We start from the raw sequence: 72,089 nt of genomic DNA, 5'->3' as shown, positions 1-72,089 counted from the left end.
AGAATCTTCATGGTTATCACCACCTCTTCGCACAAAAAGAGGGAAATATTTCCAAAGATAATTACCACATTAACTATTATTTTTTTCGTGCACAATACACAATCTTTTCCTAAAGAACAATCATTGCAACTACCTATCTTTTAAAGGAAACTAGCATATTAGCTATGATCTTTGTGCATGTACATCCATATCCTTTTTCTAAACAAATCTAACACCATAGTTATTATTCTTCTACATATGAATAAATATTATTTCTCAAGAAATTTAACACGATAGCCATTACTACTTTGTATACCAACACATAATCTTTTCAAGAAAACTAGCATGAGTTCTTATCCTTGTATGCACAATATTCATACGCAACTTTTAGGAAAACAAACTTGGTTCTTACCACTTCATGCACAAAATTCATATGAAAGCTTTCAAGAAATAACCTTGACTCTTATTATTTCATGTACAAGAATTTATATGTAATCTTTCAAAAAATCTTACACCGTAGCTATTTCCTTTTGTGCATGCAAACGCATATTTCTTTTTCAAGAAAGTCGTTGACAATTAACTATTCTTTTTGTGCATGAAAATACATATTTCATTTTTTAAGAGATCTATCATAATAACCATTTATTTTGTGCATAAAGACACATACTCAAGAAAATTTGGGAAAATAGCTAGTATCTATGTGCATATAAGCACATATTCTTTCCTCAAGAAAAACGTCAAAATAGATTTTATTTTTATTCATATAATTAAGTAGTATTCTTCAATATTCTAATGTATAGAAGCCATGTGAATATTAACAAGTGCTACATAGTAGCTAGTACTTGTCGCTTAGTTTAAATATAGCTAATTGGAGTATGAATAACTGACAAGGTGTGAGATGATCAATTAAAGCCTTCATAAAAAAAAAGAAATGAAAGTGAAAATGTTGCTTTTGGTGAGTGCCCTACCTCATTGGTTGTAATGAAGCTTTATAAATTTATTTCTTTGGCAGTGTTTGGTTCATATTAATATGGAGAAACTTAGTTGCAACTCAATGAAATTTCAATTCCAAAAAACTTGTTTTGCACAACCAATTATCTCTTACAAAGTTCATGGGAATTGAACATAATTGATATAGAGTTGAATGCAATTGTGTTTGTGGTAGTGAAGGCATGGGAATATGAAACAAAACTTTTATTGTTATCACTCAAATGACATCTCTTTCTTTTGTAGAGAAAAATTGAGTTGAGATGATCTATAATTTATGATTTAGTATTAAATTAATTTTTAAATTAAATTGTAAAGACATGTTAATTAATATTTATGAATAATTTGTAATAACAATTGTTTTACTATTAATTTAACAACTAAATTATAACTAGCATAGTTATATAAATTAAATCACTAGTAATTATAGATGGATATCAAAACACTTAGTTTCTAATCAAAATACTTAGTTCCTAAAACATTTCGTATCGTGAAAAAAAATCATTTAAAAAAATTAAATATTAAAATAAATAAAATATATCATTAGCCATTTTCAATTTTTTCTAAATATTATACATTTGTCTATGATTTGTGATTTAGTACTAAATTGATTGAATTTGACAATCACTTTGAATAAAACCAGCAATAAAGTTGCAGTAAATTAAACCACTTTAACAAAATTCACATATTAACTTTTTTCATGGTAACTGAGACCAATCTTCTGTGTTTGATTCGAGGAAATAAAATAAAACACCTTTAACAAACCAGATGAAACATATGAGAAATTAAGACTAGCCTCCCAATAAATGTGGAGCAATCTCCAACGGCTTGAAACAAAGTATGGAACTTCAAAGTGGGATCCTCATAATATCCCAACTGGAGTTTCAAATCCTTTGACTTGCGATAATAATAGACATTAATCAAATACACAAAAAAAGAATTCAAAAACAAAAATAAAAAATAAAAAAACTTCTTGAATTCAAAAAATTAATTTCTTGAATTTTTTATATACTTGTAGGCAGAAATTATAAAAACTATGCTTAAATAAAACAAATTCAACAAAGTTAGGGAAAAAATGCTCACAATATCCTAAAAATCACTAACTATACATCAATAGAACTTAATAAAATTATGAAAGAAATGCTCACAAGATTCTAAAAACTAATAACTAATTATCATAATAGTTATTAATTGTAAAGGTTATGTGTAAACAAGAAAACAAATTACAATTAATGTAATTGGAATTGAAAATAGAGAAGAAAAAAAATAGAAAAAGACAAAAAATATATATATATAAGTCAAATTAAAAAGTAATAAAACTAAAAAAAAAATATTGGGGTAATATTTTTTTACTATGGTTTCCTCTTTAAAATTTGTCATCTTAAACAAAACCATAGAAAAATGGAAAAAAAAAACATAAGTCAAATTAAAAAGTAATAAAACTAAAAAAAATGAAAAAGTTTTTTAATTTTTTTTTTTCTCTCTAAAATTTGTTATCTTAAATTGAAAATATGGAGAAAAAACTACAATTGTTGAAAATGGAAATAGAAAAAAATTAATTAATTAAATAAATAAATAAAAATAAAAATAAATTAAATAGAAAGGAAATAAAACTAAAAACAAAATATTAGTAATTAATAGAAATAGAAGTTACCAAACAACCCATAATAAGACCTCAACCAATCACCTTACAAATAAATAAATTTAAATAATAATAAAAAGTAACAAAAAAAAATTCTGAATGTTAAACTATGGACACTAGTACAAAATGAGTAATTAGTTACTAAAAAAACAACTAAAATTTGCATATAAATGACCATTTTTCAGTCGGTGACCAATAGTAGCTAATTTACAGTATCTTATAACGCAGCCAACTTTTAGTCATTTTTAGCTTAGTCATTAATTGGTTTCCTCAATTTTACCATCTAGTAGTATATTTCGTCATAAATTTTGTCATTAATTTTTCATTGGTTTAGTCATTAATTGTCGCAATTAATGACCAAATATACAACAAAATATATTACTATATGAATCCTCGAGAAAACCAATTAATGGCCAAAAAAATATGACCAAAATGTTGGTCGTGTTATAAGATACTGTAAATTAGCTACTAATAGTCATATATATGCAAATTTTAGTCATCATTTGAAACCAATTAATGACCAAAGAAATATAACTAAATTTTAGTCGAGTTATAAGATATTGTAAATTAGCTGCTAACAGTCGTATATATGCAATATTGAGTCATCATTTTTAAAAAAAAAATATCATTTGCGATAGTCATTTATCTTTTTTTGGTATTTTCATATTCATTATATAAATGACTAATTTAGTAGTTTCTATTTATTTCATTTGATTTCATTCATAATCATTACAAATGACTAATTTAGTCATATATTCATTTTATTCGTGTTCATCATTAATTAATATAAACTACTAATTTAGTAGTTTTACATTGATTTTGTGTTCACTATTAATCTACATAAATTAATTAGTATGATTTTGCAACTAAATTTTTAAAAAAATGCCATACAATGTGCATGTTTATCTAATATGATAACGCAAAGTTACATATGTTAATTACAAGACGAAATAATATCAAGTGAAAATAAAAATAATTTCAACCATATAAATTTTATTATATAAAATATCAAGTATTACAATACGAGTTTCTAACTTAATATCGATTGGACTACACTTTACACATGAAATATTGTTTCGTCATTTCAAAACATTATCATTGTGTTTCCAAAGCATTGCAAGTGAATTCACCAACTCTTAAGGCTTGAGCATCAGTCTCTATAAGTGTGTCTTATGTAAGATATTGGCTCTAAGGGTATCACTAGAAAAATTCTCTTCTCTCTCTCATTTTGCATTTATTGCTCCAGTGTTATTGTTCTCCTCTTTCTTCAATTGCTGCTTCTTACCATCAATATTGAGTTCCTCTCCTGAAAATGAAAGAAAATACAATGCAAAGTATAAGAAATGAAAGATGATGAATACTTGAATATAAAATAAAGTAGACTATAAAAGATTTATATGACATATACCTCAACATTCGATAGTGGCCACTATGCAGCTAGATGACTTATATAAACAAAAAAAATAAAATGTCACCATAAAAAATAACACCTTAGAAACTTAGTATTCAAGCTTCAACAAAGCCTTAGGCACAATCATACTAACTAAGTTACATGTTAAAAATATCAGGCAATAAATAACTTTTGAAAACAAATGGAAAAAAAAAAGATCAATGTAAAATATATCCTTATTGTTTGTTCTAAAAGAGTCATGTTCCTTAAATATGGATATTTTTTTTCCCACAGTAAAAGTTCTTCGCTATTATGACCTATATTTTTAGGATCATGAGATTGGTCCAACATCATATTGGATTATGGAGACAAAATGATTCAACTTTCCAAGATGAGTACCTTACTTGGTTGAATGAAGGTGTTAACTGTGAGTAGTGTCAAAACCTTAGGTAAGAAGAACACTAAGGCCTAAGAAAATGTATCACCACTTGTCCACTGAAAGAAAAAATTTCAATCCCACAATGGCCTCTGGGAGTACATTTCGTTGGATGGATATCACACTCTAAGAGATGATTTTCTAATACAATGAGAAGTGTACATATATTGTCACAATGCCCTTCACAGTCAGACCTTGGAGTTGTGTCCTATAATATTAATCATATTATCCTATTTAATTATAAATTATGACTATGAGATAATTATTATTTTGAATAATTAGTCTTAAATTGCGTTTTTAGTATTTCTGTATACATGAAAATATTCGGAAAAAAGGTATTTTTTTGTGACTAGTTAATTTTGTGTGAATCTACATACACAAGAAATTATGGTACCTCGGTGTTTCTCTAGCAGTTATCCACTCATTATACCAATTGATTCCATGTCCTCTATTGTTTTTGGTGAATTTCTCTTTGATGATGTCAAATGCCAATGCAATGGACATTTATCCTCAATGTTTTTCTAAGCCAAAGGGAAGCTCCACAAGTAACAACCAAAAAGTAGCCTCAAATATATTATTGGGGGCCAAAATGCAGTAATTATATGACAAGCCAAGAAACACTGCATGTTAATAATATTCCCTTTAATATTGATTAATAATTTCTTTGCATGATCATGTAATACTAAAGTGTCAAGTAGGGACATTTAAAATTAGTCATCCATCAATATCACCTTTGAGAGTGCTTAGTAGTTAATACTTCCTATTACACACACAGTAGATCACCAACTTCAAGGATAACAATATAAACACAACAAAAATGAAATTAAAAGAAATGCTAGGAAGTCAAATGCGACTAATCTTGAGTCAAGAAAATACCAAGCCCTTCACATTAGCAAGGCATTCTTAGGCACTAAAACAGAAAATCCTTCCATTGCATCATTTTCACCTTTTCTTTAATTTCTTTAATTGAGAACATAACTTTCAGAAGAAAAAAAATCATTGAAAAATGTCTCAAAATCCTAACAAATACTTGAGTGATTGTCGTATCAATTAAACAGAAAGGCAATCGTTCAATATGATTTTAACTTGCGGAATATATTGAATAATATGAAGCTTTCTCATCCCTTTCTCCTAATCAAATTGTAATCTGTGGGTTCCAATCAAGTAATCAATTTCCCTCCAAGATAGTTAAGAGATCACTTTGGAGAAGGACTTCTAGAAGAATTGGGATAGTAGAAATGGAATTAACTAGGAGGAAAATGAAGCACTTTAGTGGGTGCTCCAAAATATTTGAACGCAACTGAAAATGATTTTATACTCCCTCCACACATTTTAAAACAGAAACCATTCAATTGCATCTCATTTATTTTCCACCTTTCTGTAATATGTAATTCTTTGAGCAAGAATAGAGAATTCATAAATATTGTCATGAAAGAGGACTCTTCATAATCCTAATAAGTTGGGCTCTAACAAATAAACAATTTCATGTAGTGAATAAATATTACATGGTAGATTTCAGTGATTAAAATGACAACTTTATTCTTAATCTCATTACAACAAAAATAAATTCAACCCTAACTAGTTGGGATCTAACAAATCAAGAATTTCATGTAGTAAAGTAAACTTACGTGGTAGATCACAATTATTTGCAATGGAAACTTTATTCTTGATCTTATTACAACATAGATAAATTCAAGAGTACATACATATTTCCTTATCTGAGACAAACTTTGAACACATTCTGAGATTTCATAGAAATATAATGATATGATTTACCTGTAGGACATGAGAAAGCTATCTACATCTAGCACTCGTCATTGGACAATAGTGTTATTGAGACACCATCTCATGGAATTAGAATCATGTAGATAGATAGTGTTATAGAGATACCTTGCAACACCTATTCAACACTACCTTCAAGCTTCAAATTCATCAATTGATTTACTTTAGTAGCAAATTCTAGTGGGATTTCATTAAATACAACCCGACAAAAGCCATTTATGATAGTTGTCGTTGCCTTCCCTGGATCTAGCCCCCTCTGGAATTAGAAAACTGATATTCCCCAATTTTTGAGCTACTTGCTTCATGTTCAACATGGGTTATTGGGTTCTTCACATGGAAAAGGTTGCAAATATTAGATGTATAATGGAAACAAGCATGGAATTCAAGGTTGCTCCTAAAGTCTCTTGGGTGAATTATAAAACACCATCTACTTAAAACATGATATATGGTAGTAACAAAAACCTACCCAAGATCCAACTTAAGAATTCAAAATTTTGTAAATAGGAGATGTCTTAAACAATATCAACTCCTCAATTACATAATCACACTAAAATAGACAAATCTTTAAAATGTTGAAAAGTGTGAAAAAAAATGGAGTTGGAATATTATAGTTATGTTAGAGTAGATATAGCTATGTAAAATGTAACTCCTATCTAAAACACATAAATGTAACTTCTCCTCCCCCTGCTGTTTCGATGGTCCATCTAGCTGTCAAGGAATAATATCATATTTGAAGAAGGGAATGTAAACGGGCCTGTTATGACTGCTAAAATCATTACAGCCTATCACGAATTACCTGATAGCATTCCATCAGCACCGCGTAGACCTTCAGCCCCTGCTCTGATTGATAAAACCACTCCCTGGGCGTTTTTTGATGGAGCGGCGCAAGAGCATGGATGTGGAGGTGGCTTTACCTTGCATCTAAATGAACATCACAATTTCAGTGTTAAGTTGGGACTTGGAGGAGGCACTAATAATTTTGTTGAACTCATCACTCTCCGCCATCTATTGCACTTCTCATTGGGACATGAATGCATCAACCTACAGATATTTGGTGATTCAAAAATTATAATAAACTAGTTCAACAATGTCACAGTCTGCCATGCACATTCTCTTAGACATATATTGGATGAAGTGATATTGTTTAAATCACAATTTAACAGTATCTCATGTCATCACATTTACAGGGAATATAACCAATGCACTGATCGGCTTTCCAAGGCGGCCACGTTACTACCCAGAGGCCAGTGGTTGATTCAAGAACAGAATGGAGCTGAGCAGTACCAGTATTATCACCGGTCGTACATAGATCAGGCATATCATAGGGCAGACAGGCCCTAGTTTATAAAATTTTGTTATTATACGTATGAACACACAGTTTTATATGACAGCTACATTGTATATATCATTGCATGATATCCACAGACTTTTTATGCACTCGCCTGCGTGGCGAATTACATTGTAATTATTTCATTACTAGTATTTATCAGATTTCTACCCTGCGTGGTATGAGACCAACAATCAGCACTTTTTGAGTCATAGTGCAAATCAAAGATGTAAGTATTTCCCAGACATGGCTAAAAGCCAAACTGCATATGTTGCTCAGCATCTACTATATGTAATTTTTCTAATATAAATGAAAGATTACGATTTTTCCTGGTGGAAAAAAATGAAATGTAACTTCTATATAAAAAAAAATGGAGTTGAAATATTATAGTTATGTCAGGGTAGATATAGCTACGTGAAATGTAATTTCTATATAACATTCTAAATATCCCTTTTTAGTCATTTAAGATACTAACATTTTTTTTATCTTCGGTTAATAACTTAATACACCACCAAAAATAGTATTAAATTGGTCCTTCACCAACCAAGGGGAAATTTTAAACCAGTGTGAAAATGCTTACTCATTCCCCTGCCATATTTCTGATATTTTATTTGTGTGTGGATTTAAGCTAGTGTAATGTAACTTCTACATATTTGACAATTTAAATGTAAAAAATTACCGAGATTGAAGTTATACAATTAACATATGCACAATAAAATACAATATGCATGAGTTATAAGTAATATGACGTTTACATGTTATATCAAGACAAACTTTTTCTCATCTCATTAACTCTTATCTTGTAGTTGGTGATGGATATAGCCTTTAAAATTATGAGCCACCATTGTCATATCTTATATTTAAAGATGGATATAGCATTTAAAAGAATCAACCTTGTTTGTTATTTTATGTACGGTCAATTTAAATGGAATTTCTCATAATTTTATTCAATGTTATCTTGTACAACTGGAAATAAAATGATGTGGGGGTGGTGTTTCTAGTGATTTTCAAACTTATTTTAATTACCTAAATTTAACCTATTTAAAATAAATAGGGGCGGTGTTTCTAGTGATTTTCAAACTTGTTTTAATTACCTAAATTTAGCCTATTTAAAGTAAATAGTTGCACTAACCATCTTATCTTCAAGTCAGTAACTGGTGTTTCTAGTGATTTTCAAACTTGTTTTAATTACCTAAATTTAGCCTATTTAAAGTAAATAGTTGCACTGACCATCTTATCTTCAAGTCAGTAACTTTGCTTGAGGGCATCTTCATGACATCCACCATCTTTGAAAATTATGAAATATTAGTAGTATCTTGCACTAAATAGACAATGTTGGCATAGAATCTTTTATTGTGTTTTTTACTCCGTGTCACAAATTTATTGATATTTTATGATTCTTGGTTTCGATTTCCATGTTAAGGCTAGATTCATCATGCCTGCTAGGATTTTTAGTTGTGCACACATCATATTGTTCACTTCTAATTGTATCAAAAATAGAGAGTATGCACAATGACATGTAGTGACATGTGGGTGTCTATTTTACTCAATGATATGCTTGATTTTTTAACCCATTCCAATCCTACCACAATGAAATTAAGAGAGACAAGGACACAAGAAGGACTATCAATAAATGAAATTAGAGACTTTAGAATGCAACTCAAATTGTACCTGAATGTAACGATAAGTATTTGTAGTTGCTTGGTCACCGATGAGCATTGAATCACACTGTGAAAAATTCCTTGCATTATGAGAATTTGGTTTCACCTATACTAATCCTCTATAGTAGTTCCTTGACTTGCCTATAGATATAATTTTAGAAACAATCCTACTCCTACAATTCTTCCCTATATGGATCATCTTTCCCCCCCCCCCCCCCCTATTGATAGTTATTTTTCAAGGCAATAAAATAGAACTCTCCAATTACATCATCGCCTTTAAAATAATTCTTGAGTATTTCCAGGTGATTGTCAAACCAATCTCTACTCAGGTCCACGAAATCCTTGATTTTTCTCCATCGCACAAACCTCTTTTCGTAATAAAATTATAAATCCCACGTTTGCATTCCTCGTCCCCGACATACCAATTCTTTACAGTGGAATACTTTATTGTTGCTCCCTCGGTGAAATAGAGATCCACTACTGTGGCATGGAGATGATTTGTTTCATAAAATGGTGCAGTGCATCCTTCAATATATGTCACAGAATACCTCTCAACTCACAGAAATCCTCTCATCTACATCAATAAGAGTCCTATCAAACTGCTTAGTCTCCATCTCATTCATCCTGAAATAAGTGGATATTTCCATGGGTGACAAAGTGTTCTTGGGGATTTAATAGAAGGAGCTATCACTATAAAAAAAATACATTGCAGCATAATAGTTATTAGCAGGAGGAACAACCCTACCAAGCTACTTCCTAACTAGATCAAGATACTCCTGAATTACCTCTTATAATGAACAAAAGATAACCTAAACTACCTATAGAGTATTCATATGCATGGTAGTAATGAAAACACTCTCAAAAACAACATATACAACAAAGTTGGTCAATCTCTTCTTCTAGTCAAGGGCATACTCAGCTTTTGAAAAGTATCAAGCAGGTCAAGGTCCACCTCATCCAAGCTCCTCTTCTTCTTCTACTCTCTCTGTTTAGGTTCAGAATAATAGAAAAGGTCTTGGAAATTGATGGGTGGGTAAAAGTTATCAGACCATTTGGGTTCTTCCATTTTTAATCATTGTCTGTAAGAATTGAGTCTAAATTTCAAAAGCCATTCAGGTTCCTTCTTTTTAGCTGAAATTAACCTAAGCTTTGGAGAGTTGTAAGGTTTAATGGATCTAAGTATATTCTACTTAAAATATAGTAACATGGTTTAAAACTATAGGCATTGAGATCAGAATCTAAGGATGAAACAGAAAAGATTTTATGTTCATGATTACAAGAAATTTTAATTTCATGTAACAAAGTTTGAGGAAGGTATAGTATTTGCATCCTACCAGAAAATTTTCTTGCATCACTCGAGCCCTTTGAATTTGGGCATGGTAGATTCCATTACACAAACAATCAACCACTAAAAAAAAGGTGAAAAGAAAAAAAAAGTGGCAAGAAAAAATAAAATTTCACACATTCTGACCCTAGAAAAGTTAGGGAGGAGCGAAATGATATGTACAATAAGGACATGAAAAATGCTTACTTGTCTGTTGTCTTTTGATGAATTTTTGGCCACAATCAAGATCTGCATTATCATAATCATTAAACCCTTTGTACAATAAGGACATGCAAAATGCTTACTTGTGCATTGCCTTTTGATGATGATCTGTACAATAAGGACATGAAAAATGCTTACTTGTCCATTGTCTTTTGATGAATTGTTGGCCACAATCAAGATTTGCATTATCATAATCATTAAACCCTTTGTACAATAAGGACATGCAAAATGCTTACTTGTGCATTGCCTTTTGATGAATTGTTGATCCGGATTTAAACATGAACACAATAAAGTACAGAAATAACCATAAATATAGAGATGCAGCAGAAATAATATTTCATTCCATTAATATCAAATACTGAAATATACTTACAAACAAAAATGGAAATAAACTAGCTAGGGCGATGGTAGCTTATCTCTGAGAAGAGATGTGGCGGCTACATGCCTCTGAACTGTGTTACGATGAGGCTCGAAGGCCTATTTATTGTTGAGAAACAATGGAAAACCCTAAACATCCAAAAACCTAACCCTAGGAGATGAAGCACCAAACTATGGGCCCTGTTTGGGTAAATTGGTATATCAACTTCCCGAGGTTGTAACTTTGGCATACGATCTTCGTTTGACGCACACAATACCTCGTTAGAAATATCTATCCAAGGACTACAGCTTTTGAATGAGAAACATCAGTCCATGGACCCATGTTTCTCCCAATTTTCCCAAAAAAAACGTCGTTTAGGGCCTCAAAACAGCTCTGGAAGTTTAGGACCCAAAAAACTACTAAAAATAGTAAATTGTGTTACAATTAAGGAAACTGAAAGAGACAATTGTGGGGGTCCAAGTGGGATAGGTGGGTGGCCACCAACATCCACCTGGATCATTCCTCCCCCTTAGGAAGCAATGGTCCCCATTGCGTTGAGTTCCTCCATGAGATGAGGAAACTTCTGCTGAACTTAGTCCCTAGTGAGTTGTTCTGCAACCTCTGATGTGTCCAATAATGGTGGGAAGCATGGTTGAGGGTGGTCCACATTGAACACTCAGTGCAAGCAAAGGAATGGGGGAATGTTGTGCTCCAAAGCATTGTTTCCCATAGCCTTGGTAATGGTGTAAGGACCATATCGAAGTGGTCTGAGCTTCTGATGGGCTCTTGTAAGGCGTTCTTTCTGCAAATGCAACTAGACTTTGTCGCCCACTTGAAACTTGTGTGGTACCTAATGCTGATTGTGTCACTGTTTGTACTTGGCATTTTCCATAATGGAGTGGCGATAGATCGACCCGTTGGGTAGAGGTGCTCTGGAAGTCAGATCAGACAAATGCTTGACCTGACAGTGCAACGGTACCCCTGTGGGTGAGGAGAAGATGTCCATGTCTTCACCTGCTCCTGCTGCATGGAGGAATCCTTCCTGGGGGCCATGGATGTGGCTACGATCTTCCCCTTACTTTGAGAGCGAACCAGACAGAAAATAAATTTCCTAGTCTGGGAGATGATCTTACTGCCTTTCTTAGCAGAGATCAAAGAAGTGGTGGTAGGTGGGGCTACCTCCGGTATCCTGTATAATGTATTACACAAAGAAATAATAACAGCGCGAGGCCTTGACTCATACACAGCATGTCACTTCCACAAGTATGGTTGGCCTAATAATACATCACAAACATCAAGCGGTGCAACATCACACAATACCTCATCTGTGAAGGGCTTGATGCTATAGGGAAGGCGACACTGCTGGCGGACTCGGAGATCTCGTCCTTGGTGAAGCCACCTGATGTTGTATGGTTGCGGGTGTGGTATGGTTGGTAGTCCCAGCCGCTTCACGACCTCTACTGAAATGAGGTTCTTTTGGCTCCCACTGTCAACAATGAATTGCAGCAGTGAACCCTTCACCCACATCTGTGAGTGGAAAAGACGCTCCCCCTCCTCTAGATCTTCGAGCTCATTCTTCTGGACCTTGGCAGTGGCAACAATGGCACTAGGCTCCACATCAATGATTTTCTTCCCTTTTTCATTCCCCTTGTCAGGTTCTGACTTAGGGTTGCAACATGCATTTGATTTTGATGCCTTCAACTCGACCACCAGTGACTACTTGGTCTGACACTCACTTGTGTTATGAGTGGGGCTTTTATGGAACTCACACCACTTTCCTATGTCCTTCTTTGACTTTGTGGTGTTGTTCTTTTCTTGAGGCTTCGACGGGTTGTCTTGGGTCACCCTACCTTGGCTTTGTCCTTTTTTCTTCGAATTCGCAGATCTAAAGTCTCGCTTCTTTTGTTTAAACTTCTACTCGATATTGACGGTGTATCGGTATGTCGTGTCGAGCGAGGAGATGTACAGGAACTCCATATCGTCCTAGATGTACCTGTGTAGGCAGCCGCGGTATTTGAGTACCAAATGTAGCTCAGAATCCTGTACGAAGGGTATGAAAAATACTTGTGAACTGGCATGTCTTGGCCCCTTCCCTGCCGCAGTGTGGTCCACTTTATGTATTTGTCCTCATAACTTCTAACGGGGTAGTACTGCTCCTTAATGGCATCTTGGAATGAGTTCCAAGTGGGTGCGGCTAAAAAAAGTGAGTTTGTACTTTCATCCTTCTTCTCATAGTAGGTTTCCCACCAATCTCTGACATGAGGGGCTGCTTTGAGAAGTGAAAAAGTGATATTTTCCCAGCTGGAAAAATCATGAATAGAAAAATACCCTTCTAGCATATTTAACCATTTATCTATGACATCTGCATCTATCTGACCCTCAAATATGGGGATTTCAAAGTTAACTTGTACCTTAAAGGGTGTGGCATTTCCAGAGTAGCTGTTGGAAGTAGATGCGTCGCCCCTGGGTAGCCGCTGAAGGATCTGGGCAAAGTTTTCCATCATCGTGTTCCTTTGTCGCTCGAGGGCTTCTTCGAGCAATATTTTGATAGGATCTCCTACCCCCTCATCTTTCTTTTCATCCGCCATGGGAGGCTGTCAGGATTTGCAAGGCTGATCTTGCAAAGGTTAAACTAGATCGAGCCCTAGTTCCTTATATCCCGACCTCGTTGGGGACATGCAAAGAAAAACATAGAAAGAGTAGACCCCTCTGATACCACTGATCCAGATTTAAACAGGAACGCAATAAAGTACAGAAATAACCATAAATACAGAGATGCAGTAGAAATAATATTGCATTCCATTAATATCAAATACTGAAATATGCTTACAAACAGAAATGGAAATAAACTAGCTAGGGCGATGGTAGCTTATCTCTAAGAAGGGATGTGGCGGCTACATGCCTCTTAACTGTGTTACAATGAGGCTCAAAGGCCTATTTATTGTTGAGAAACTATCATACCAGGAGGTAACTACTCAAATGTAATCGTATTATTCATTCAGGTTGTTCATTATTATATACAAGAGGGAGTGACTGTTCAGTTCATCTCCCGATGACTCTCCATTTTCTCTATTATTTATTTACACTAATTACAGTTGTTCACCCAATCCCTATGATTAGGTGTCAACATTCCCCCCCTTAATTTGAAGGGATGTTGGTGAGTCCAAGCATCGTTCTAAATCTTTCAATTTTTTCTCTTCCAAGCGCTTTGGTGAAGATGTCTGCAATCTTCTCATTAGTGGAACAATGGCGAAGATGGATTGTTTTGGCCTCAACATGATGTCGAATCAGATGATATTTTGTATTGATGTGCTTCATTCGATCATGGAACTTTGGGTTCTTGGCCAACTTTATTGCCAAGGTATTGTCAATCATGAGTGGAGTCGATTGTACTTGTTTTACCTGCAAATCTTCCAGAATTTTCCTGAGCCACACAATTTCTTTTGTTGCCTCAGTTGCTGCCACATATTCTGCCTCTGTTGTGGAATCTGCTGGAACTGATTGTTTGCATGATCTCCAAGATACAGCTCCTAATCCAAGACTCATAGCATAACTCAAAGTAGATACCCCAGTTTCTTTGTCTCCATCAAAGTCTGAATCAGAGTATCCAATCAAGCTGAAGTTTCCCACCTGTGTATACTTGATTCCAAAGTCTTGAGTTCCCTTCAAGTATTTTAGAACTCTTTTTTCAGTAGACCAATGTCCCTCACAAGGCTTTTGCATAAACCTGGAGAGGATTCCAACATCAAACAAAATGTTTGGTGTAGTAGTAGTTAGGTAGTTGAGACTTCCTACAAGCTGTCTATACTTTGTTGCATCCTCAAATTCTTTTCCTTCAATAGATGTGAGCTTTAAGTTTTGTTCCATTGGAGTAGTGAGAGGATTGCATTCAGTCATGCAAAACCTATTCAACAGATCTCCAATGTACTTCTTTTGAGAAAGGAATATGGACTTCGGATGTTGAGTTACTTCAATACCAAGATAGTAATGAACATAGCCCAAATCAGTCATTCAAAACCTTTCCTCAATTCCTTCTTTATGGATGCAATGTAGCTCTCATTGTTCCCTGTCATCAAAAGATCATCTACATATACCACAAGATATACAACTTTTTTTTCAACCTTCTTGACAAACAAAGTTGCATCATCAAGATCATAATGTTTGAAATTGAGTTTTAGAAGATGCTCAGTTAGTTTTTCATACTAGGCTCACGGTGCTTGTTTGAGGCCATACAAGGATTTCACAAGTTTGCATAATTTATGTTCATGTCCTTTCACAGCAAATCCTTCAGGCTGGGACATAAAAACATTCTCTTTTAGATCTCCATTCAAGAAAGCAATTTTTACATCCATATGATGGACTTTCCAACCGTTCTGGGTTGCTAGGGCAAAGAGGTCTGGATGGTAGCCCATTTTGTTGTGGGGGAAAAAGTCTCCTCATAATCGACCCCTTCCTTCTATGCAAAACCTTTTGTCACAAGCCTAGCTTTGTGCTTCTCAAGTGAGCCATCAACTTTATACTTGTTCTTGTAGAACCATTTGCAGCCAATTGGTTTAGTTCCCAATGGAGGATCAACCAGCTTCCAAGTGCCATTCTTTATCAAGGCATCATAGTCCTTTTGCATTGCTTCTTTCCATTCATCATGAGAAGCAGCTTCTTTGAAGGAAGTTGGTTCAAAATCTGTAGACAAATTCAATTCACAATCATAAGAAACATCCATATCAATAGGTGAATCAGAGTCATCTACATCACCTCCATTTTTCCGGGTTGAATTTATAGTTCGTGTCTTTCCAACCTCATCAGGATTAACACTTTCAAGTGTCTTTTTCAGCCACTTTGGGGGACCTTTCTGAGATGGTCCAAGCTGCTCCATTGATTGAGTTGGGACTGAATCAAGATTGAGTCTCCCAATTCTGTCAATCACATCACTCAAAGTATCATCCGTTGTTGGAGTTTCATGCGGGGGAGAGAGTGCTTCAGAAGAATATTCCACAGGTTGATCTAGTATAGGAATCCCTTCTTCAAGATGTGGAATCTGATTATCAAATTTTTCAAATGATTTTGCATTTGTGAATCTATCCAAGCAATCAAGTTGTCGCTCAACAACATTGTTAGTTTTGGATGATTCAAGAAAGATTACATCTCTAGATACAACAAACTTTTTATTGACTTCATCATAGAGATGGTATGCTTTGGAGGTGTTTAAATACCCCAAGAAGATACACTTACGACTTCTTGCACCAATTTTGTTTCTATGTACCTTTGGTATCAAGGCATAACATGTGGAACCAAAGACCTTGAGATGCTTTACCGAAGGAATGTGCCCATACCACATTTCATAAGGAGTCTTGTTTCTAATAGAATTAGATGGATATCTATTATTTATATATACATCACATAGAACTGCATCAGCCCAAAACATCATTTTTACATTTTTGAAAAACATCATGGAGCGCACCATATTTAAGATTGTCCTATTCATTCTTTCATCTACTCCATTCTGTTGGGGATTATAAGGCACAGTTGTTTGATGTCTGATCCCATGTTGGCGAAGATAGTTTTCAAATTCACTTGAAGTGTATTCTTTTCCATTATCAGTGCGAATAGAGCCAATATGAGATTGTGCATCATTTTCAATCCATGTATGAAAGTTCTTGAATGTTTGAAAAGCATTAGATTTGTTCTTCAATAAATAAACCCAACACATTCTGGTGTAGTCATCAATAAATGTCATCATATATTTATTTCCATTTGCAGAAGAAACAGGCATTGGACCACATAAATCTAAATGAATGAGTTCAAGTTTTCTATGTGCTCTGGAATGTGAATCATGAAAAGACTGTTTGCTATGCTTTCCTAGAATGCAAGCATCACATTGCTTAAGTTTCCTAGGAATTGTAGGCAAACTAGTAACACCATTTTTCTTCAACAAGCGGAGGTTGTCATAGTTCAAGTGTCAAAATCTAACATGCCATAATAAACTTGATGGAAATGTACCTTCTTCATAATGAGAATTGTATGAGAAATTTTGTGCACGAGCAGAGGTACCCTGTAGCTTGAGAAACCTTTCTTCTTCTATCCCTGTCATGACAAGTGAGTGATCTGATGCTTTTCTCACCTCAAGCTTTCCATCAAACATATGAATGGAGTGTCCTCGCTAGCAGATGTGGACCAAAGATAGTAAGTTTCTCCTCAGTTGTGGGAGATATAAAACATGATGCAGAAGAAAGTCTGGATGACCGGGCAATTTAAGCCTAATTGTACCAAGCCCTAATGGCTTGAGTTTTGATTTGTCTGCAAAGTATACTGCTCCATCAACATTGTTAGAAAATTCTTCAAAAAAATCTCTTCTAAAAGTCATGTGGCAAGTTACTCCCGAATCAAGCAACCAATCATTTTTCCGAGAAGCAAGTGAAGCATTAAATAAGTCTTCATTTACTCCAATATTATAGTGTGCCACAACATAGTGAGCAGATTTAGGTGCTTTATCTTTCTCTTTGTCATTAATTTTACCTTTGGGTTAGTTTCTTTCATGCTCAATTATGTCCCAAGGCAACTTGCATGTGGATGCATCATGTGATCCTTCTCTTTTGCAGCGTATGCAGTGAAAATTTGACTTTTCTCTTTGAGAGTGTCTGCCCCCCCTGCCTCTGAAATTTCTTCCTCTTCCTCTTCCTCTTCAACCACCTCTTCCTCTCGAAGAATCTTAAGCAAGATTCTTTTCTCTATGTGCAAGGCACACAGCCTCTTAAGAAGACTGAGGAGTTGTCTTCTTCCCAAAATCTTTCTCTCTTTCAGCAATTTTTTCATAAGGGATTCAAAGGTAATATCTTTGAGGTTTCCATTTGCTTGCAATGGCTCAAGATAATTTGAGTAAGTGGGATAAAGTGCCTTGAGAAAAGATATCAAAGGAATGTCCACTTCAACATTAGTGACTTTGATATCATGCATAATAGATTTTACTTCTGATGCAAGAGCAAGAGGATCATCATTTTGTAATTCAAGGGTGAACAATTTAATCATGAGTTTAACAACTTCAAGTGCAGAGTGTGAGTCATATAGTTCCTTCAGTTTTTGTAAGGCTTTGAAAGCATTTGAAAATGGAAAAATATGGTGACTCAACTCTTCATTTACTGATGCTGCAATCAATGCATAAGCCTTGTTGTTCTTATTTTCCCAAATGGCGAATTCCTTGTCTGAGGTAGGTTGTTCTAGCTCTTTGTCTCCATCTCCAACACACACTCCTTTCCACATCTCATTATAAATGAGAGTGTGTTTAATTTTCCACGACCATTCTGGATAGTTCTCCTTCCCGGTGAGAACCACTCCCACAATAGATATCAATGAGTGCATTTTAAAAATGTACTGTGTAAAAAAAATCGCTTTTCTGCTGGTAAAAAATGACACACGAGGTTGACAAAAATGAGGTGGTAGTTTGTAATTCGACTACTGGTTAACTTTGTAACCAATCAGCTGTGCTTAAATCCGATTTTGTAGGTGGATTTTCCCCCTGAGGGTCCCCCTTATCTGACCAACCACTGTCGGTCCCTCATTGACTTCTCCTTTTATCAACCACTTCAATCCACGTCGTTGATATCACTTCTCCAGATCCAACGGATATCGCATCGTCCGCTGACCAACTAGCCCGAACGATCTCCACCGTCGATGTGACTCGTGCAATCGAACGACTGTCGAACAATCTCATAATGGAACTAAAAGGAATTAAAACCCCAGTTCATAACCTTATCGCGTCCATTTGTAACATTAACCTGCACGCACTTTCGGAAGCGATATGCGCCTGATCACCCATTAAACTGACGGCCTGATCACTCTAAACCTTAAACTCCTCTTAATAACCACATCGCATCCAAAATTTAAATTAACTCACATGCATCTTTTGATGCAATCACTATCAGATCTGGCCCATCTAATTGAATGGTTATTGCGTCACCTAGCCAACTAGCTTGGCCGATCTCCACCGTCGATCAATCCCGCTTGATCCAACGGCTATCACGTAATCTCGTGTGAAATCTTGCACGATGCATAACAAATCGAGAGCGTGCAAGAAAAGTGGTTTTCTCGTGCTACGTGTCGCCCGCTAAGGTTAATCGCATGAAATTTAGGAATACCATTTCTAGCCTTTAGGGTGCACGAGATATCGCTTACCACTTGTCAAATACTACTTATTATCACCCCAAGAAACTCTCTTAAGTTGTATATCAGAGATGCTCGGGAACATTACAAACTCAACAAAAATGTTGGAAAATGGTGGATGAATAAAATAAATGCTGCATATTCAAGCCAGATAACCACTTCTACTATGCTTAACCCCAGACATGGGTGAACACCCCCAGACTACAAGGCTTTAGACCACCAATTACTCACAGTTTAAGGAAATTGTGAAGATGGAGAATACTGATCACACCAGCAGATGCACAGGACCCTGTGATGGCCAGTTGCTACCAGTTAAAAGGTATGTAAATCTATTTCCTAATGCACAGACAGGATGATAGCTCTCTGGCATTAAAACAACAGAAACCTACATACATATTCCATAATACTAACTAGATTATAACACAGAGGTGGGATGACAGCCCCTCTAATGCTAAACATCCACAACACATGAATAAATGCATAATAGGCACAGCCTGGAACAAAGAAGAAGAAGTGGAAAGTGAACAATTGACAGCAAAAGAAGTTTGCATTAGCCGAAAATGAAGACCAGAAGCTGCAGGTATCACAATAGTTACAGTCTCCAGAAGTTGAACCTTACATCAAGATAACATTCATCAACCCTCATTACATCTTGTTTGTGGGTATATATGGAGGTTGATCACAAAAAATCTCTGCTAACCTATGCGTGGAGGGGTCATAACTGACCACCAACCGCATTTACAATCAGATGTGGTCTTTTATACAATTTGATTGTTTTAATGGACAAAATGACCTTTCTGGTGCTCTGCTGTACTTCACAAACAGGTGAAATGTCGTGTTTACCTGCTCAAAGTTGTCCTTCTCGTCCTTGGCCATGCTGTTCTTTGAATGTGGTAGCTGAGGATTCATTGCACAGAGTACCGGATCATGGTTCCCTTTCTTCTTTGTGTGCACCGGACAAGCTTAAAACACGAAAAATGCATTGAAAACGAATGAGGAGCTAAGAACGAATACTAGCCGTCGAATGGGACTGGCGAATGGCTACGATCTCATGGTAGGAGGCATATAAAACACCGGGACAACATCAGCCGTTAGATCGTGTAAATGAACAGGGGAGATTAGATTACGGAGGCCATCGGGAGGGAACGCGAATGGAGGATCGTGGGCCGTCGGATCGCGAGATGGACGTTTGGACAGCTATTGGGAGCGGGAGTTGCACGAGTGTTAACGAGCGGGAGGAGGGTACGGCGGTGGTAAGTGGTTTTATCGTGCCGCTTTATAGGAATGGGCAATAATCGTACTATGGGGCGCGATGCAATTAGATTGTAACACGTGGCTAGAGGGCCCGGCGGGAAACCGCTTTCCCCGCTAACTAACATGTGTGCAAGTTCGTGGGGCAGGAGCAGCGCATGTCGTCGGATCATGAGGTGGAGGATCGGATGGCCCAGGTTTAATGCACACATTTGTTGAATGATGTGACAGGTGAGGGCCCGACGAGTTATAATTTTTATATGCACGTAGTTATGAGGAAATGGTCATATGGCCATTTCAACTTTGCGCTCGGGCTAAGCACAAAAACCCTTATATGTGATTTTAAACAAAGGACCCCGGGAAAAAGGAGGATTGAGGATGAACGAGGCAGAGGGTGGCTTAAACAGGGTTTTTTTGGAAAAAACAGAGATAAAAGGGTTTAAAGGAGAATGAAGGGGAAGATGAAATCCACTGCTGCGAACCTCTTGAAAGCATAATCAGCACTGCGAAACATGTTTTTACCCATCAAAAGCTTAGACTTATAGCAGAGCTAACACTGGCTCCTTTTGGGGATGAGATCCTCCCTGTGAGGTCTCAAGAACCTGCAGACCAATGCCTTTCCAGTTGAAAACAAATTCGCCAAAATTCCTAGTGTTCCATTGGGCATGGAGTCTATTGAACTTATACTAAAACTGATAAAAACACAATATTTACAACTTTTAAGGCCATAGACCTTAAACAACATAATTCTTCAGAAAACGCCCATTAACTAGGCCATCAAAAACTGTCTCTCATCCCATACTTTTCAATATGAAGGTGTTGTTCCCTTGAATCTATGAAATGATGAAAGGTCCTGTCCAGAAAGCATCAAATTTCCCATGATTGCCTTTCTTTTCCTTTAGTGCATCCCATTTCAAAACCAAGTCTCCAACCTAAAAATCATCTATTTTTTCCTTCTTATCAAAGGCTTCCTTGATCTTTTCCTGATGTGCTGCAGCCTTTTCAACCAGTTGTTCTCTGATCTGATGTACCTCTGCTAAATCAGTAATCCTCTCTGCCATTTCTTCTTCCTGATTCTGTTCTGTTTGAAGGAACTTTGCCACAGGGAGAGTTAATTGAATTGGGAATACAACATCAGTGCCATATACCAGCTTGAAAGGAGAATTCCCTGTGGATTTCTTAATGGTCACTCTGTCAGCCCACAGTGCATACTTGAGCTTTGAATCCCAATTCTTTTTATTATCCTCTAACAGCTTATTAATTATCCTTATCATGGTTTTATTAGAGGATTCTGCTAGACCATTACCTTGAGGATAGTATGAGGTGGAATGAACTAGTTTAATACCCATTGAATCACACATTTCCACCAATTCTTTTGCCCTGGAGGCAGCTGCATTATCTATAATTAATTTATGTGGACAACCAAATCTGTTGAATATATTTTCTGTCAAAAACTTCATGACCACATTATGATCAGCCTTCCTTGTAGGGATTGCTTCAATCCACTTAGTGAAATAATTAGTGGCTACTAATATCCATCTGTGCTGGCCACTGGAATGTGGATTGATTTCTCCAATGAAATCCAAGCCCCACTGCTGAAAAGGTCCTTTTGCATGAATCGGTTTTAAGGGCAGGGACTTCAACTGTTGTTTTCCTTCAAATCTTTGGCATCTGTCACAAGATTTAACAAAAGAAAACACATCAAAAAATAAAGTGGGCCAATAGTACCCAACTCTGATAATTTTATGGGCCATAGTCTTCCAATAATGATGCCATCCACACATGCTGGAATGAAATTGTTGCATGACTTCTATTGACTGTTCTTTGTCCAGACACCTTAGAAGCACTCTAGATGGATCCCTCCAGTAGAGCTGATTTTGATTAATGCAATATTTTGCTGCCCTAAGCTTTGTAGTCCTTGCTTGACTTTGAGTAAGTTCTGAAGGGATTTCTAGCTTCAGCAAGAAATTAATTATTGCAAAATACCAATTACAAGAAGCTAGATTCTCGGCCACTGACTGCTCTCTGTCTGGTTCAGCTGCTTCCTTTTCTTTATCTGTCTGACCATTTTCTGCAATTGGGCACAGGAAATCAATATCTAAAGATCTGCAATTTTCTTCAGCTAACAATCTGGCAAGACCCTGACCTCTGACCAGTTTAGTGGGCTTCAGCTCTATGTTAAATTCTATCATCTTTGCAATCCATTTTGCCCTTCTTCCATTAGCATCAGGTTGTGTTAAGATATCCTTTATTGCAGCAGAGGGTACATATGCAATTATCTTTGAATGCAAGATATAAACTCTGAAAGCCTTCAAGGATTTGATAAGAGCATATGCTTGGTTTTCAATAATATCATACCTCAGTTCAGAATCCCTCAAGTTCTTGTTGAAAAATGCCACCGAATGCTCTGAACCTTCTTCATCTTCTTGCAATAAAACTGCTGCAATGGTATCTTCAAAGGCAAATGAAAATATATGAAACTCCCTGCTGTAATCTGGACTTATTAATGTGGGAGCCTCCATAATAGCTTTTTTAATAGACTCAAATGATTTCCTTGTTGCACCAGTCCACCTGACCTCTGCTCCTTTCTTCAACATGGAGGTAATATGCTCCACCAATTCTGCAAAGTTTGGGATAAACCTCCTTACAAAATTAATTTTTCCCAAAAAGGACTGAATATCCTTTTTTGATCTTGGGACAAACAAAGTCTATATTATTTTTACTCTTTCTAGGTCAATTCGAACACCTGCAGCAGAGACAACATGTCCTAACAGCTTGCCTTCTTCTAAAGCAAATTGTGACTTTCTAGGATTGACTGAAATCCCAAACCTTCTGCACTTCAAGAACACTTTTTTCAAATACTGCAAATAATTTTGATGGCTGCTAGAGTATATTGTTATATCATCAAGGTAGATGAGGACAAATTTATCCTTCTCCCCTACAAATGCTATATCCATAGCTCTCTGAAAGGTGGCTCCAGCATTCATCAGTCCAAAAGGCATCTTAGCATACATAAAAGTGCCCCAAGGAGTGGTAGATGCAGTCTTCTCTTGGTCATCTGGGTGCACAGCAATTTGATTAAAGCCTGAAAATCCATCCAAGAAAGACATTACTTTAGCTCCTGAGACTTTTTGCAGCAAATGCCCCATCTTTGGTAAGGGATAATTATCTTTCTTCGAGCATTTGTTTAGATTTCTGAAATCAACACACAGTCTGATTTCTCCACTCTTCTTCCTCACCAACACTAGATTGGCCACCCATTTTGAATATCTGAGAGGGACTATAATCTTGGCAACCAGCAATTTTTTAATTTCTTTTTCAATCAGTGGAAGAAGCATGGGATTTATTGGTCTCAGCTTCTGTTTGAAAGGAATGGTGTCTTTCTCCAGAGGGATTTTATGCTGAATTATGTTCTTATCGTACGTTTTCAGATCACTATACTCCCAAGCAAACACATTAGCAAATTGCTTCATTAAATTGCAGTATTCAGCACTTTGATCAACTGACAAATGAATTGACAAATTTACATATCGAGGCTGACCTGGACTTCCTATATCATGCTTACAGACTGCAGATTGGTCTTCTTTTTGGGCAGCTTTGTAAGGCACATCATTCTGGTCAAACAATCTTTCTAGAGGAATTAGACCCTTAGGAATATGGTTGCTGGGAAGCTAGACAATGCTATTTTTGCCAATTTTATTTCTAAGCTGGGATTGGGGGTTTTCTAACAAGGCTTCATTTTCTTGGTCAATTTGCATTTCGGAAAACTCATCAATGACTTGAAGGAACCTATTTATCTCATCATCATCATTAAAAACTTTCCAATGCTGGACATTGTCAGGCAAGGATGGTCTGTACTGCATCTGGACTTCATAAATTAGTTTGGGAGGCATAGGAGGAATAAATAGACTAGCAGACACAGCAAGGGAATCAACAAGCTGATTTTGGGCTCTAGGAATATATGAAATATAGAAATAATCAAAAGAATCTCTAATTCTCCATACCTCATCTCTGTATGCTTTCAGCCTTGGGTGCTTTGCTTGAAATTTTTTATTTACTTGCTGAATGATCGGATCAGCATCTCCAAACACCTTTATGTTCCTGATTCCTCTATCTTTTGTTGCATTAAGGCCCAATAGCAGAGCCTCATATTCTACTATATTGTTTGTGACTTGAAAAGCCAGCTTAAAAGACAGCTAAATGCTTTCTTTCTTTGGAGATACTAGCACCACCCCTGCTCCTACAGTCTCCCTGGAACATGCTCCATCAAAGAACATCTCCCAAACCTGACCTTATTGCTCTTCTTCAGCCTAAACTGTTGGTTTTCTTATCTGCATTGAGGCCTCTTGAGATTCTTCTATTTGGAGAATACATGCTCCAAAATTAGTGTCCACTGCATATATGGGATGATTTGTAGGATTCTTCTCATCACTGATGATATATGCCAGCTGTGCTTCTCTATACAATCTCCTGCTTTCCCCTCCAAACACTGGGACAGTGGCATAGGATAGATCATTCTGTAATGTCCCACCTAGTCTCTTAATCTACCCTCTGGACAGCAGCATGCCAAACTTGGGAGGCACATCTGCCACCACAATATCCATCATTATACTCTTCATGGGCAGCTGAGTTAGGGAAATGGCCAGGTCTTTGATTAATCCTAGGCATTTCACTTTCCTTGAATCAAAAGAGAATAAATCATGATAAGGTCTGGTGATGTCAAGGCCTAACTCTTCCATGATAGCTTTAGGCATCAAATTGTGGCTGGCCCCTGTGTCTAGCAGGAAATTGTGGAGGATTTTATCATGAATGGTCAATGAAACATAAAAATATGGAGAATTATTATCAGCAGGTTCAATCATGGGACTAAGCACAATGGCAGGCTTGTCATCTTGCAAATTGATAGAGTCAGTGGAGGTTTGTGTGGTTTCTAGCTCAAGGGCTTCAAGGATAGGCTTTCTAAATACTTCACTCTTCACCAACTCTACCAGAGGCACAGATATTTTCAATTTCTGAACTTCTGACTCTAAGCTGAAAGAAGATGATAACTTATCAGAACCTTTTACCTCTTGAACTGGAGCTTTGAGGATGACTGGATCAGCTGCTGGTCTTCTCTATCTAATATTCTGTGACTCTGTTTGGACAGCAGCTCTTTGGGCAGGATTCTCCTTGACATTTTTTGCATTTGATCTCAGGTTGTATCTCTGCTGTTGTTCAGCTTGTAGGACAGCTTCTCTATCCCATTCTTGACTGTCTTGTTCTTGCAGCAATGATTCTTCATAAGCAGCCAATGTCAAAAATGCAGCGCTGCCTTTATCCTCCATACAGTGAATTTCATCCTCATCTTCTTCAAAATGTTCCTCCTCCATGACTACATTTTGGAAAGGAGCTTTAACTTTCTAATCTTCCTTTGATTATTCACCCCTTTGAATAATTTGTAACTGTTCATTTACTCTTCTGAATGGATTTGAATTTCTTAGAGAAAATGTGTTTTGCTGCCTTGTTTTCCCTGAATTCTGCTCAACCTTCAGCTTAGAAATTTCAGCAGCCAATGACTCAATCATCTTAGTCATTTTATCTAATTTAGGCTCTAAAGATGAAGCAGAAGAAGTAGAAGCCTAACCTCTCTGCCTCCTTCTGTCAGCTTGACTTTTAAGCTTTTATGCAGCCATGATATTAGATTCTACTTCTAGGGCTGTATCTTGCATGTCTGTCAGCGTAGCACATCTCCTTTCTCTCAATAACAAGCAGAAATCAGAGTCAAAAGCATTGGCATAAGTGAGTTTGGCAGAGGTGGGAGTAGGTTTCACCTCAGCTGGTATCTTACTATACATCGTTGAATCTTTTATTAAAATCAGGCAATGATTCCCCATTTTCCCTCTTCAGGTTACCAAAATCAGTGTGGTAATACAGCAGGTCCTTTTTATCTCCCCAGTGCTTCAAAAATGCATCATCTAAGGCTTCAATATCTGTTATAGATCTCTGGGGTAATTCTCTGAACCACTTCCTGGCCTCTCCATCAAGGCTCTGGACAAAAACTCTCATCCACACATCATTTTCACTTATATCTAAGTTATCAGCATAACTGTAAAAAGCTTCTAGGTGTTCTTCTGCTATCACTCCCTCTATGCCAGTGAACTTAGGCATATATTTCTGATATTCACCCACAAGCATAGGATTTAAAGGAACAAGCAAGACCAATGGTCCATATCTAGCAGCAACAATTCTTTCTATTTTCGTGGCTGCTTGCTATCCTGCCATAATTGGGATATGTGGAAGGACACTGGCAGATTGAGCAGTATGAAACAATGAAATGGATGACAGAGACAAAGGGATGTTTTGGACTGAATGGGAAGCTTTATTTGGACTGAGATTCAAAGGGGAACTAACTGCACAAGGGGCTGAATTAATCTCTGAAGGAATTTCCTTATTAACAGTGCTGGGCTCTAAATATTCATACTGTATATCTTCAGCTACAACTTTATCTTTCAGAGATGAATGAGATTTCTTAGGCTTACCTGATCCTGATGCCCCTTTCTGTGATGCTTTCTTCGATTTGACAGTCCTCTCAGGGTCAGGCACTGGTTCAGCTGGTGATTTCTGAGGATTTCTTCGAGTATGTCTCACAAACTGAGCCAGAACTTCGATGTGGAGCCACCAGATAGATGATTACAACCAAATTATGTGCCCAGACCTTGTCTATCATCAAAATCTGGAACTGTGTCATTCTCCCAAGGAAGCTGAGCTTCAATTCTCCTTTCCTCGACAACGGCGCCAATTAATGTTATCACCCCAAGAAACTCTCCTAGTTTGTATATCAGAGATGCTCGAGAACATTACAAACTCAAAAAAAATGTTGGAAAATGGTGGATGAATGAAAGAAATGTTGCATATTCAAACCAGATAACCACTTCTACTATGCTTAACTCGAGACATGGGTGAACATCCCCAGACTACAAGGCTTTAGACCACCAATTACTCACAGTTTAAGGAAATTGTGAAGATGGACAATACTTATCACACCAGCAGATGCACAAGACCCTGTGATGGCAAGCTGCTACCAGTTAAAAGGTCTGTAAATCTATTTCCTAATGCACAGACAGGATGACAGCTCTCTGGCATTAAAACAACAGAATCCTACATACATATTCCATAATACTAACTAGATTATAACACAGAGGTGGGATGACAGCCCCTCTAATGCTAAACATCCACAACACATGAATAAATGCATAACAGGCACAGCCTGGAACAAAGAAGAAGAAGTGGAAAGTGAGCAATTGACAGCAAAAGAAGCTTGCATTAGCTGAAAATGAAGACCAAAAGCTGCAGGTAGCACAGTAGTTACAGTCTCCAGAAGTTGAACCTTACATCAAGATAACATTCATCAACCCTCATTACATCTTGTTTGTGGTATATATGGAGGTTGATCACAAAAAATCTCTGCTAACTTATGCGTGGAGGGGTCATAACTAACCACCAACCGCATTTACAATCAGATATGGTCTTTTATACAATTTGATTGTTTTAATGGACAAAATGACCTTTCTACTGCTCTGCTATACTTCACAAACAGGTGAAATGCCGTGTTTATCTACTCAAAGCTGTCCTTCTCATCCTTGGCCGTGCTGTTCTTTGAATGTGGTAGCTGAGGATTCATTGCACAGAGTATCGGATCATGGTTCCTTTTCTTCTTTGCATGCACCGGACAGGCTCAAAACACGGAAAATGCGTTGAAAATGAACGAGGATCTAAGAACAAATACTAGCCATTGGATGGGACTGGCAAACGGCTGCGATCTCATGGCGGGAGGCATAGACAACATCGGGACAACATCAGCTGTCAGATCGTGTAAATGAAAGGTGGATATTGGATTATGAAGGCCATTGGGAGGGAACGCGAATGGAGGATCGTGGGCCGTCAGATCGCGGGATGGACGATTGGACAGCTATCGGGAGTGGGAGCTGCATGAGCGTTAACAAGTGGGAGGAGGGTACGGAGGCGGTAAGCGGTTTTATCGCACCGCTTTACGGGAATGGGCGGTAATCGTACTATGGGGCGCGATGCAATTAGATTATGACACGTGGCTAGAGGGTCCGTCGGGAAACCACTTTCCCCGCTAACTAACATGCGTGCAGGTTCGCGGGGCGGGAGCAGCGTATGTCGTCGGATCATGAGGTGGAGGATCGGACGGCCCAGGTTTAACGCACACATTTGTTGAATGATGTGACAGGTGAGGGCCCGGCGGGTTATAATTTTTATATGCACGCGGTTATGAGGAAATGGTCATATGGCCATTTCAACTTTGCGCTCGGGCTAAGCACAAAAACGCTTATATGTGATTTTAAACAAAGGACCCTGGGAAAAAAAAAGGAGGATTGAGGATGAACGAGGTAGAGGGTGGCTTAAACAAGGTTTTTTGGGAAAAAATAGAGATAAAAGGGTTTAAAGGAGAATAAGGAGAATGAAGGGGAAGATGAAATCCACTGCTGCGAACCTCTTGAAAGCACAACCAGCACTGCCAAACCTGTTTTTACCCATCAAAAGCTTAGACTTATAGCAGAGCTAACACTACCCACATGCTTAATTCAAAACACGCTTAAGAAAAGGTTTAGCGCTTAACACCAATTGGCTGTGATTTATAAATAAAATGTATGAACATAGAAAAATACCCGATTAGGGTCTAGAATGCCAATACATAGTCATAAGAGAATTTCATTCATCGCACCCGTGTTTAACATTATGAAACCAAGAGAGTGATACCTCAACTGTGTTTGTGGAGCAGTTGCCTCACATAACCAGTCGAACATCTGCAGCAATTTCCAGAGAGGGGCAACAGTTGCCAAAGAGGGGCAGCAGTTGCCAGAGAAGAGTTACAAAGCACAGAGGGAAACCAAAAATGGCACTGGCTCTAATACCATGTCAGACCAGGAGGTAACTCCTCAAATGTAATCGTATTATTCATTCAAGTTGTTCATTATTATATACAAGAGGGAGTGACTGTTCAGTTCATCTCCCGATGACTCTCCATTTTCTCTATTATTTATTTACACTAATTACAGTTGTTCACCCAATCCCTATGATTAGGTGTCAACAGAAACAATGGAAAACCCTAAACATCCAAAAACCTAACCCTAGGAGATGAAGCGTCAAACTATGGGCCCCGTTTGGGTAAATTGGTACATCAACTTCCCGGGGTCATAACTTTGGCATACGATCTTTGTTTGATGCGCACAATACCTCGTTAGAAAGATCTATCTAAGGACTACAACTTTTGAGTGAGCACCATCAGTCCATGGACCCATGTTGCTCCCAATTTTCCCAAAAAAAATGTTATTTAGGGCCTCAAAACGGCTCTAGAAGTTCAGGACCTGAAAAACTACTAAAAATAGTAAATTGTGTTACAATTAAGAACACTGAAAAACTGAAAGAGATAGTTGTGGGGGTCCAAGTGGGATAGGCAGGTGGCCACCAACATCCACTTGGATCAATTGTTGGCCGCAATCAAGATATGCATTATCATAATCATTAAACCCTCAACTCTAGATGAAATTTATGCTTTGATCATATAAACCCTCGAAATTATTTACCCATAAGAACAAAAAGCATCTTTAGTAAAAAGGAAGAACTCTCCAGATTCCAAATTCATACCCATGTACAAATGGCCAAAATCTCCATGCCTAATGAGTTTTCCCTTCCTCCATCTAATAGTTGATGTTATCCTAAGGTGTTTCCCATGCAAACTCCATTTATCCTAAGGTGTTTCCCATGCAAACTCCATCTGGGGTTGAATCCCATGAAATTCATAGATCACGTTGATGGTCTTTCTTCTTCTGGAATTTCCATGTAGATATCAACAAGGCAGAGAAAAATGCAGTGCTACAATGTGATGTTGTAATCTGTGAATATTTTATTTGAACCCAGCTTAAACTGGAAATGAAAAAGATAATAAATATTTATAATGGAAAAAATAAAATAAATATTTATAATATAAAATAAAATATATAAATTGCAATTGGATTAAATGATTTATTTTTAATAATAATTTGCTATTTTTGCAAAAGGCGCTAAATTAAAAATTAGAAGAAGTTAAAAAGAGGAAGTTAAAAATGATATTGGGATGAGTGTAAACATTTAAATATGGCCTCAATTAATAATAAAAATTTAAATTAATAAAAATAATAAAATTCAATTTGTTATATTTTGATTTTGTTATTAACTTGCGAATAGGCTTTGTTACGATACCATGGACCAATATCATGGCTTATCAATACTACGAGTCCAAAAACCATAACTTATTTCACAACCAAAATATTTTATAACAATATGGCAAGATTCTTAACCATGGATATTCACCCCCCACATTACGGTAGATATTATTAACTTGTAAAAAATAGCCTTTGCTACAATACCATGGATTATGAATACCACATGCCCAAAAAAGATAAATTATTTCACAATCAAAATATTTTATAACAATATGGTAGATATTATTAACTTGTAAAAAATAGCCTTTGTTACAATACCATGGGTCAATACCATGGATTATGAATACCACATGCCCAAAAAACATAAATTATTTCACAATCAAAATATTTTATAACAATATGACAAGATTGTTAACCATGAATATTCACCCTCACTTTCCCATGGATATTAATTTGTAAATCAGCGTTGTTACAATACCATGGGGGAATACCATGGCTTATCAATACCACATGCCAAAAAACCATAACTTATTTCATAGTAAAAATATTTTATTTTAATTTTATTTTACAACATTTTTTTAATTGAATCTAAAAGGGAAAATGTTACAATTTGAGATATATCTAAACCCTTTATCCTCACGACTACTAAAAATATTCCCATAGAAATTAAATTAAGGTTTTAATAAAATTAAGCTAAGATGGATCTATGCCAGTTCTTTATATATATATATAAAGAACCGGCATAGATCCATCTTAGCTAAGGATCCAAGGGATGAGAGCAAACAAATTGACTAATTGTAATAATTGCAATAGATTAAATATAGTGCATGATTTTTTAAAGTTTTTCATTATTTTATTTTCTTTGACATGCCAAAAAACCATAACTTATTTCATAGTAAAAATATTTTATTTTAATTTTATTTTACAACATTTTTTTAATTGAATCTAAAAGGGAAAATGTTACAATTTGAGATATATCTAAATCCTCTATCCTAGGACTACTAAAAATATTCCCATAGAAATTAAATTAAGGTTTTAATAGAATTAAGCTAAGATGGATCTATGCCAGTTCTTTATATCTATCTATATATATATATATATATATATATATATATATATATATATATATATATATATATATAAAGAACTAGAATAGATCCATCTTAGCTAAGGATCAAAGGGATGAGAGCAAACAAATTTACTAATTATAATAGATTAAATATAGTGCATGATTTTTTAAAGTTTTTCATTATTTTATTTTCTTTGACATGATTGATCCAAAATATAGGTTTAATATTTTACAACCAATTAAGTTTTTTTAATTTAGATAATTTCTTAAACACAATACAATGTGATCAAATTTAAGAGAGAGTTGGGGAGGGGGCAGAGAGAGGGAAGGAGATAGTGAAAAAGTTGGAGGGCGGAGAGAGAGAAAGAGAGAGTGATGGGGCAGAGAGAGAGTGAGGTGGGAGAGAGGGAGCGAGAGGAAGGAAGAGAGAGAGAGAGAGAGTTGAGGTGGGAGAGAGAGGGAGGAAAGAACAAAGACATAGAGAGATAGAGGTGGAGAGAGAGAGGAGTGAGAAGGGAGAGATGGAGAGAGAGTGAGGGAGAGAGGAGAGTGGGGAAGAGAAATATGAGGAGAGGATAGAGATTGGGAGAGAAGGGGAAGGGATAGAGATGGATACATAGAGATGGAGAAGGATAGAGAGGGGGGGAGATAGTGATAGAGTTGGACGAAAGAAAGAGAGAGAGAGAGAGGGAGAGTGATTTGGGGGGGAGAGATAGAGGGAGGTGGGAGATAAGGGATAGAGAGGAAGGAAGATAGAGATGAGGAGAGAGAGATGGAATTGGAGGGGGCAGGAGAGGGAGGGAACAAGAAAAACATAGAGGAAGAAAGGTAGAGAGAGAGAGGGGGTGACAAGGGATTCATGGAGAGAGAGTGAGGGAGTGAGGAGAGCGGGAGGTAAAAGAGAGAAGGATATAGATAGAGAGGGAGAGAAGGGGAAGAGAGAAATAGACAGAGAAGGGGAAGAGAGGGAGAGAGTGTGTGTGTATGTTTGGGGGGTGAGATAGAGAGAGGGAATAACAAAGAGACACAAATATAAATATAGATATTATATAATATTATATAACCACATCCATATTAACCCTATACTTATCAAGTGCCGAGAGGGATCCAATCTCTCGAGGTGCAAACATTTCCTCAAGTTTTTCACTAGAAAAAAAAATTTGCACCTTGAGAGATTGGATCCCTCTCGGCGCTTGATATATCCGGGGTTAAGATGGATCTAGGTCGGTTAATATGAAATTAAAGTAGTTTTTATTTGATATTATAGTCTTAAAAAATAAAATTTCTCTTCAACTTAATTTAAAATCAGAACTAGATCCAATTAGATTCAATGAATAGGTTTTTAAAAAATAAATAAAATATATTTTTTTATTAAAAAATATATTTTTAAAATTACAAATTATTAGAGATAAATAATTTAAAGTTGGCTCACCTATACACCATGTGAGGATGAATAAGTGTTTAAGGAAGGATAACCTTTCAAATAATCTTTAACAACCTTTCAATCCCGTATCACTTGTAAATTTAGATTGCTTGACACAATTAAGATGACTAACATAAAATACTAATTCATATTATTATAGTACTTGTTAGGTAGTTGTATTTTTGTTCTCAGAATAAATTAGTCATTCATGTTGGTCATTTTTAGTTGTATTGCTTATTAGCTAGTCACATATTTTAACCTAGGACTAAATTAGTGATTTATGTTAGTCATTTTTAGTTCGGTCACTTAAGATTGCTCATTTTTTGTAGTATTTCACTTGGAAAAGTTGTGGTGACTAACGTTTTTAGTCACCTAGTCACTAATTTCTCATTTTCTACTAGTGGGTAAGTGACATAAAGTTTTGGTCAAAGACAAACTAATATGTAGTCAAAGGCAAAATTGAATGCGTAATACCATACCTATGGCAGTATAATAAGATAATATAGATTTCCACACATAATTCCCCACAATATTTTTCAATAAAATAACATGGTTTATTTATCCTTTTATGTGAAAAGTTCACATGCATCCTTTTTTTCAAAAAAATATCCATTCTTTATCTTTTTATATGTAGGATTCACATGTATTCTTTTTCAAGAAAATTAGTAGAATAATTATGTATTCTTATCCAAAAGAAACTAACCCAACAACTATTATAATGATCCATGAGAACATTACTTATTCTTTTCAAAGTAAGTCCTATAATTTATTTTATCTCTGCGCATGAGATCTACTATTTTTTTCAAAAGAAAAATCCATAAATTATTATCATTACACATAACCACATATTCCTTTTCAAAAAGAAATCAGCATGGTAAACCTAATTTACCTATGTCGTTGTACATATAAACTTTTCAATCTTTTCAATGAAATGAAAAGTTAACTTAACTTATCTTTTCCATTGTATGGATGGAATTTATTGATAGTGTTAATTAAATACACCTTATTCCTTTAGTGCAGCCTTCATCACAATAACCCACTATCATTGGCGTAGTTAATGCTTTGACAACTTCCACAATTTACCGCTAGTTATAGCTTACAGGTATCTTCCTCTTTCACATTCAAAATATGGATTGTGAATGCGAAATATGAAAATCCTCCATAACAACTTCCAAAGAAGTTCACTAAATTACAAAACCCTAGATCCGCTTTACAAAAGGTTTATGCGGCACTACTATAGCTAACAATGGCCAGATAAGAGACGAAGCAATTCCTATGTTGAGATCCTCACCTAAGATAATGATTTCAGTGAATGGTAAATGATGGGAGACAATCAGATGGATTCTGAAGTAGATATTCCATCTTTTCAAAGTTGGAACATGTGATGGGAGCCTTGAATTTCTCCCTCCTGCACGCACCACACATGAATCCTTTTCTTTTTTTAATTTAGATTTGTTACAAACTAATTCCTAACAGTTCTTGATATCAATTGTTTGCGGGCATGTTAACCATGGTAAATAAATAATAATATTTCCATCATAAATGCCAACATGTGTGGGGTTTATAAGGATATTACGTACTCCTTCCCTTAAAGATAACACCGTCCTCAGTGTTCATCTCGTCCTTATTATATTTTCGTAGATATTCTTTCAATTATGTCATCTATGTTAGAATAACCAAAAGGGTATGATTCCCCTTCAAGACGAAGGATCTTACTTGCAGGGAATATCAATAGGTAAAACAATAGTGTTTTATTAATAATCATAAACATTTACAGCTATAAAAATATTCAATTTTTACTTTCAAAAATATATTTATTGTTTAATTTCATAAAAACAAAGACAAAGTCTCTATACCAACTTATTGTTACTTTCCAATACTCACAGAAATCATGGTCACTCCACGCAATAATTTTAACTACAGGTGGTTTATTAGTTGTGTCAAGCACTCTAAGAGTGGTTTATCAACCCAACAGTAAACACCTTGGGTGGTTTAACAACTTCCATGGTAAGCACCTCGAAGCGTATGACCAACAAACCTAATTAGTACCTTAATTCAATTATAATCACATTATTTTTAATCACAAAATTTTCAATCAAATGATATTCACAATATCATAGTACCTCTGCAAATACTCAAAAAACACCTAGCTCTCTAATCATCAAAATGACAATCAAGAAACCATATTTACACAACATAATAGACTTAACTGATTAGATTTGATATGTAGTGTCACCAAAATATTCGCATGTACTAAGTGAATTTATAAAGGATGAAATTAACATATTTATTAAATGTAAGATGCATACCAGCTAACATCATCATTGAATCATCAACTTGTAGAGTTGTGAAGTTTGAGAAAACAATGTAATCAACAACATCTCATTACTACTAGTTCTATCATTAAGTTGGTAGAACATACATAATCTATTTCATCTCATGCATTTCAATACACTATAATACTATTAAATAATATTGGTTACCCGCATCCTGCCAATTATCATTTATGTATGTTCATATGAAAAGCCATAACCCTTTTCCTATTTCTATTTTTATTATTGACATAACAATGCATTTCTATTGAATCAGTCACTTTGAAGACACAATTTTTATCATGATCTAATTTCTTTGTAACACTCAAGAAATCACAATCATGCAATATTAATTCATGAAAGGTAGTGAAATATGCTAAATAATCAATGCTACTAACCATCACAAACTCAATTAGAATCCACGACAAGACTCAATCGACAATTATCCATTACAATCAAGACCTAGCACTTGACTCATTGTTTATCTTCAACATTCAAAGGGGTTCTTTCAATGTCTTTTAAAACATTCCATTGTCCTTTTCAAGGAAAACCTCCACCTTTCTACATTCCTTTGCTATCACACAGAACAATACATGCATTTCTTCTTTTCTGATAAACACTGCATTGTAATTCTAATCATTTTCCTTTAAATGTACCATTAAGCATTATTGCTAGAGTATGCATGCAAAGATTGGTATTTAATCCACACTGTCACTAATTACAATATGAGTATTCAAAATTGTTCATGATTTATCTACAAACAATGCAACATAATTTCTTATTATATTTTATCTGGATAAAGACTCAAATACCATGAAAACAGTTTTAAAGCAGAGATTAACACTTACTATTCTTCAATGTGGTTATTAATACCATCATGCATTTCATATCAAATGCAATCTATTGTATAAATTTCCATGGAAAAAAAATTTTGTGTCATACCTCTACTTCACATTCTTACAGAACCCAAAAAGGCACCAGTTTTGGAACCTTTTTCTCTGATACCACTTGTAACATCCTCGGTAAAAATCATGTAAAAATACATAGGATTAGAAATATTTTATAGAATTTACTAGCATGTAATATTCCCAATAACTTATTCCATATTCTTTAAGTGGCCATTAGATAAAATCATCGTCATTACATAGAGTAACTTTAGAAATGGAATAGCAAGTCACATAACGTAACAACTATTGTTGTATCATATTAACATAAAGCTTCCTGTTGTAACCTTACATCATAATCCATTGTTTATTAATTGGGTTTTTTAACCACATATTTGATAATGTAAGTTTCAATATCATGCCAAGGAAAAATATCATTAGAATGACATAATAGGAAAACACATCAATGGACACTGATATAACCTGGAAACCATGAAGGAAAAAACAAGAAAACATTTATTTTATTAAACGTTTCGTGAGGGTGTTCACCCCTCACTCAATGGCTATAAGAGAGTCCATCCCTTGACCATTGTTAAAAATATTACAAAAAAATATCATCTTAAATTAAGCATAAATAGCTAGAAGCTATTACATTAATCATAATATCATTTACCCCACAATTCCTTAAACATTGTCTTTGTGGCCTTGTGGTTCCCTACAATGGATTATCCTGCATTTGGCAATCCTTCAATTGGCACGGACCATTATTTCGTTGTCTGCCATAATGTTAAATAAAATCCATCTTTCGGATAAGTCACAATCCTTTCCTGCAATTACTACTATTAGCAAACTCTTACATCATAATTATATAAAATATTTATCAAACCTAAATAATAAATCTTTAGTAGTTATGCTTCAAACATCTTTTCATGTGCATAAGTAAAATGCATACAAGTGTATTGAGAATGCACACACATTAATTAAAAAAACATAACTACCAAAAATATGTTTATTTATCTTTACATGTGTATGGTTATAACAAATCTCTGTCCATCCAAATCTCACATGCATAAGGTAAAATACATAACAATTACCAAGGCATGCTCATTTATCCCTACTTCACATGTATCATGAGAAAGGGAAATAGTTACATTCTACTTCTACCCACAAGAACATGGTAATATTTAAAAGAATCTCCATGGTTATCACCATCTCTTCGTACAAGAAGAGGGAAATATTTCCAAAGATAAACACCACACTAATTATTATTTTCTTTGCACAAGACACATTTTTTCTAAAAGAACAACCACTGCAACTACCTGTCTTTTAAAAGAAACTAGCACATTAGCTATGATATTTTTGCATATAAATTCATATCCTTTTTCCAAAGGAAGCTAACACCATAACTATTATTCTTCTACATATGAACACATATTCTTTCTCAAGAAATCTAACACAATAACTATTACTTATGTGTATACCAACACATAATCTTTTCAAGAAAACTAGCATGAGTTCTTATCCTTGTATGCACAAGATTCATATGCAACTTTTAAGAAAACAACCTTGATTCTTACCACTTCATGCACAAAATTCATATGCAAGCTTTCAAGAAATAACTTTGACTCTTATCATTTCATGCACAAGAATTCATATGTAATCTTTCAAGAAATCTAACACCATAGCTATTTCCTTTTGTGCATGCAAATGCATATTTCTTTTTCAAGAAATTCTATCACAATTAGCTATTTTTTTTGTGAATACAAATACATACTTCCTTTTTTAAGAGATCTATCATAATAGCCATTTCTTCCGTGCATAAAGACATATACTCCTTCTCAAGAAAATTTGGGAAAATAGATAATATTTATGCGCATATAAGCACATATTCTTTCAACAAAAAAATTATCATAATAGCTTTTATTTCTATGCATATAATCACATATTTCTTTTTAAGAATATAATGTATAGAAGCCAAGGGAATATTAATAAAATAATTTAGCTTTCCACGCATAATTCCTTAGCAATGTTTTTAATAAAATAACATGTCTTGTTTATCTTTTCACATGCATTATTTTTTCCAAAACAAAATCATAACTTCTTTAACTTTTTATGTGCAAGGTTCACATGAATTTTTTTTCTAGAAAATTAATAGAATAATTGCATATTCTTATTCAAAAGAAACTAGTCCAACAACTAACTATTATCCTGATGCACAAGAACATTACAGCATGAAATCTACTATTTTTTTTCATAAGTAAAACACATAAATTATTATCTTTACGCATGACCACATATTCCTTTTAAAAAATAAATCAACAAGGTAAACCTAATTTACCTATATCCATGCTCATCTAAACTTTTCAATATTTTCAATGAAATGAAAAGTTAACTTAACTTATATTTTTCCATTTGATTGCTGGAATATGTAAACTATGCTAATTAAAAACACCTTATTCTTTTAGTGCATCCTTCATCACAACAACTCATTATAATTGACGTAGTTAATTCTTTGACAGCCTCCATAATTCACTGCTAATTGTAGTTTACATGTATCTTCCTCTTTCATGTTCAAAAGATGGGTTGTGGATGCAAAATATGAAAATCCTCCATAAGTTCCATGGAAAATTTTAGGGGCTAATGTTCACCCAATGGACTAATTTTCCATGATTTTTCCATAAAAAAGATTCACCAATTTCCAATTTTATAAAAGACTATTCGCCCAAATTTTAAAATATAAAATTATTTTACCTTTAAAATCGCCAACATTATATAGAGACTATATATACAATCATTATAAATTTGAATAATTTTACAAATATATCAATAAAGATTTATAGTTTCCATATTAGGGATTAGTGAGATTTTCAAATGTTTTTAAACTTAAAGAAAAAATTTCGTCCTTAAAATTTTCCTTGTGAATCATAACACACTACCAAAAAAATTCATCAAATTACAAAACCCTTGTGCTGCACAAAAAGGTTTCAACCACACTGCTATAGCTAACAATGGCTAAGTAGGAGACAAAGCAAGTCCTGCGCTGAGCTCCTCACCTAAGATAATGATTTACAAAACCCTTGTGCTGCACAAAAAGGTTTCAACCACACTGCTATAGCTAACAATGGCTAAGTAGGAGACAAAGCAAGTCCTGCGCTGAGCTCCTCACCTAAGATAATGATTTTACTATCCCTAAGATAATGATTTTAGTGAATAGTAAACGATGAGAGACAACAGGTCATATTCTTAAGTAAATATTCTATCTTTTCAAAGTTGGAACTTGTGATGAGAGCCTTGCCTTTCTCCCTCCTACACGCACTACACATGAATCCTTTCTTTTTGTTTGATTCACATTAGTTGCAAACTAATTCCCAGCGGTTCTTGACATCAACCATTTGCAGGCATGGTAACCATGGTAAACAAATAATAATCTTTCCATTGTAAATGCCAACGTGTATGGGTTTATAGAGAGATTACAAAAAATACAACTCATCATTCGAACAATTTGTTATACACTAAATTCCAACTAATACTGGATTATTTGAGTATTCCTGCACCCTTGCTACGTGGATTTGAGTATGTCTACTCCCACTATGATTTGGTGTTCATGTCAAATCCTTCATTTTATTTTTCAAGAAAACTAAGGGCCTTTCTTATTTTATTGATATGAGTGGACATAAATTGACTAAGAAAATGTATATAGTGAGAATATTTGGACAAAGGTGTTTTTCATGTGAAAAATAAAGTTTGATTAAATTTGACTAAGAAATTTATATAGTGAAAATATCTAGACAAATGTTGTTCTCATGTGAAAAAGTAAAGTTTTATAAATTATGTTGTTGGATTAATGTAATTTTTAACGTGGATATTGAGTATAGGCATGCCTCTTTTATTATCCAAATTTAATTTGTGTTATATTCATGAATATAATATTAGTGATTATACACTAATTAATCACACGTGGTCGTTGTCCCGAGTGGTTAGGGATGGCCGTTCATAGCCTCCCCACCCGGATTTGACTCATGGTGTATGTAACGCTGCTTTGTAGTCTGTATATCTGCTCGCTTCGACGATATGTGTTGTATCTGCTCGCTTCGGCGAATATGTGTAAAAATAATGCTTCTTCAGCGAGGATTATAGAAGATTATACACTAATTAATGTGCAAGCTTCTAGAGCTAGAGATCACCAGATCAGCCCAACACGTGGTCTTCTAGTGTTCCGACGTGTTGTCTTCTAGACTCAAATTACAATAGGGGAGATGGACACCTCTAACATTGAATAACTATTTAATATGATTAATTAATCTTCAATTTAGTTCACGTAGCTTAGGCGAGAGACGATGGTTCTCAGCCATGGCTGAAGCTTAAAGATTCATATTATGATCATATGATATTTTATTTTTTCTGAATCCTATTTATTGGTACGTCCTTACTAGGGCACGAGCGTTTTCAAAAGCCATAACATAAAAATATTTCAGTAAAAGAGAGAATAGATATGTTTTATGGTGAAGGAGCTAAGTCTGAAATTATGTATCTGATTTTTTCTTTCTTTTAAACTCACTTCACTGAAAAAAGAAAATGAAAACCTATAAAGTACGTCATTTTTATGTTATTATTATTATTATTATAAAGTCCGTCATTTTTATGTTATTATTATTATTATTATTCAAAGTAGATTTTAGCAATAGATTTGTAGTTTAAGATTCAATTTATATAGTTTCATACATAAATTAATTAAACGCTTTTGTAACTACTTAGTTTAAGCTAATAATTAAGAAATACTTTTCGCAAATTTATGTAGCAAAGAATACACAACACTTGTTAATTAAGGATATATATCCAAATTTAATGATTCAATTAGTCCTTGTAACAAAAGTTTACGTGTGCAAATTAGTGGAGACAATAGTTTTGGTCAAATTATGATTAGAGTATAATATGGAAGATTCATAACTTTACAAGAATAATGGCTCAATGATTTTTTATACCTTATTGTTAAATATTGATGAGAAAACATTAAAAAAACTTATTTTATCATAGACTCTCACATGTATTTGAGTGTGCATTTTTTTTAATGTAAATTATTTCTCCATATGGTTTTTGTTCTAATGGGAAAAATCATTTTTAAATGGTAAGAGGTACTTTTAACTCACTTTAAACGGTAAGAGGTAACGGTAAGAGGTGTTGTAAATCATTCGGTTAGATGTGAATATTTTGAATAAAGGAATAAGGATTTATGGTTGTTATTAACTACATTTTATTCTATAGAATTATATTTTCAGTTATTTGTGTATTTTTTTTCATGTAAGTAATTTTCATAGCATAATTTTCAAGTGATTGGGATACTATGAAATGTAATGTTATTCGTTCTATCTTAGATTTTTTAAATTTTCGTGATAATTATGGTTATTGTTTTTCAACTTTTGTATATTATTTTGAAGTGATCATTGAGATAATGATTTGGGAAAGAGGATATAGAATCCTACAATGGAAACCATAATGAGTATTGAGCATGATCACTTTCCTTCAATATGCATAATTTTTCTTTCATATTTTTTTTTTTTTTATAGTTAGTGTAAATATGCATAAATCTTCTTTCATATTAATTTTTTAAAATTAGTGTAAAAGTGGAGAATAGGGAAGTAGAAATTTTTGCAAACCTAGTGTAAGGGTGCATAGGTTTAGCATTATGTAATTATGTCTAATTTTTTTAAATTAGGTTTATTTGATTTGGTCTTAGAGTTCATTTTTAACTAACTAACAAAATTGGTAAATGGTTGAAGAATCACGCTAGAATAATAACAAAGAAAAACATTCAACAAAAATGGCACTAAGCTCTCTACGAATTTCATTATCAAAATCATATATTTATACATGTGAGGAGGCCTCGAGATTCTTCCATCTCCACAAATCTCTCAACCAATAACTCCACATATCTCTCATTAATCAATCCATAAATCACTCCATATTTTTCTCACTGAAAATAACAACCTACAATAAAACTAACAATTTACAAATGAATCATTATTCCATCATTTATCCCCCATAATGATCATTTGGAAATAATCCAAGATCATATTTGAATTTGCAAAACATTTCCTTAGATAGTGCTTTGGTGAATATATTAGATACCTATTCATCTGTTCTATTACACTCAATCTTGATCACTCCTTGTTGAACCAAATCTCGAACAAAATGATATTGAATATCAATATTGTTAGTCTTCTTATGAAAAATTGGATTCTTGGTCATTTGAATAGCACTTTGATCATCACATGTCACATGAGTGAGTGTCTCTTGTTGCTAATGTAGATCCTCTAGAATTCTTCTCAACTAAAGTTCTTCGCATGTTGTTGCCGTTGTTTTTTTATACTCTTCTTCTACTCTGGAGAGAGAAATTATGGTTGCTTGTTAGTATTCCAAGCAATTGTTGTTGAACCCATGCTAAATAAATACCCTGAAGTTTATTTCATGTCATCCATGCATCCATCCCAATTTGAATATGTATAACCAATCAACTTGAAATATTCTATAGGTTTGTATACCAAACCATAACAAACTATTCCTTGCAAATATCTTAAAATCCTCTCAGATGATTTCCAATGCAATTCCTTGGGTTCTTCCATAAATCTTGATACCATACTGCCTACAAAGGAAATATATGGTTGTTTTTTAGTTAAGTAGATCAAAATTCTAGCCAATTGACGATACATAGTAACATCAATTGAATTTGAGTCATCATGCTTGTATAACTTCAACCCAAATTCTAGAGGATTTGTCATTGGATTTCAACTCAACATTTTCAAATTCTTCAAAATGTCCCAGGTATACTTGGCTTGTGACATGAAAATACTGCCAAAATACTCAAGTAATAATGTAACTCACCAATATCTGTCATCTCAAACTTAGCAATCATATGTGACTTAAATCTTTGAAATAGTTCATCATTGTTCCCTATGTACATCAAATCATCAACATATAATACAACTATCATAATTTCCATTGCTAACTAAAAGATATAGAGATTGGGTTAAGATAACTTTTAACTAAGCCATGATCATGAAAATACTTATCGATTCTTGAATAGCAAGCCTTTGGAGCTTGCTTAAGACCATATAAGGTCTTCTTCAACTTATAAACACAATCTTATTTTCTTGGCACTTCAAAACACTCGGGCTGCTCCACATAAATTTCTTCATCCACATAGCCATTAAAAAAAGTTGATTTAACATCCATTTAAAAAATTGATCGTTTATGTTGAGCAGCTAATGCAAAAAACCACCGTGATTGTATCCAACTTTACCATTAGGGAAAATGTATCAATAAAAAATTATTTATGTATATATCCCTTTGCAATTAAAAGAGCCTTGTACTTATCAATTGTTCCATTTGAGTTATACTTAGTTTTATAAACCTACTTAGTGCTAATTACACATTTTCCTTTCAGTAATTTTACCAATCCCATGTATCATTTTTTACCAAGGCATTCAATTCTGCTTCCATAGATTCAATACATTCTTTCTTTATTGATGCTTCTACATAATCCCATGGTTTATCCATTTTCATTACATATCCCATAAGTGCATAATTTACTAGAGAAATTTGAGATCTAGTAACCCTTCTTTCAAAATTTCTATCCAACACATTGTTTTCTGAATGACCCCTTTCAAGCAACTTAGGCTTCTTCTTAACTTTGTCTATATAAAATGACTTGGAACTTGATTCATGACAAATATTCACTGGATCTTTCCTTAATTCAAATTGTACTTGTTTTGGCTAATAGATTCCCTCCTCATCTAACACAACATCTCTACTTATTATCACCTTCTTTTCTTGAGGATCAAACAACTTGTAACTTCTTGTTTCAATATCGTATCCAATAAAGATACACTTCACACTCTTATCATCCAATTTCCTCATGTTTTCCTTAAGAACATGTGCATATGTTGTACAACCAAAAAATTTCATATGTGCAACACTTGGTTTGTATCCTAACCATGCTTATTCTAGAGTCAAATTCAACACTTCCTTGTAGGACATCTATTAAGAGTGTGTAATGTTGTGTGTATTGTTACATCCCAAAAAATCATTTCCAGGAGTCTTAGTTTTTAACATGCTCCTAGCCATTTCAACTATGGTCCTATTTTTCCTTTTTTTGACTTCATTATGTTGAGGGTAGTATGAATTAGTAAACTCTCGCTTTATTCCATTCTTCCCGAAATAATTCAAAAACTCATTAACTTGTATTATCCCTCATTATATATTCTTAGGATGAGAATTTACAAACCACTTTGATTTTCAACTAAACCCTTAAACTCAAGAAAATGAGAAAACACTTCAAACTTATCTTACAAATACTATACCCAATTCTTCCTAGAATAATCATCAATGAAAGTGAGAAAATAACATGCCTTTCCAAAATACACAATCTCCATTGGACGACACAAATCTAATGGCACCAACACTAGACATTCTCTAGCCTTACACATTCTATTTGAGAAACTTTCCCTGTGTTGTTTCTAAAAAATACACCCTTCACATACTTTATCATCCAACTTAATATAAGGAAGGCCATTCACCATGTTATGCTTTCTCAGTAACACCAAACTTTGAAAATCCAGATGTCCCATCCTTAAGTGCCAAATCTTACTATTTTCTTCTTATGTTTTTTTCAAACTCTATGAATTACTTGAATCAAATAAAAGATTGAAATTTTTTTTCTTCAATCATTTAGCCTCTGATACAAATGCATTTTGATTCTACTTATCCATGATTAAACACTCTTTATTATCAAACACTAACTGGTAATTTTGCTCCATCATCTCTCCTATAGAAAGTAGGTTTTTTCTTTAATGTTGGTGTCAACAAAATGTCCTCAAATAACTTCTTCTTTCCATGCAATGTTGGTATTGCAAAAGTGTCTTTCCTTAACAATTTTAAAACACTATCATCACCAAATATGACTTTACCTGAATAATTGTCATTAATTTTGGTAAAAAACTCCTCTGACCTGTCATATGAGTTCAACATCCTGATTCAATATGCCATGTTTCACTTTCTTCTCTATTTGTCATCAAACTTGAGATGGATAACTTATCATTCCTAGTTTCTTTAAAAATTGTATTGGCACCCTTATGCTCCATATCTCTTATTTTTTCATCACAATATCTTTCAAGATGGTCAAATTTTTGGCAATAATAACACTGTGGTCCTCCATTTCTGCCTTCATCTATTCCTTGTCCTCTTCCATCGTATCCATTTCTTCCTCTTCCTATGAACTGATTGAGATTCCTTCCTCTTCCTATCAAATATGCATTTCCTTGTGAACTCTGTTGATTTCTATTTTGATTTTGATTCAAATATTGACCCCTTCTCCTTCCTTTTCCTCTATGCATTGCAAAAAAGCATGTTCCACTTGCTCATATGGTTGATTTTCTTCAATAGTTAACAAGAATCCACTTAATTCATCAATTATCATTAGATTTAAGGCTTTGGAAGCCATAATACTGGTGGTGACCATGTGAAAATTGGGAAGAAAACTTATTAAAATATTCTCTATCAACCTTCTTTTTGGAACATATTCACGTGATGACCTCATTTGATTAACAAGATCTTGCATTTTTTTTATGTAATCATGAATGGATTCATTACTATGCATATGGGATATTTTCAAAATTTCTCCTTAATGTTTGTGGTTTAGATACAACCACACCTTAATATGTTTTCTTTAAGATATCCCATGCTTCCTTGGATGATAATACACCATTTATTCTTGGAAATATAAATTCTTCAACAAAGCTCCCTATAAGTGAGAGTGTTTCATTATCTTTCTTAATAAGTTCCTTAAGATATTTATCATCATTATCACTCAATGCTTTGAATTCGTTAGGAGAAGGAATAGTATATCTATCAGTTACAAGTTTCCATAAATATTTAGTGAAGAATATATTTTGCATGTGTTTGCTCCAATAAAAATAGTTTGTGCCAACAAGTTTAGGAAACACAATAGTGCTTGTTTCTATGAGGAGAGTAAGAGAGACACAAAGAGATAAAATGCACAAAAGAACACAATGAGTCCCACTTTGACCTGGGACAAGAACCAATGTCCAGAAAATTGGGACTCAACCACCACCAAAATGATAATTGGAAGAGTACAAAGATAGCTAAAAAGCTTAATTGGAAGATTACAAAGAGAGTTAAAAATCTTAATTATTTCACAAATTACATCTTATATCTCCCTTCATTATTTCAAATCTTCTTATATCTCCCTTCATTGAAAAAAAATGTTAATCCCCATTTTACAAATTTATAAAGCACCTTTTACAAATAGAGGAGTGTGTCATGCACACTTTAACACATTACTTATTACGAATGTATAATTCTCTAATGAATAAAAGGTAAGAAATTTCCTTAAAAACTTGAAAGCTACCAAAAGGGAGATGATATCCACGGTTGCTTGATAGATTTCATGAACAAACAACGAATTTCCTCCCAAATCGATATGCGGCTCAACCTCTAAATTGAAATAATGATCCAAATGGAAAATCGCATCTACCCATGGTATTCATCCACCCATGGAATTTACCCATGGTATTGTAAGTGGCATCCACCCATGGTATTCATTCACCCATGGTATTTGCCCACGGTATTGTATGTGACATCAACCCATGGTATTCATTCATCCATGGTATTTACCCACTCATGGAATTTACCTGTGATGTTGTAACCAAAAAAGGCTATAAGTAACAAGTCGCATTTTGTAAAATGACAAATTGTCTACCACAATGTAGCATTTACAATTATTATCCATTTTAATAAAAAAAGTTTCTTTATGGTTTTTTATTGTGTTTTCTCCTATTTTCTTCTGGAATTTCATTTTTTCAAATCTTGGGGGTCTCCTCCCCCAAGATCCATTTCAACTTTTTAGATCTTGGGGACCTCCCCCCAAGATTCAGATCAATGGTATCAGATTCAGGTTATGAATCCATGGGAATGAGGGTTTGACACATATTTCAGTTTCAAAGTTTTGTAGAAATATTCAACAAACTTCATACATGTTCTATGACCTCCAGATAGCACTTTCTTGGGCAAAGCAGGAAGAAGTTGTTTTTCATTTTTTTGCAGGAATTTTTTGGGCGGCAAGTTTGAGACTAGATCTGAAATTTTTGGTGCAAAATTTACAACAAAAAAAAAAATAACAGATCTAGATTCCTTGTGAAAAAATACCCAAATTCAAAAAAAAAAATCGGGTGAATTAGAGTCCAAATGAGGGAGATATTGTTGATTTAAAATCAGTTATTTTTCAGAACTTTTGTGATGGTGGAACAGTTGTTGTGCGAATCTGAGCTTCCAGAGTGTCCAAATAGGGATTTCAAACACATGGGAAGATGCATAATGGTTATTATGTTTCAAAAAACAGGTTATATTAAAGCTTTCGAGTTATATTGACCAAGTTATGTCCATTTTACATCTGGAGCAGCATTTAGAGCGAGTTCCCTTTGGAGACGTGCCCTCCCACCCCGCTTTAGTAGGCACCTGCTTCACATTCATCAATTTCAGCATAGCAGCATCCAGATTGGTTTCTTTGGAGATGTTCCCTCCCACACCAAGCTATGTAGGCACTTGCTACTTCATCAACAATCAACATCACGGTTATGGGTCAACTCCACAAAATCCTTGTCATCGAAGTCCATTTGCTAGGTCACACACTGTTAGTATCATAGTTGGTCACAAGCATTACATGGTATCTCTATCCTCGGATCTTTGTTTTTCATGGTTATGGGTCATTCACAAATGCACACTTCATCAAAGTCCATTTTCTAGGCCGCACACTATCAATATCGCAGTTGGTCACAAGCATTACAGGGTATCTCTATCCTCGGATCTTTGTTTTTCATGGTTATGGGTCATCCATAAACCCACACTTCATCGAAGTCCATTTTCTAGGTCGTGCACTGTCAGTATCACAGTTGGCCACAAGCATTATAGGGTATCTCTATCCTCGGATATTCATTCATCACGATTAGTGGCTCTTCATATTCAACACATGCTTCTCAGGAGGGAAATTCATGCAATGGGGATCATTGCTTCTTAAGGAGGGAGGAATGATCCGAATGGAAAATGGCATCTACCCATGGTATTCATCCACCCATGGAATTTACTCATGGTATTCATCCACACGTGTAATTTACCTATGTTATTGTAAGTGGCATCCACCCATGGTATTCATTCACCCATGGTATTTGCCCATGGTATTGTATATGACATAAACCCATGGTATTCATTCATCCATGATATTTACCCACCCATGGAATTTACCTGTGGTATTGTAAACAAAAAAAGCTATAACTAACAAGTCACATTTTGTAAAATGACATATTGTCCACCACAATGTAGCCTTTACAATTATTATCTGTTTTAATAAAATAAAAGTTTCTTGGTGGTTTTTTTATTGTGTGTTCTCCTATTTTCTTCTAGAATTTCAAATTTTCAGATCTTGGGGGCCTCCATCCCCAAGATCCATTTCAATTTTTTAGATTTTGGGGGCCTCCCCCTAAGATCTGGATCAAATAAATTATCGACTCCCAATTTACAACTATGAAATGGGTGCAAAACTTCGGTAATATGGCACCAACAAGAAAAAAAGTGTGGCAAGAAACTTAATGAAGTATGACAAAACCTGTTGAACTAAGAAAATGATGATTAAAAAAAATATTAAAAACTCAGAACTGAAAAATATGAACAAAATTCACTTATCAGCAACATATTGCAGCGACCACACCACGCTGCAACTACAACATGAATCACCCAACGAACACATTAAATGATCCATGCACAACATACACAGACTATTCCATACACTCAAAACAAAGGTTGTTCCAATGCTTACAAACTCCATGCAGGTTTCTCATAAATATTTATGACTCCTTATAATTGTAGTTCAAACACTACACATGGCACTCCTCCACGCACTATGCACTCTGCACAAGGTTCAAGCATTGTTTCTTTTTTTTTGTTCGCGGGTTTCTTCGCAAATGTTCCACAGATTTCATAAACTCTCAAAACTTCGGCTTTGATACCAAATGAAGAATCAGACCAGCAAAATAAAAGAGAAAAAAATTCAACAATAATGACTAAGCTCTCTACGAATTTCATTATCAAGCTCATATATTTATACATGTGAGGAGAGGCCTCGAGATTTTGACATCTCCACAAATATATCAATTAATCACCCCACAAATATCTCATCAATCAATCCACAAATATCTCCAAGAGTCACACCATATTTTTCTCACTAAAAATAACAACTTACAATAACACTAGCAGTTTACAAATGAATCATTATTCCATCAATGGTACTAATTGTTTTTTTCCCAAATTTATATTTCATGGAAGATTTATTTCAACTTGATAATTAAGTATGATAGCTTGTAGAAAACTTTGGTATCTCTACATTGGAATATTCTTATTTTCACTTATCATTAACTATAGGTCCTCATCAACATTTTGAAATACTCAAATTGAGTTTTACTTTATTAGAAAAAAAATTAAGTTCGTATTATTTTCACGCAACATAAGCTTTTAGGTTTCAAATTAAAAATTTTGGACTATATGAAGGTGTGTAAGTGTTAAGCGTGCACTCCTGAAGTTGAATCTTACAATTTTTCCTTGCCATTAAGGTGAGGTATACATTGTGGTGAAGATAGTAAATTTTGCTCAAATCTTGATCAAAGACCAACTTGGAAAATCCTTAACTTGAAAGAAAGAATGGTTTAACATTTTTTTTTTGTATGTTAGATTATCAAAGAGAAATAAGGATCTAGAAATAATGTTTCAGTTTGATCATAGGACCCTCATATATGTTGAGGTGTGCACTGTCCTAAGGAAAGTTATTCCCGCTCATGCCCTCATTAGTTTTTAAATGAAATGCAACATCTTGACTCACTGGGGTAGACATGTTTAAAATGAATAAATAAGTGTTCCTAGATGTTATGTAATATGTGTGATTCCATATATTTACATTTTTTTTTGTTTTATGTGATTAAATGCCATAGGAAAACTTATAAGTTAGTGTTTAACACTAAGTTCTTTGAACACTAGTTCGGTGACTTAGCATGTTTGAGTATGATTAGTGGTCGACATCATGACATACTTGCATTAGAACCCTTCATGTATGCATTTACATGGTAGGGAATACATTTCCTTATTGTTCATAGACAAAGTTGCGACAAAATTGCCTATATGTATTGATTAGTGAGTTTTAATTGCATAATTCTTATGTTGATTTTTCCATTCCTTTTGCAAACTAAATCATTAGTGGATCACTCGACCCATATGTGTCACGTGTGTGTGTGTACACCTCAAAAAATAGGTTGGCCTCAGGTTGAATAATTTTGTATTCTTCTAAATTTGGAACCATATAACATCATTATTCAATTCACTCATGTTGGACTAAAAAGTGTTGATATACATGCCATGTGTGGACAATTTCAATAATTTACATATTAGAACTCCAAACCATATAATGAAATTATAGTTTTCTATCAAATATTAAAAAACCATGTATCTCTTGTTGGGTTGTATCCCTTACAACCACCACCCCAAAATTTTACCATGTGCATTTAAATTTTTGGGTCCCCCTTTCTTTTGAAATCTTTCATGGTAATTCTTGTTGAATTACTTAGACAAACTCTTTAATATGTTTTAATCATCACTAAATGCAATCCATGAATAAACCATTTTCATGACAAGAAATTATGTTTGTCTCACCATGGAACCTGGTAGTCGATAATAATAGCAAGAGTACACTAAGATCCTCATTAGATTCCATAAAATATGTGATTTCTACCTTTGTACACAAGTTCAATGGCAATATAATGGAGCACAATGATGCCTTCTAAAGTGGAAGTAGTTGTTACATTGAATACATGACATGTACACAAGACCTAGCTAGAGAATAAATGGGCATGATTGTTGCCTAGGTGCATCTGTAGAAAGAGGTGTACTTTATTGTATATGGTCAATTGAAAAGATTATTACAATGACAAAAAGATACAGGTCAAGAAATTTTAGTAGGATCCAATATAATAGTTGCATCAGGTACAGGAAATGTTACTTCCATAGTAACCAATCCTCTGTGGGTTGTAAAGACCACACTTTAGACACAAGGAACAAGACCTAAACGTGTACCATATAAAATAACTCTTTCTATTGTAAGTGGAACTACTCAACAAGAGGGAATTTGATGATTATATAGGGGACTTGAACTTTCTACGGTAGGGGTAAGTCATGTTTCTATCCAATTTCTTGTATATGAGAAGACAAAGTCATACTTGGTGAAGTGGGGCAAGATTACCCTAGACAAGATTGGTCTAGTTGATGTTGTCATTACCTCCTAAGTTTCTAATATGATGGCATCAAGAATGACTTATCCACATGAGGTTATACGCTCTAAGAACCAAGAACAAGGCCATGAAAGGGATTCAAAAATATGATATACATGTGTAATTGATTATGTTAAGAAGGTATTCTGTAGGGAGGGTATTAATGGATTTTATTGAGTTTGTGTGGAAAACATGATGAGGACTACACGAGCTACTATAATAACCTTAAATAGTTATGAGATGATTTTGAAGGTTTTCCACTATTTATATCCACCTGAACATTCATCAAGTCCATTGAGCTTTCATTCTGATGCTGGAGAATCAGAGGAGTAGTCAAGCACTCATGGAGTAAAGTGAAGAATTTTATTTTTTTAGTTCTTCATCTCACCATGAAACACCCAAGATGAATTCATTATCCTTGACTAAAAGGGACTAATTAATTTCAATACAATAATTTCAAATTATAATTCTCATATGATTTTTGGTCCATTGGCTAAGTATCAAAATGGTTAGGCTAGGGTACAATTTTTTTTAATTAGTTTGTATAATACTAGCCAACAAATTCAACAACATTTTGGATGTTTATTAGGGAATTTATTCACTTTCGAAGGATGTTACTATTGTCAAGGAGCTTCCTGAAGGTGGAAAAAAATATTTTGATGGACCATATACAACGTCGTTGTGCAATGAGAAAAGGCAAACTATGGAATCAACTTGCATTGTTACGCAAAGAGGAAATGCAGGCTATAGAGTCAGGGAGCACTGTTTCACAAGGACGATACATATACCATAAATAAGACCTTCATGACCGAGTTTGTTCATAATATTACATAAGTTGTAGCATAGGTCAAATGTATATAATGTCTCATTGCACATAAGGACAAGCTAAACTATGAACTGCGATCGTGATGGATAATAGATGCAAGGAAGATGGAAAATAAAATATATAAGAGTTAGGAGCATGTACTTTCAGTTAGAAATAAATTATACCCTCATGACTTAGGAATGAGGCTTCCTAAACATGTATCAGAATAAGAGTATGACAATTTCAAAGCCATAATTGCATCAAAAAATCCATAGACTACTAAGGGAAATGTTATTGGAAAATCTTTGAATGTTTCCATAAATGGAGAAATCATTGGACTTAGCCAACTAATGTTGTTCACGTTCACAAGTATGTTGGAATTCTAGAGAATGCAATTATTTTAATAGAAGCACTTAAGAAGAAAATATTATTGCTAAATACCCTACAACTTAAGTTAGTACATGTTGAAACGAAGATGGAAGAGAACAAGGAGCTGAGAAATTGAGAAATTGTGTCAAATGACATGTTGATTTATAAATTGCTTGCAAAAGGTGCCTCTGATAGATTTTCATACAACACAATGATTCTACTATGAAACTAATATCTCACTCAAAATCCATATTGTCTTCCAAAAAATGAAAGAAAAATGCATAACAAAGTTGGCTATAGATGTTGTGGGCCTCCTGAAAATGAAGATGTTGAAAAGTATAAAAAAGCACTAAATAGTTTTCTTATCAATATTGAGATTAAAAGAAAATTTCAAAGAAAGAAAGAGAAAATCTTGGGAATGGTATAAAGAAAAAATTGTAGGAAACCATTGTTCGCTAATCAATGAAATTCTTGATTTTCGAGGAAAACATGTAGGATTCAACCCTAATAGATGATTAAATTTTAGTCGTTTCCTAGATAGAAATCAAATATGAAGATATAAAAAAATTATACCTTAATTTTATTAAGAACGCTTAGCATCCACCTATGTTTTAGGCCATTTTGGTGCAGATTATCAAGCAAGGTGGCTAAATAATGAAGATCCTTTAATCAACTATAGTCCGTGGACAAAAGAAGAAGACAAAAATATTTTGATCATTGTGCAAAAAAGGGACTGCATAATTGGGTGCATAACTCAAACCCATTGGGAACTAAAATAACACCTTCATAGTTCTCATCACGGTATCAACAAAGCCTTAATGCATACATTATGAGGAAGGAGTAAACTAAGGAATAATATTAAAAAATTGATATGGTTATTGAAACTTCTGGGGACAATGACTGGCATATTGTTTCTACTGACATGGAAGTGCGGACTATTGCCAATGTCTAAACAGATGGTGCAAGTACATTCATTTAGATAGGAAAAAGGTTGGAAGATGGATAGTGGATGAAGACAAGTGACTTAAATTGGTTTTCATGGTATATAGAGCTAAAAGCTATAAAATAATTGCATCCTTTGTTCCTGGTGGAATTGAAGTCCAATGCTTAAAGGTGTTGCAATGTTGTTGATCCTTCATTAAAGTTGGATGAACGGATAAAAGAGGACACCAAGTTCAAAGAGGTAGTTTCTCTCCATGGATATTTCTAGGTTGAGGTTGCTTTGTATGTGCCTCCTCGAGCTGGTAATTAATTCAAGAAAAGGTGGATGATTTACATCCACAAGAATTGGCTACATATCAAAATGCTAGAAAAATATAGAAATTAGCTCTGGTATCCAATTGTGTTGGCTGGAATACAAAAAGGCCTACATTTGGTCCTAGTGATTTGGCTCCAAAAGAAGGAGGGTCATGTTCTAAGGAAAATGGATATCAAGGGGAAGAGCCATGTGGTCTTCATGTTTAGAAGAGAGGTTGACCTTAACATGCAAATGATAAGAATATAGAGCCTAGAGTTACAAAAGGAAGAAAAATTGCCATACAAGTAGGCAGGAGGATTATCAAAAGTCCAGTGAGGAACCCACTAGAAAAAAGAAGTCACAACAGGAAGAAAATAAGAGAGTGAGGAAAAATTAGTATAAATTAGTCAAAAATAGACTTATATAAAATTATACCTATGAACAAAAAAAAATATTTATTATCTATAAAATCTAGTCATGCAAAATAGAAAAAGGATGATCAGGAAATGTTGCAAGTTGTGATGCCTAATGCCAACGAGTAGGGAAATTTAGATGGGATGCATGTTGGTGTTTATTACATATAATTTTGGTCACATCATGTAGAACCAGATAATTCAGTGATAGTAAACCAGACTGAATCAACTCCAAAATCCAAATCATACTAGGATGGTAAAAAATTATCAAGGATGCTTAGACAACAATATTACACAAATGAAAATAAGGCTTGATTAAATTGGTACATATACTTATAAACTACTTGGAAATGTTGAAAAAATATAATCACACAATAGAATTAATTGAATCATTTAAGACTAGTATCCATAAGACATATATTTCTAGCTATAATCCAGTTATGCATTAATGATGACCAAGCACCTTTGGAACAATTCAGGGAAATAAAAGTATTAGGTAGTATGAATACTAAGTGTAATGTTGGTGTTTCTAGTGACTTGAAATGTGGGACAGTCTCAAAGGATAAAGGAATACTATATTTACATACCATTGGTTATGGCATGATTTCAACCAGTAGAAACAGAGACAATACAGGAAACATGACAATTTTTCAGTGTGGCATAATTGCCTTATACCATTATCAAAGAGACAAACATAAAACTCAACAAATGAGGAACTTTGTGCAAGCATCTTGTTATGAAACTAGCTCACAAAAAGATAGAAAAGATAGATGAACGTCTTAGAAATAAGCCTCTTCAAGGGGGCAACCTCCTTTACATTACACAAATGAACAATTCTTGGATGATACAAATGACAAGACCTCCTTTCTATATATAGGAGTCTAAGGGGTCATAATATAATCAGAGCCGACATAACAATAATAATTTAAGGGAACAATAATAACAATAGTGGGCTTCTATGGGGCATAATAATAACAATATGGGGACTACATAGGCACAACAATATAATAAGGGGGTTTTACTAATAAAAATAAGAGGTTACACTAGTAGTATAGGGACCTAACATGCCCCTCTCCTTCAAAAAGTGTTGTCCTCAACGCTTGAGTAGTTCTTGATGCTTCTGTATAAATTCTTGTACTCCCATGTGGAATCTTCAGTGGGTAATTTCTTCCAATTGATGAGATACTCTGAAATAGATCTATTTCATAGCTGTCGATTTCTCGGTTCTGTGACTGCTTCAAGTTCCAATATGATTTTTCCTTCCTTGTCAAGTTCTCGCAACGTTGTTTGAACTGGGATCTTCTGCAACTTTTGAATGAGTTCGCACTCCTTTGGGCATGTGGATATCTGTAAGGCTTGAAGTTTGGAGGAACACTTCCTGGAATCAAATGAATAGCATGATCATGTTCACGAATAGGTGGGAGGCCTTTGGGAGTCTCAAATAGCTTGGAATGATAGTACAAAAAGTTTTGGAGATCTGGAGAAATACATGATTTCGATGTGGGATCCTCTAGTGAACATAATTGTGCAATTACACCCCGTTTTTCTTTATTTAAAAGCTTTGTCATGTTGTTAGAGTTGATTATCTTTCCAGGTTTCCCTTCAATACCCCTCAATTCAACTTCCTTTCCTTCCCAAAACAATTTCAAGAAAAGTTATTGAAAATTAGAAGCTATCATACCCAAAGATTGTAGCCATTGGATGCCTAGTAAAACATCAACACCACCCATTGGAATGGAAAGGATTAGGCTATTCAATACATATTCCCCCATGGATAGTTTGATATTATGGCACTTTCCAGAGCAATTTATGGTTCCTCCACTTGCAACCATCACTTGACACTCTGGTGATAGATAGAATCAATTCAATTCCTTGGCTATCTTATAATGAATAAAATTATGGGTATTGCCTGAGTCAATCAACACTATTACATTTTTCTTCTTTACATGTCCTTCTATCTTGATAGTTTGAGGAGTGGTAATTTCTTCCAATGCATTACAAGATATGGTCATATTCATTTCTTGATGCCTGATATGCACTTAGAAGGATGAACAGTTCCTTATCTTGGGCAGTTTATTGTTTAAAAAAAAACAATATTAAGGATGGCATTCCATACCTTGGGAAATTTGTTACACATGTTAGATGCACCTTTAAAGGTGGTTGTTTTAACAACCATTGACCTTCTTTCACATATTCCTAAGGAGTTACATCTTTCAACAGACTTGTTAGCTTCCTAGAATGAATGCATGGAAAGGGAGAAGCAACCACAGCTAATGACCTCATCCATCATCCATGAAGACATGTTATAAATTTTGACTCATTATATTTCTTTGATCATATTGTAAATATCATTTTACCATAATTATGAAAATGGGGGAATAGTAGTCAATATGAACATGAAAAGTCATTAGGAGTGTTATTATTCATGAGGTAGTTGAAAATTTATGGGAAAGGTGAAGAGTCACCTACCCATTTGTATAACTATACCCTCATGCCTTTAGAAACAAGGATTTTAGCACTGAGGTGGCTCTTAGCACTCTTGTTCCTAGTATGTTTGGAATTAAGCTACATTGAGGCCTTGGACTTATTTCGGGTATGGTATGAGTATCTTTCCTTCCACTATTGGATCTTTATGGACTTGTGGTACATGTACTTGAGAGTTCAACGTTATCAATGAGAAGCTATCCACTTTTGGTAGGATCCTTGTGCCCTTTCATGATGGTTGTAAGGTTTTCCTATACTTCTATTATGTGTGCATATTTGCTTCCACATGAGTTATATGTTAATTAACTAAGTCATGGCTTAAGGTTCACATACTTTCTAATGGACTTCTACTCTTTCATTCGACACATTACATTAGTTATTAATTATGAATTACTTTGCCATTAATTTCTAGTGCTCTCTTTAATATTGTATGTCTTGGATAGTTTTATCTAACTAATACCTTTTAATATGCATTGTGTCTTATTTATTTATTTTTATATTCTTGTACTATGTGTTTCAAGTTTATCGTTTGTGATATTATTCACATTCACTCTCTGGATATTTCACACTTTCCTTCATATTAACACCTCTTCCCCCAACACCCAAGAGAAAATAAACAAACATGGTGCCATTCAAGCCCAGATATTGGATGGGACTCCTACACCAAATGATGTGAGGTATAATTTGGACTTCATATTGCGTATATCCCCTTGAAACCATTGGCGGTGCATTTTTATTCGTCAAAATATTTTGACACAAGAGAGAGGGAAAACGACAAGCTAACCCTGTGGAGCCCACATCTTAAAGTTTTAGTTTAAAATGGCTCCTTCCCAAAACTCTGTTTGGAGTTGTGTTTATACAAGAGTAGGTTTCTCAACCCCTATCAAGAGAGTTAATCTCTTTTCAAAGAATAATTTTTATGGTGAGGGTGAAATCTTGCATCTAAACATATCTCTAAATTTATTAAAATTCGCATCTCTAATGATGTGTGTCATGAAGGTGTCATATGTAAAATTTTCACTCTCATTTTTGAATTTTACATCAAAGTATGGTGTGAAACATTGCCAACCACATCTATTCATTCTTTGAAACAATTCATTGATGAGTTGTGTATGCTTTTGGGAAGTATAGTTATGAGAAGTTGTGTAAAAGGATCAATGAGGTTAGTATGAAACCAGGAAAATCATTGGAAAAATTTTAAAATAGATCTATCCATATTTGTTGTATATTTCCTTTAAAGGACTTGGATTGGAATTATTTGGATGAATGGTTTGAACAATTAATTTCCCTTTTTATGGAATAATAAAAATCTGAATCAAATATTGAAAATTAGTTACAAGATGATTCTAATGATCTGCAAGTTACAAATGAGCAAAATCTTATGCCATTTTTTTCCATGCCAACATTTCCCTCTTTTTCAGGTGGATTCAAGGAGAATATAAGGCCTCATAAGAGGAAATTATATCCTCTAACATTTCTCATCCTCCTTCATCTTCATCACCAAATGAAATACTCTTATGCAAATGATGGAATCTCGGTCATCAAGGAACTAGTTAATGAAGAAATTTTAAATGAAGAGGAGAAAAGTTGTCTTATTTCATAAACTATGATAAATACCTCATAAGTGGGACAAAATGAAAATGAAATTGGTAAACTATCTCTTCAATATTATCCCATTAGTCCCCTATTAGAAATCATCTATGAATCTCTTCATGGTATGCTCTTATATTTACCTCCCTGCTATGACCAAAACATTGTCTTGAATAACATCGAGTGTTAAAATAGTTCCATAGAGCATAGCATATATGTCGATCTATTGATCCCACAAGAGGATATAAATACAAAAAATATAGAGTTGGAATCATATATGATTATAGAAGAGTTTATTATGGGAATTGATGCATTTTTAGAAATTATTTCCATCTTATTTCGTTCACAACTCATTACTCCTTGTATCCTGGTTTGTTTGATGAATTTTCTATTGAAGGATCCATTCTAAATCCTCTAGATACCCATTCTGCTAGGCTATATTTTAATCAAGTAAAATATAGTAAGGTCTTAACCCATATGGAAGATGAAAAGAATGAAACTACTACCCATCTCTCTTTTGGTTTGCAGTACTCTGCATGGGAGGTAGAAAATTCTACAACTCGGACCGTTCATGAAATCACTCTTGTTGATTCATCTCCATTTATGATCAATGAAGAGTATTTTGTTATGAATGATCAACTAAGAGAAATCCAAACATTTAATCAAACAAATGATACATCAAGTGATGGAATCCCATATACATTTGTTGATCTTACCAATCTATCACAATTTGGTTATTGAACATTTGGAGGTTTAGAGACTTGTCAGGAGAATGAGGCATTTTAGTCATTGTTGATTCTTATGTAAGGCCCTCAAAATATTGATAGGATCCCTAAAATCAATCATGTTGAGGTTTTTTCACAAGATTCTCTTCATAGAACTTTTCACTAAATGCATGCTCATGTTTGAAATGTTTCCAAGGATTCCAAGTTAATCATATTATAGATCAAGATAGAATTGTGGCTTGGTTAGAAGAGTCCTTTCTGGTAAATTACTCTGCAAATAAACATGCCCTCATCTCTCTTGTGCTTGAAACAAAGGTGAATATCTATACTTTAGCACATTACTTCATATTGGTGTTGATCAATGATATATATATGTTTACAGGTCAGGAAAATCTCGAGTGGCTCCATTGAAAGTTTGAATTCACCTGATCCTGATCTCCTATTGAGTTTCGATTAGGTTTAGAACTAGTTTTACTTTTCTTGCTTAATAGAATAGTTACACATGCCTAATTTTCTTTAGTATCTAGTTCCATTCCTTTTGTTTTGTTTTTTTGGCATGTAGTTCCAATTTATCTTTGCATGTAGTTAGTTCCATTGCATTGATCATTTACTTTTCCATTTAAATTGTTTGCCTTGCATTGTTTTTTCTCTTTCAACCATGTACATAAATAAAACCATAAAAGAAAGAGCTTCCCTTACCCACCTTGCACAAATGCTGAAATCCCCATAAGTGGTTGTTGTTGGCATTATGATTCAGGTGTTGTCCTTGATGGCAAACCCTTTCAGGTGATAAATCAAGAAGGACGCAGGAAATATGTTCAGCAAGTGCGTCCCCGCAGGTATACCATACAGAACCCGCGTCCAGGGACGCAGGCCAGCCGTTCAGGAGGTGCGTCCGCCCAGTGCACACATTTCAAGGCAGAGAAAAGCACGTGGGGGTTTCTTGTGTGGTATCTAGCCGACGGTTTTGTGTTTCTATGGTGTCGGCTCGTGGTTTTGTTCCATGTTTTGGGGAGAAGCTTGCCTATATAAAGCAAATGAGTTCATTTGGATTATCATCATCTTGGTTGAATATCTTTTGGTGAGATCTAGTCCAGATCTATGAAGGCGAATCTTCTAATGGACTGTGATCTCTATGGCGCATGATCAGATCTGTGGATCTGAGTGTTTGGGTTGGTTCTGAAGTCCTCATATCTTTTATATCTGAAGGGACGCAGGTTCAGTGAAGGGAAAGTGCACCGGGACGCAGTACAGTAAAGGCTCAGGTGCGTCTCTGAGGCAAAGGACGCGGCGCGACTGTGTTATTGGGTGCGTCTCTGAAGCAAAAGACGCGGCGCGATAGTGTTTCTGGGTGCGCCGGTCGCAGCAAAGCATAGAGGAACAGTGCGTCGGCACGCAGAACAGTGGAAGGTAGACTGCGTCCAGTCGCAGGTCACAGAAAGAAAATATGCGTCCCTGTCTTAAGATGATCTGTTGACTGTATATTTCTGTTCATAAGGTGTTCTGGGTTATTTCTGTAATTACTGATCTGATATCTGTAGTGGACTGTATCTGTTGTATACTTGTTGATCATTTGATTCTTCATGAAAAGAAGTAGGGGGTTGTAGCTCCCTTCCAGGAGAAACTGGAAAACGAGAGAGAGTTGTAGCTCTCTGCAGGTTGCAGCCTGCGTGCTGGTAAAGGACTGCACCAGTACAAAATCATTGTAATAAGAATTTCTTGAAAGAAGATAGAGACATATTGCAGCAGGTGGTTTTCTCCCGCATTGGGTTTCCACCTTACATCTTGTGTTCTTTGGTGTGACTGTCTATTTTCTTTATTCATGCTCATTATTTTATGGTACTGATATGCAAGAATAATTCAAAAGATCAAATAAGGAAGATTTGGTAAATTGCTTGATAATACTGATTCACCCCCCCTCTCAGTATTATTTCCAACAATTGGTATCAGAGCCGGTCCTTCAGAAAAGCTTGATCGCTTGAAGGTAGATCGTTCATCATGAGCAACTACGAGAGAGAAGCATCAATCAGGCCACCAGTTTTTGATGGGACAAACTTCAATTATTGGAAGGTAAGAGTTACTGCATATCTTCAATCTCTTGGTACCGAAGTTTGGGACATTGTAGAAACAGGCTATGCTTTTCCTTCAGCTACTCCTACAGATCCAGCTGAGAAAAAGAAGTATGAAACAAATGCAAAAGCAGTCAGTACTCTATTAGGAAGTATATCCCAAACAGAATTCATGAAGGTAATGCACTTCAAATCAGCAAAAGAAATATGGGACAAAATGATCACAAGCTATGAAGGAGATGAACAGGTAAAACAAGCCAAACTTCAAACTCTCAGAATTCAATATGAGACTCTCAAGATGTATAATGATGAAAGTGTGGCTAATTATTTTCTTCGAGTAGATGAGATTGTAAATTGTATGAAAAATTTGGGTGAAGAAGTAAAGGAGTCTCTAGTAGTTCAAAAGATTCTAAGATCATTATCCCCCAAGTTTGAATCCAAAGTATCTGCAATAGAAGAAAAAGAAAATCTCCGTGTTCTTACTATGTCTCAGCTACATGGAATTCTAACTGCTTATGAAATGAGAAAGGGAGGACCATCAGACAGAAGGGAGGCTGCTTTTAAAGCATCAGGCAAAGAAGATTACTATGAAGCAAGCCATGATCCAGAAGAAGAGGAAGAAGAATCAAATTTTGTCAGAAATCTTCAAAGAGGTTCTGGAAGGTTCAGAGGTAAGCTACCTTTCAAATGCTTTGCTTGTGGAAGAGTAGGTCATTATGCTGCAAAATGCTCTTATAAGGATAAAGGAAAGGAACCAGTTAGATGGAACAAGAAACAAAGCGCAAATAAGAAAAGCTACTACACCCATGAAGATAGTGATGGCTTATCAAACAGTGATGAAGATGAACAAGGTAATAAATATAGGTTGTTAATGGCATTTGAAGACGATGATTATGAGGATGCTGTAGATGTGGATAACCTTTATGATGAAATTACTAGACTCAAGAGATGCATAGAAGAAAAGAACATGATTATTGATACTCTACAATTCCAAATTGATGAAAAGGAAAAACATCTTGAAAAATTAGAAGGTGAAATTGTTGGTCTTAGAAAAGAAATTGAGAAAACAAAAACTATTAATCTCAAGTTTGTCAAAGGATCTGAAACTTTGGATGAGATTATCAATGTGCAGCGGTCTCCACTAAATAAGACAGGTTTGGGCTATAATGGAGAAACTTCTCAAGCATCCACTTCAAAAAGTTATCTTGATGCAGCAAGAAGAAATGAGCAAGAGCACAAGGAAGATCATCAGGTAAAGCAGGGACAAATGTCAAGCAGAAACTATCAGGGGCAATCCAGCTTAAGGGTGAACAAAAGCCACAACCAGCCACAGGTAAAATCTTCTCAATTTGGTTCAAGAATAGATGAAAATAGAAATTACAATCAGTTGGTTGGTAGATCCAATAATCGCAGAAGCTTCTTCAATGGACAATGCTTTTCTTGCCATAACTTTGGTCACAAAGCAGCTCAATGTGTTGCGTATAAAACAATCATGACTAGGGAAGCTCAAAAACAAAGAAGTATGACAGGGATTACAAAAAGGACCTATAACAACTTTTCAGCTCTTGAAAATGAAGTTGAATGTTCTATTTGCAATAATTTTGGACATAAAGACTTTGAATGCAGAAGCAGGTTTCCGGAAAGAAAGGTACAAGAGCAGAAAAAGGAACAAGCCTCAGGCGCCAAAACATGGAGAATAAAGGAACCTCAAACAGAAAGATGTGGGATAGCATTTTATGCAGAAGGACAAGAAAATCTATGGTACATTGACAGTGGATGTTCGAAGCATATGACAGGTGATAAAGAAAAACTTGAGTCTTATTCTAATTTAGAAAAGGGAAAGAAAGTCTCTTTTGGAAATGATACTCCTGCAACTATAAAAGGAAAAGGTATTGCTCCTTTAAAAGAAGATGTTAAGGCTGGAAATGTTTTGTTTGTTGATGGATTGAAGCATAATCTACTAAGTGTCAGCCAGATGTGTGATCAAAGAACCGAGGTTATATTCAGATCAAATGGATGCCTTGTTCGTGATCTTGATACAGGTAAAACAGTTCTCAAAGGAAAGAGAACTCCAAATAATCTATACATATTTGATGAAGGACAACAACAATGCTATCTAAGCAAGAATGAAGAGCACTGGTTATGGCATCGAAGGTTGGGACATCTAAGCTTCTCACAAATAAGGAAAGCTTGCAAATATCAGGCAGTTCGCGATCTTCCAGATATCAAAATTCCTGACAACACCATATGCAGATCATGTCAGTTTGGAAAACAAACCAGAACTAACTTTCCAGAGAAAGAAGGATCAGCCAGCATGCCTCTTGAGCTAGTACATACAGATGTATGTGGACCATTCAGAAAAAGAACACCTAGAGGAGAGGAATACTTGATATTATTTATTGACGATTTCTCCAGGTTTGTTTGGTTAGGACTTATGAAGCACAAAGATGAAGCATTCGAAAAATTCAAAACCTTCAAAGCCTTGGCTGAAAATGAATCAGGTCACAAAATTAAGTGCCTCAGATCTGACAGAGGTGGGGAATTTACTTCAAATGAATTTTTCGATTTCTGTGATGAACATGGGATAAGGAGAGAATTCTCTACAGCTAGAACGCCTCAGCAAAATGGAGTTGTTGAAAGAATGAACAGAACAATCCAACAAATGGCTCGTGCTATGCTTGATGAATCAGGAACCCCCGCAACCTTCTGGGGTGAGGCTGCACATACTGCGGTTATTATTCTCAACAAGACAAATGTCCGGGTGAACAGCACTCAAACCCCTCATGAGCTCTGGAGTGGTAAAACTCCTTCGGTAAAGCACTTCAAAATATTTGGGAGCAAATGCTATATCAAGAATACTGAGGAGCAGCTTGGCAAACTTGATCCTAGAGCAGATGAAGGCATTCTTCTTGGCTATTCTCCACATAGCAAAGCATACAAATGCTACAATAAAAGACTTGGCAGAATTGTTGACAGCATTGATGTAGTGGTTGATGAAAAGGGATATATTCCTAGGCAAATACATCGTGAAGACATCGAAGAAGATGAGAGCTACCCTCAAAGACAGAATGATGAAGAAGAAGAACCTCAAGAAGAATCTCAAGAAGAACCTCACGAAGAAGCAGAAGAACGGACAAGAATAGAAGAAAAGACTCCATCCAGATATGTTCAGAAGAACCATCCAGAATCTCAGATCATGGGACAAAAAGAAGCAGGTATACAAACTAGAAGAACAGTTGCAGAAGCTTCAAGCTATTTGGCATTACTTTCCTCCACTGAACCACAAAATGTGAAAGAGGCATGCAAAGATGAATGTTGGGTGAAAGCAATGGATGAAGAACTTGAGCAAATCGAAAAGAACAACACTTGGGAGCTGGTTCCTAGACCAAAAGATAAGAATGTTATTGGAACAAAATGGGTCTTCAAAAATAAATTGAATGAAAATGGAGAAGTAATTAGAAACAAAGCCAGACTCGTTTGTAAAGGGTATGCGCAGCAAGAAGGAATAGACTTTGAAGAAACTTTTGCTCCTGTTGCAAGACTTGAGGCCATCCGAATGTTCCTTGCTCTCTCAAGTTTTCAGAACTTCAAAGTATTTCAAATGGATGTGAAATCAGCCTTTTTGAATGGAGACTTGGAAGAAGAAGTGTACATTGAACAGCCAGATGGGTTCATTCTTGGAAATGATCCAAATCTTGTATGCCGATTGAAAAAGGCTCTCTATGGTCTCAAACAAGCTCCAAGGGCTTGGTACTACCGGTTGGACAAATATCTTCATCAACAAGGTTTCTTAAAAGGTTCAGCAGATAGCAATCTGTATATAAAAGTTGAAAATGACAAATTGCTAATACTTGTTGTGTATGTTGATGACATTATTTTTGGCAGCAATGAAGAAGCTATGAGTCAAAGCTTTGCCTCAGTCATGCAGAAAGAATTTGAAATGTCCTTGCTAGGAGAACTGACATATTTCCTTGGTTTGCAAATCCAACAGAAGGAAGGAGGAATCTTTTTATCTCAAACCAAGTATCTCAAGCAGATTTTAAAGAAATATGGCATGGAAGATGCAAAACCAGTATGTACACCCATGGTCACAGGATGTAGTCTCAGTGCAAATGATGAATCTGCAGCAGTACATCAACCAACCTACAGATCTATGATTGGAAGTTTACTATATTTGACAGGTACCCGACCAGACATCATGCATGCAGTTGGAATAGTTGGAAGATTTCAGGCAAATCCGAAGGAGACTCATCTTCAAGCAGTAAAGAGAATTTTCAAATATCTTCAAGGGACTCAAAATTATGGCTTATGGTATCCTAGAGATACAGATCTTACTCTTCATGCCTATACAGATGCAGATTGGGCCGGAAGCGTGGATGACAGGAAAAGCACAAGTGGTGGTGCGTTCTTTATGGGTCCCAGACTGGTCTCTTGGTTCAGCAAGAAACAGAGTTCAATTGCCTTGTCTACAGCTGAAGCGGAATATGTTGCTGCTGCATCTTGTTGCACCCAACTTCTTTGGATGATGCAGACTTTGCAGGATTATCACATCACTTGTACACCTCCTATCCCTATCTTATGTGACAACACAAGTGCAATCAGCATCTCAAAGAATCCGGTTATGCATTCAAAAACCAAGCACATACCAATCAAGTACCATTTTCTCCGGGAACAAGTACTTGAACAGAAGGTCAAGTTGGAGTATGTTCCTTCTAAGGAACAAGTTGCTGATATTTTCACCAAACCGTTGCCCAGGGACACTTTTGAATACCTCAGGCAAAAGCTGGGGGTTGTTGATGCATCATCTTACTGTTGATCATCTTCCTATTGGTGGTATAGGCTCAGGGGGAGCACATAATGCATTGTTGGCATTATGGAAAAGGAGATCTTGGAAATAGCTGCAATATGTCTCTATCTCCTTCATGATGGATTTCTGGTTACAGATCTGGAGATGCATGAGCATAGGGGGAGCATACCCTTTGCCCTTGATGTCAAAGGGGGAGAATGAAGCTGAAGATTATGTGGTTGCCATCAAGTCCAAAGGGGGAGATTGTTGGCATTATGATTCAGGTGTTGTCCTTGATGGCAAACCCTTTCAGGTGATAAATCAAGAAGGACGCAGGAAATATGTTCAGCAAGTGCGTCCCCGCAGGTATACCATACAGAACCCGCGTCCAGGGACGCAGGCCAGCCGTTCAGGAGGTGCGTCCGCCCAGTGCACACATTTCAAGGCAGAGAAAAGCACGTGGGGGTTTCTTGTGTGGTATCTAGCCGACGGTTTTGTGTTTCTATGGTGTCGGCTCGTGGTTTTGTTCCATGTTTTGGGGAGAAGCTTGCCTATATAAAGCAAATGAGTTCATTTGGATTATCATCATCTTGGTTGAATATCTTTTGGTGAGATCTAGTCCAGATCTATGAAGGCGAATCTTCTAATGGACTGTGATCTCTATGGCGCATGATCAGATCTGTGGATCTGAGTGTTTGGGTTGGTTCTGAAGTCCTCATATCTTTTATATCTGAAGGGACGCAGGTTCAGTGAAGGGAAAGTGCGCCGGGACGCAGTACAGTAAAGGCTCAGGTGCGTCTCTGAGGCAAAGGACGCGGCGCGACTGTGTTATTGGGTGCGTCTCTGAAGCAAAAGACGCGGCGCGATAGTGTTTCTGGGTGCGCCGGTCGCAGCAAAGCATAGAGGAACAGTGCGTCGGCACGCAGAACAGTGGAAGGTAGACTGCGTCCAGTCGCAGGTCACAGAAAGAAAATATGCGTCCCTGTCTTAAGATGATCTGTTGACTGTATATTTCTGTTCATAAGGTGTTCTGGGTTATTTCTGTAATTACTGATCTGATATCTGTAGTGGACTGTATCTGTTGTATACTTGTTGATCATTTGATTCTTCATGAAAAGAAGTAGGGGGTTGTAGCTCCCTTCCAGGAGAAACTGGAAAATGAGAGAGAGTTGTAGCTCTCTGCAGGTTGCAGCCTGCGTGCTGGTAAAGGACTGCACCAGTACAAAATCATTGTAATAAGAATTTCTTGAAAGAAGATAGAGACATATTGCAGCAGGTGGTTTTCTCCCGCATTGGGTTTCCACCTTACATCTTGTGTTCTTTGGTGTGACTGTCTATTTTCTTTATTCATGCTCATTATTTTATGGTACTGATATGCAAGAATAATTCAAAAGATCAAATAAGGAAGATTTGGTAAATTGCTTGATAATACTGATTCACCCCCCCTCTCAGTATTATTTCCAACAGTTGTGTGTGATTGTGATGGTCACTCTAAGAGGTAATCACTTGTAGACCCTAGTATAGAACTATGTCCTAAATATTTTTCTATGATCCTAACCTATTAAAGAGGAAAATATGAGTCAATACTCATGGATAATATTGATAAGTTTCATAGGATCTACATCCATAACCAAAACTCTATTTCTAGTCTAGTCCTAAATGTTTGGTTTTATGTGTTTTAATGTCCACTTGTGAGTTGGAGAAATGAAATGGAGATATGGAAAGAAGGAAAACCTTATTCAAAAAATATTTTGGTTTCTGTAAAATAGGAAACAACCCACCTTATTATTGAAAATTATTTGGGATCCCTTGTCCTCCATGGAAAAAACAACCTAATAAAATGTGATGTAAAATTGCACCAACAAAAAGAAAATAATAAAAGTGGAAGGCATGAGAAAGGATTCTTGAACATGTGGGTGATGAAAGTAACTTTACCAGGGTCATGGATCCTCATTGGAATCAAAGAAATGCTTGTGTGTCCTGAGTAACTTCGTTGAGGCTATGGATGCTCATTAACATTGCAGCAAAATCAGAAACTCATTTTAATTTCTAAAAATTATAAACCCTTTTTCGTGTTATCTATGTCATCATTGAAGACTCGTGTGGATGAAATATTGGTTTAATGTGTAAGGAATAACTAGACCTAATTATGAAAAATATGGATGGAACATCTATAAATGGTCAAGTGGCTCAAAGCGATACCCATAATTTCCATTCAATACTTCCTCACATCATTATTAAGACTACTTATTTTGAAGGGACGACATGAGAGATGTTGAATGACAGGAAATTTAATTACTTAAATTGTTGTACATTAAATTTTCAACCATGGAATCATAAACTGATCAGTTATCTGCAAAATATATGCAAAAATTGATTTAATTGGTTAACACTAGATCAAAGTAAAAATATTATATAATTACTCTATCATGACAACATAAATTTATCCCTCACATGTCACATGAAAGGAGTAAAGATCTAAATTCAAATCTCACTTGATTCATGAACATCAAAGAGACATGCAATGAATCCAGTAACTGAAGTAGGAAACTCGTGCACAGAAAATCACATGATGTTGGCTATAAAACAATCCATTCAATTGAAGAATCTTAGTCCAAGCCTTGAAGTTGCACTCATAACCTTCGTTGGATCCCTGAGTCGTGATTCTTCCACACAAGGGCCCTTATTCCATTCAATAACACAATGTAATTTGTAGCAGTAAATTACTCATAAACAATGAAATTCTTCGCTCCTAACAAAGAAGAATCCAATTAAGAACTTAAACATATAACAATGAACTTAGAAATACATGTTTATTCACACATCCAAATAACTACAAAATTGCAAGTGTATCCTAGCTAAGGGAGTGCTGCCTTACTGGGAGCACTGCAGGTAATAATGAACTCTACATGGTGATAGGAACTAGCAGCAATGTATTTATATATATTAAACCATATGAAAGGAAAGTACAAAGTTCTAGAATAGTAAAACGTGGTCGCAACAATTATTCAAGATTATTATCATGACTAACCTTGTTTAGCTAATTACAAAAATATATATAATTATAGAGATATTAAGTTCATATTGAAAGAAAGAAATAAACAGTTGTGGTTGTCTAGCCAAATGTTAAAAAATGATAACAAAAGGATGCAACCGTCCAACTAACAAGACATATATAAAATTATCTTCTCAAATAAGAAGATTGTCTGGTACTTGAAAGATTCCCAGACAACGAAAATCAAGATTGCTTTTAGTTGGATAGATTGTTGGCATGAATGCCTAGGCTAAACTCTGACTCTATTTGATTTTTCATACTCTTGGTAACTTCATTGATGAATTATTTTGATAAGTGGAACTTGAAGCACATGGTCATAACATTCCAGTAACTAGTGATCAACCTCCCTATGACTTGTGCAAAGAAACTACAATGTACGAAATTAATTAGGTAGTCGATTACACTTAAAATATAGACCAAAATAGTGAAGAAATGTGTAATAATGATATATAATCACCTTAGCACTCGAGTTTCATTAAAAGCATAAGATTGATAGGAAAAGAAACAATGTATAGGGAAATGAAAGACAAAATGGAGGTAAATGGGTCTCAAAGGGTGTTTAAGAGGTACTTTGGACAAGTTGAATTTGAGACTTGTCATCTCCCTCATGCCCAGACTGTTGCACATCCTCATTCTTGTCTCCTTCTACAGCTTGAACTAAAAGCTCAAGATTTTCTCTACTCCTCTCCCATTGTGCCTATGAATACTTGAGCTTCATATGTTGATAACACTACATCATATGCTCCAACTTAGCTTGCAAAGATTCATCTTTCTTAACCAGTATGCGATTCTGAACAACTAATTGGTCTTGAAGTTTCCTCAAACACTCATTATTCTTCATCAAAACCTAATTTTATAGTTTTAGTTCAACACATTGTTTTTAAACTTTTTTAGCACTGCTATGAATATTATTTGTTTTAGACCTCTTACTAGAGCTAGGCTTATCTATTACCTCCCCAATCATTACCAATCCCTTAGGTTTAATATTTTTCTATGCTTCTTGAGATTCCATTTCTCCTTTAGACTCCTCTAGAAGCTTCTCTTCTTTACCCTAAAAAATAGTTAATGATCCTCTTTCCTTCACAGATTCTATTTGATTGAGTTGTGATGGCACACACATATCCACTCATTCCCCAAGAAACATTTCAACCTATTTCCCAAAAGCATCCAAATCTGAAGCTATTTTCTTTCATCCCATCAATCTTCTTATCTTCCAGGTTATCAACATTCTTCACATCAATTCTATGGTTTCTTAACACCAATATTTTCTCTACTAATTCGACCTTAGGAACACTTGGTGCATGGGTTTCCTCAGTTATTTAAATTCTAGGGTTATCAACCACTTGATATTATCGACTACCTTACATCCATAAACATCTACTAGAAGGTCATTCTCCTCATTCTTATGTTCAACAACATTTATAGACTCATGCTTTCTACTAGATCTTGGCCCATGGCTAGGCTCAACGAATCTATTTTTGGTTTAATCACAGTCTCTGAATGTCCATCAACTGTATATGTTCCTACAACGGTAACCAAGGGAGTGGTTGTAGGTTCAGATGATCCCTCTAAGCTTACACGTTGATGGTCTAGTGAATGAGTATGTGGTCGATGAGGAAAAATCTATATCACCACGACTTCATCTGAACCTTCCTCATATTAAAACTTCTCCTCTTCTTCCTTGATTCTTCTTCTTCTTTGATGCAAATACTGTATTCTTGTTCTTCTTCTGATGGTCCTTTTTCTTATACTTTTTCTCCAAGCCTATTGAAATTTGTTTCTTCACAAGAAAGGGTTTCTACATTTTACTAGCTCGTATCTTCTTCTCCTTCTTTTTGTTGGCTATGGTATTTTCCTTCTCAATAGAGGGTTCCTTTCATGACCAACTAGGGTTTCTTCTTTGCTCAACAAAAAAAATATTTTTCTTAGAAATGGGGATTTGTTCAGCCTCACCAAAACCCTATTCATTTTCTCCCAAAAGAAAATATTTGTAGGAACATTCATCTTCTGTAATTCTCCTCTTCCTTTTAGACCCAGAGACTTTCCCATTTTTTACAGGGGACAATAGAGTTGTATGAAAAAACACTCCCCAAAAAATAAAATCCTCCCATGTCTTGCCATGTTTTCTCAACTCATCGTCCGCCAAAACCTTAATAATCCCATGACAAAACAAATTTTGTTTCTCATGTTTAGGGCGAGCTTAGACATTTTTAGCCATTTTGTATAGAATCCTCAACAAATAAACCATATGTAAAATCCCAAATGGGATATTTGACTAATTTTTCCTAAATTCAACTCAACCATAAATTATCGATAAAAAATTATCATTCATTTAACACAACATTTCCATATAAAAATATAACCAATAGAATACGGAAAAATTACCACAAGATGAATTGGAACAATCTCATATTTATTATACCAGATAAATTGGGGTTACATGCATAAACAACCAAAATAGTTGAGATAAAAAAATGACCTCCAAGATAATCTAATGCACTGTACCAACCCTCCAAACTGACATTAAATGCACTGATAAGCTCTCCTATGAATTCAGGATGAATTTCACCAAGGGGAGATGGGTACTATCCCAATCTCATTGAATCACCCGAGGATTTCTGTCCTAGGGCTACCAATGAAGTAGAGAACCAGGTTCTCCAACCTCTCACACAAGACAATGCTCAAATACAAGATGTCCCCTAATGGCCTCATCCTCTTCTTTTTATAAATATGATGGACCCCTCTAGAACCTCCGATTTTATTATTATTT

The 72,089-nt window shown here is 35.1% G+C and overlaps 1 pseudogene; it reads left to right on the top strand.

Moving 5' to 3' along the window:
- Positions 1-20,413: 20,413 nt before the first annotated feature.
- LOC149223116 (nicotinamide adenine dinucleotide transporter 2, mitochondrial pseudogene) lies at positions 20,414-52,119 on the top strand (annotated as a pseudogene).
- The last annotated feature ends 19,970 nt before the right edge of the window (positions 52,120-72,089 follow it).

This window comes from Pinus tabuliformis, chromosome Q, assembly GCF_031772625.1.
Source record: "Pinus tabuliformis cultivar Carrire ecotype Pingquan chromosome Q, CPIR1, whole genome shotgun sequence".
Taxonomy (NCBI): domain Eukaryota; kingdom Viridiplantae; phylum Streptophyta; class Pinopsida; order Pinales; family Pinaceae; genus Pinus; species Pinus tabuliformis.
Note: the sequence above shows the minus strand (reverse complement) of the source record. Positions and strands in the feature narration are given on the sequence as shown.